General features: G+C 44.3%; 4 protein-coding genes, 1 non-coding gene and 1 pseudogene across 10 annotated transcripts; 5 read left to right on the top strand and 1 right to left on the bottom strand.

Annotated features, from left to right (window-relative positions):
- Window positions 1-10,612: 10,612 nt before the first annotated feature.
- LOC136470923 (uncharacterized) lies at window positions 10,613-12,964 on the top strand. 2 transcript variants are annotated; one of them, XM_066468651.1, is made up of 8 exons: window positions 10,613-10,792; window positions 11,151-11,255; window positions 11,661-11,747; window positions 11,843-11,893; window positions 11,977-12,070; window positions 12,243-12,327; window positions 12,426-12,588; window positions 12,665-12,964. In XM_066468651.1, the coding sequence occupies exons 1-7, from the start codon at window positions 10,634-10,636 to the stop codon at window positions 12,580-12,582; spliced, it is 738 nt and encodes a 245-aa protein (XP_066324748.1). In that variant the 5' UTR covers window positions 10,613-10,633; the 3' UTR covers window positions 12,583-12,588; window positions 12,665-12,964. The 2 variants fall into 2 exon arrangements, with proteins under 2 accessions (XP_066324748.1, XP_066324749.1); XM_066468652.1 differs by having other exon boundaries at window positions 12,426-12,593.
- A 369-nt stretch (window positions 12,965-13,333) lies between these two features.
- TRNAR-CCU (transfer RNA arginine (anticodon CCU)) lies at window positions 13,334-13,407 on the top strand. The gene has a single exon. It is a non-coding gene; the product is annotated as a tRNA-Arg (tRNA).
- Window positions 13,408-24,304: 10,897 nt separating this feature from the next.
- LOC136468441 (uncharacterized) lies at window positions 24,305-25,364 on the bottom strand. Its single transcript, XM_066467019.1, has 3 exons — window positions 24,818-25,364; window positions 24,611-24,740; window positions 24,305-24,497 (listed from the first exon to the last, which is right to left on the bottom strand). The coding sequence occupies exons 1-3, from the start codon at window positions 25,362-25,364 to the stop codon at window positions 24,305-24,307; spliced, it is 870 nt and encodes a 289-aa protein (XP_066323116.1).
- A 5,702-nt stretch (window positions 25,365-31,066) lies between these two features.
- LOC136468440 (uncharacterized) lies at window positions 31,067-33,064 on the top strand (annotated as a pseudogene).
- Window positions 33,065-35,243: 2,179 nt separating this feature from the next.
- Window positions 35,244-39,712, top strand: LOC136475541 (mevalonate kinase-like). 5 transcript variants are annotated; one of them, XR_010763209.1, is made up of 7 exons: window positions 35,244-35,832; window positions 35,930-36,188; window positions 36,276-36,535; window positions 37,001-37,414; window positions 37,933-38,512; window positions 39,087-39,170; window positions 39,264-39,712. XR_010763209.1 is itself a non-coding variant. In XM_066473031.1 (5 exons), the coding sequence occupies exons 1-5, from the start codon at window positions 35,664-35,666 to the stop codon at window positions 38,040-38,042; spliced, it is 1,212 nt and encodes a 403-aa protein (XP_066329128.1). In that variant the 5' UTR covers window positions 35,244-35,663; the 3' UTR covers window positions 38,043-39,712. The 5 variants fall into 5 exon arrangements, 1 of the variants encoding a protein (XP_066329128.1); XR_010763210.1 differs by having other exon boundaries at window positions 39,087-39,175; XR_010763208.1 differs by having other exon boundaries at window positions 37,933-39,170; window positions 39,264-39,362; window positions 39,448-39,712.
- Window positions 38,382-40,341, top strand: LOC136468439 (uncharacterized). Its single transcript, XM_066467018.1, has 5 exons — window positions 38,382-38,512; window positions 39,259-39,362; window positions 39,448-39,611; window positions 39,759-40,104; window positions 40,172-40,341. The coding sequence occupies exons 1-5, from the start codon at window positions 38,382-38,384 to the stop codon at window positions 40,339-40,341; spliced, it is 915 nt and encodes a 304-aa protein (XP_066323115.1).
- Window positions 40,342-57,585: the final 17,244 nt, after the last annotated feature.

Here is a 57,585-nt window from a genome sequence, read left to right as displayed (position 1 = left end):
CTTCCCTTTCTCTCTTCATAAATGAGAGGCGTAGCTTTGGACAAGAGGCGGCGATCTTTGGTTTGGCCCTTGGACAGTTGCGCTTGCCGGCGCGGCTGCTGTCTTCTCTAGCTTTTTGGGGGGCTCCTAGCTCCTTGCGCGGCGCAAATTCGCATTCCTCCCCGGGGTCGTGTGGAGGAACATCTGCCGGCTCGCTGGCGCCCGTTCCCACACGGCCCAGTAAAGATCGCCCTCGCCCTCGCGTCGTGGGGCGTCCGCCGCCTCGCCCGTGGTGGCCGTGGACCGGCGACCTCGAGACCGCGTCCGTTCCAGTTCCATTCCATCCTCTCCACACACACACACACATGTCGCCCACCACCACTTGGAAAAAATCTTTCGTGTATGGAAAGAGAAACTGATGTGACGAGGTTCAAAAGTCCATGCGGCAGCTTAGATTACGAGGTGAATTAGGTAGTTGGATTACGAGCAGGCCAGCGCTACCAGATTAGGCAAAGCTCCAGTAGCGATACTCCGATAAAACGATGGAACAGACACCTAGGCCGAGGCAATATTGCTAAACTAATCTTGCTCTGAGCAAATCTCATATGTACAAGTTTGGCTAAAACTCCATAGCGCAAACTGTGAAAGCATATCCACGTGCAATGTGGAAATTAAGGACGGACGATCGTTCCGATGAGGCGACCAAACCCGACAGCAGGTCCGTGATAAACAATTCTCCTGACAGCCTCGGATCTTGAATTCTTGAGCGCCAGCAATGTATCTGCAAGCCTACATGGAAACAGCATCTAATGCAGGTGTAGACTACAGATACTTGACAATGATGTGGGATGGATAATGTTTTGCTGGAGAAGAAAAACGGCCGCCAGACTCAAGTATAACATATGCTTGCTCAGTTTTTTTCCCTTCTAGTGCGATGCAATAGAGAAACGTTTTCTCTGACAAACGGGCCCCTTAATGGAGGCCCACTAACTACTAGCCCAGCGAGGTGGCCCGGCGGCTCCAGGGCTCTCTAGGTCTAGGGGCCACAGGTCAGCTTCCAACTTGTTTTTATCTATCTAATCTAATAGAAGGGAAAAATCCCCCACACAGTCGGAACAAGATCCTGTAAAAGACTGATGGAAGGAGACTGTAATTGCTATCAGTTCTGTAAAGGGAATCCCTTCTGTAAATTGTTTAGGTGCTAGCAAACAAATTGTGACTATAGAAGCTGTAAATATCGCCATTGTGTTGTAAATTGATTTGAAATGCTATTGTGAATGCAATGCACAAAAGATGTCACTGGTTACTGCAATTTCATATGGCTGCACAAAAGATGTTGCTGGTTACTGCAATTTCATTAAGATGCACACAATGATGCATATTACTGCAATTTGATGTTTCCTTCGAGCTTCATATCAGTCATTCCTTCAATTGATCAATTCAAGCACAATCCAATAAGGGAGGACAAAAAAAACAATCAAATTAGAAGAAGTAGTTTGCCTGTTTGCCAATAGAGAGCAATAGATGGCACGAGTGTAGAGATTTTGGCACCAGTTTGCCGATGGAGAGCACAGGCAGAAACCTGACCCTGGCGCACGACCTTCACCGATCGCAGCCGCACGACCTGCACCACTCGCGTCAAAAACGTGAGCCCGGCGCGACGGCGCCAAAGCAATGAGGATTCGCTCCAGAAAAAATGCAGTACGTGCGTCGTGCTCGTGCCTGATGTTGGGCCGGCCCAGCAAGCCAAGTGGGGCAGCTCATATTTCTGGCTCCACCGTCGGATGGGAGTGAGCGGCTAGATGCACAGCGACTGCAGAGATAAGTCATTGAGACTTTTCCCTGTGTGCCATTATAAAAGATCGTAATCCCCTGAATACTCCTGAAAAAATTTAGCGGTCTTCAGCGTCACTACTCCAACTTTTTTATGTCCTCCATGCCACTTACGTCAGTTTGGACTCTAACGCCGTCAAACTGCAGGTGTGAAAAGACAAAAATGCCCTTGAGTTCAAATATGTTATTAATTTTTTTTGAGCATCTTAACGACTTCAAATGAAAAAACTCAAAACTAGAAAGTTGTAGATCTCGTCGAGATCTATAATTTTCATATAAATTTTTTTCATTTAATTCCGTAAAAAAAATATGATTTTTCTAAAATATATTAATCATATATCTTAGAGCTGCCAGATTGATCATATATCTTAAGTTCCGTATAGGAAACCAACAGAGCTGAAGGTGTCCGGAGCTGCCAGATCAGTCGAGTCGGGGTCGCTGCTGCCAGGATTTTTATCCTGGGACATACCCATGAGCTCTGTTGGTTTCCTATACGGAACTCACTTCGTTGCAGTTTCTGCTGATCTTATAGTGGTGATTGGGCCAGTTGAAGTCACATATCTGCTGATCTTATAGTGGTGATTGGGCCAGTTGAAGTCACATATCCTGGGCCCGTTATACCAGAGCAGTTGGTTTTGCTTGAAATAACGGTAGAGGGGGCTTCAGGGATGCTGTCATGGGACAGTTATGGTAATCATATCTTCAAATATGGTGAAAGAGTTTATGATCTGGCAAATGAAACATTCTATACTCAGTGTAGAGAGCTGGGTACAGAACGTTTCATGACACTGACATAAACTCTTTCACCACATTTGAAGACATGATTACCATAACTGCCCCATGGCACCATCCGTGAAGCCCCCTCTGCCGGTATTTCAAGCAAAACCAACTGCTCTGGTATAACAGGCCCAGGATATGTGACTTCAACTAGCCCAATCACCACTGTAAGATCAGCGGAAACTACAACGAAGTGAGTTCCGTCTAGGAAACGAACAGAGCTCATGGGTATGTCCTCAGTACCAGGAAACCAACGAAGTGAGTTCTGTATCTTATGAAGATGTGGTGAGCAGTACAGTTTACTCTCTGGATCGCCTCCCTGGTGGTGGATATGCCCTTGTCCGCACATATGACATAGGCGACTTTGCAGTATACCTGGGGGCAAACCAGGCCCTGGTCGTTCCTGCTGCAGTGTCAATGAATCAGCTTGCCAACACTATATACATAGCAGACGACGATGGAGTAACCAGCACTGTGAGGATCTGGTCAGTCAACATTGCTTCAGGTGAGACGGACTCCATCCCGTTCCCACCTGGTGTGATTCCTGGTCATTACGGGGCGTGCAACGTGGGCAGCTTCCCCGCCTCTCAACATGCCGTTCTGGCACTGTGACACTACGATGGGACGCTGAAACAGCTTGTCTGAGTCTCTGGTAAGAAAACTCGGTGCCTATCAGTAAAACTTTCTGATTCTCGACATGTCTGATAGCCTAACCTGTTTTGTATATACACCAATACATCGTTGATCCAAAGTCCACACTATTATTATCTATTTAAAACAAGGAGAAGCATAAACAGTTAAAATGAGAGAAAATAAAGTCATATGATTTATTCACGATTAGAAGATGTAGTGTCTATCTTTTTTTACTCCCATTTGATTATAGTTGATACATAGTTCAGTTCTAAAATAACAGTAGCATCCATTAAACTAACTACTGAGGTGACTAATAAGTAATAGCAATTTAATCAATGCCCCCAAAAGTCAATGGCTAGTTTATCATTTGCTGCTAAAAGGGTAGTGCTCTGAAGACAAAAGGTGACAAACTATTCCGCTTTTCAGATGGTAGGATAGGAATCTGAAATCATAAAAAACAACGATCTTAGTGAAACAATGGAGCATTGCCTTTCCTGACCCATCATTTCAGGTTTCAGCAAATCATATCCCTGTGTAGACAAGCACATATATTTATCCTAGTTCTGTAATGATTCATAAATTGAGACAGGGGTACAAACCATACCATTCTAGTTTATTGTATTGCCAACTTTATATTAGGAATTATAATCTTCTCTCCACCAAGCAAGCAATTCCCAATGGCTAGCTTATTTCTTTTCTTCCTCCAAATGGGCAAGCAGCAGGTCAAATTGCGAACACACCTCCTCCTCTCTGTTGTTCTCTCCACCAAGACCTTAGCAGCAACTGATAGCACTTCCTTTTTTTAGGAATATAGCTCTTCCTTTTTCCTTCCTGCAACCGATAGCCATTTGATCTGAAACTACAACATAACCATAGGCAACTTAGCCTGATGCAGAAGAAGGCAAACCAAAAAATCTGGCAAAAGTATGGCCCAAATCTGTAGCGTGATGATGACCTCCTACAAAAATCAACTGAATTAATCAATTCCTTGCAAGATTCACCTACCCTCAGAATCAACCAAAAGACAATAGGAGTAGAAATCAACTAACTAATTACTTGGAAGATTAGAAAATGGAAGTTAGGACAGGAACAATTAAATTCAGAAATCAATTAATCACCATGGTTAAGGGGTTGCAACATTTTTCATAATCTAAATTTCACCAAATTTTTTCTTTGTTAGTATTGAGTTATCCTGTATGAATGAAAGCTGATATAATTATTGCTCAAGAAGAATGATAGTGAACCAGATTTTTTCTTTGTTAGTATTGAGAAACTGCGAAAACTTTTCAGTTAGTCAACCAGATTTTCATTTGCACAAATCCAATATTTTTTCTGTGAGTACTGTATGATTGCGTGAAACTCTAGCATTTCAAAGGGGCCTAAGTATGCAGCCTGAATCCGTTTTTGGTGATACAGTATGTTTTGAGTGCAATTACCAATTTCACAAATGATATTTGACTAGAAGCCGTTACCAATTTGATAGCAAGCTTGATAGATAGTAGTGACCATAATAATTATAGGTATTGACGTCAATTTAATCTGATAGTCTGTTGCTAGCTATGATCTTGTGTGCAGTTAACATTAGTATTTGCAGTTCCTATATTTACATCTGTGATAATGACAATGTTCGTTGATGCAGGTTTGAGTGTCCAGGACATTTGAAGAGGCATATCATGAAATGTCAAAGCCAGTCACTGGAAATTTCCAATTTGCCGCATTCCAAGATGCCGCTTTTATGTTTATTCCTTGCTTGAACTGGACATGTCTGTCTTTACTTCCATAATCTTGAAAGTCTATGCAAATGAATTACGTATCAGTACTAAATTTATCTGTGGTGCTAAGTTTCAGCTTGATAAAACATCATTTCTGAATTCTGTGTGTTTTTCTGATTATTCTGAATATTTTTTGTCGTCCGGGATTTGTATCCCCATGTTTCACAAATGGTAGCTGGTAATTTTTCCCACTAGGGGATTCCGTCTCCTGAGGACTGGGATGGCAAGTGCAGTGGAGAAAAGTAGAAAACCCCTTGGGAGCTTAAACACACGTGGTTTTGGACACCCTTCATCCAAAGGAGCCCTTATTAAGGGGTAATTTCCTTCAATTTCTTTCTTCACCTGCAAGTAGTCTGCTAGCTGCAGCCGCCGGCCTCCCTCCCTCCGATCCTAAACCTTAGCCCTGACGAAGAAGATGGCCAGCAGGCAGCAGGGTGAGCAGGCACCGTAGCTCATCGAGATGCCGCCGATCCTCGGCTCGTCCTCGCTGCGCGCGATCTGCCTCCGTCACCTGTTGGCGCGGTCGTCGTCGTCGCCAGAGCCGGCGCCCAGCAGCAGCATTGTTCCCAACGCCGCGACGCTGGCCACGGCTACGAGGCCGGTGAGTGTATACACTCCTCGGATCCGCCTGCAGGCCTCTTATTTACTGATTCAATTCGTTCTTATATTAATCTCCTCGGTATATATGATGATGGGTCCTCCTCTCGTGGTCGTGGATGATGAATCGCTGCAGTGCGCTAGCTAATACATACTCTGCATCGATCGCACGCCATGGGACTTGCAACTTACCTCTCGACCCAAATCTTAGCAGAAGGTGCAAAAAAAACTGTCTCTACAACACACCTTCATTCCGTCCCTGCACATATATACTACATCTCCCAAGAGTTTGTACTCCTGTTGGTTAGTATACTCCTGTTGGAAGGAGTTCTTTTTTTTAATACCAAAAGTCGTTTTTTTAGGAAATATCTTAAGGTCAACTTTGAAAGAACAGATGATCGACCAATGCCTAGCTACTGAATGTCTTGTCTTACTGGCAATCATTCTCCTGCTTAACCCATGACTGAAAGTACTGTTGACTGATTTGTTGTGAGAGAAAAATATTGTTCGTTCGCTGAAAAAGTACGGCTTATAAGACAAGCGAACAGGTCTGTCTGTTGCTCAATGTTTGACCCTGCTTAATTATATATCGTCGCCTCGCCTTCATGAAAATCTTGTCCGGTCGACCATTATATTATCGAGTATCAATCAACGATATACGTGTATATATCTCAATAATAACTGTACCGGTCTATATACCGTCATTCTACAGGGTTTCCCTCTGTCGATTCAGGAACTTATATCCCAATGGGTGCCAGGGAGGCCTGGGATCCCTAAGAGGATAGTCTTTACTTTATTTGCAGGTCTTTCATGGGCTGTCTGGAAGAACCGTAATAAAATGGCCATTGAAAAATGCTTCCCACTAAATCCTGATCCTGCGATTCATATGGCTATCAATCATCTGCGGATGTGGGCAGATTTGTCCAAGGAGGCCGACAAGCAGGTCAAGCTGGAGGGGGCAATACAGCGTTTGGCGGGATGGATGAACCAGAAGAAAAGTTTTCAAGGATCCTATTCAGATATTATGGTCATATAGGGCGTATTTGCTGTTACTAAGGATGAAAACGGTACGGAAATATCCCGTACCGAACCACATCGTTTTCTACATTTAATCCGATCGAATTCGTATTTTCAGACAAATTCGAATTTAAATTCGAAATTCGGAACGGCAAATTCGAAATCGGAATAAAAACGGTTTAGACATTTTTCAGACCGTTTTCTACCTTTCTACTTTTAATTTTGGAATATCCCGAATTCGAAATTCGGTTTAAACCTAATTTGGCCTACTAGAAGTCCAACCTTAGAAAAATTGCATATTTTCCATACGATTTCGGATAAAGATGATTTTTATATGAAAATTGTAGCTCTCGACGAGATCTACAACTTTCTAGTTTTCAGTTTTTTCATTTGAGGTCTTTAAGATGTTAAAAAAATTAAACAAAGTTTCAGCGGTATATTAAATCGCGTACTTGCCTTAGAAAAATCATGTCTTTCTTACATGTTGTCGAATAGAGATACATTTTAAGAAAGTTGTATGACTTGTTAATTATTATTCACTTGTTAATTGTTATGCACTTCGTCCTCCGTATTGATTTTTCGTATACCGACCGTGTTCGACATAATTTCGCTCGAATTATTTCGTTTTTGAAATTCTCGATATTTCGTAAGTTCATGTTCGTTTTCGTGTTCAGCTTTACCCCTTTCACTTTCATTTTTGTATTCAAATATAAAAGTAGAAAACGGTTGAGAGGTTTTCTGATCGTGTTTTCTATCGTAACATATGTCTGTAATAGCCAGTAGAACGTTCTTCCTTTTGTTTCTGTAAGCTGGCGCTGAGGTGTGGAGTTTGCTCTTTCCTTTTTAAACTGGAGACCCCATTGTGTAAAACCTTGTTATTGGCTTTTTCAAAAGCCTGAGTTAATCACCGTCATTCTATGTTTTTGCAACCTACCATGATTCTATATATGTTTTTTTCCTGTAGAGTAGACGCAACTTGTGCAACTACAGACAGTGCACGGAGCGCTACGACTGGTTAACCTGGAGAGTGCTACCAGTCCTGGGGCTACTCTTCTTCTAGACAGAACAAGCGAATCAAAAAGCTCAAGGAGGGTCTGGCCGAGCTTAGCAATAAGAAGGACAAAAACAAGAAGGAGAAGGAGAAGACGGGTTGTAGTTGTTCTGCTCCAAGGGGCGCGACGGCCTCTAGTACCACTGCTACTGCAGCTACTACGTCCCATCCATTACTATGTTTGCTTGGCTGATAAATCATAGCTGAAAGTATTATTGATTGATTTGTTGTGAAAGAAAAATACCGTTCATTCGTTGAAAAAGTACGGATTATAAGCCAAACGAACAGGGCCCGTAAATTTTGTGGTTTCAGCATAGACCGCAAGATTGCCTTTTTGCCTATTCTAGTCTAGACCATAAAAATATTCCCACATTTTCTATATGTAAACTTATTGCCATCACATTACGAGTCCAGTTCAGTTTATCGTCTTTTCTTTTTCAGTTTTCAACTGAAGCAAGTACAACTTATGGCTCTATTCGGCTTACCCTATATTCGGCTTGTTCGGCTTCTTTTTTCAGTCGGAACAGTGTTTTTCTCTCACAACAATTCAGCCAGAATAGTATTTTTCAGTCAATTTCAGACCAGCGAACTGGACCAGGTTAACGGAGAAATAGAGCGCACCAGAGATGAGTGACTCGAAAGGACTTGGAATTCCAACCGGAACTCAGTCACATGCATGTCACATCCATTCTCTACAAAATGAAAATACAAATATCTTGACAATCACTAATAAGTTGACAAAACATATATCTGGTAGTGGTAGTACAGTTTCAGGGAGAGAGCTAAGCAAGCGTTGGGTGACGTACCGAAATTAAAACACAGTGGAAAATAAAACTGAACACTGGATATATATTTTCAGTCACAAAGTTCTATTGATCTCACACAAGCCATGCATGATCCCACACAAATCTGTACATATATGGACACCAGACCACTTTTTTGTTTAGATCTTATAATTTTTACCTCAACTGGAAGACCCCATTGAACTGACTTGAGGACAGGAAAAAAGGGAATAAAAAATAGAATGGAAAATTAAAAAAAATAGAATGGAGATGCACCGAAGAAAAAAATAAAAAAATTAGAATGGTAATGGAAAGAGCTGCAATAGGAAAAGCCTACAGCCTGTTCGGGAGGCCGTAAACGATCATGGATTATTTACTGCTGGCTGGTTTAGTGTGAGAGAAAAACACTGTTCTCGGCTAGAAATTTACGATCGTTTACGAGCAAGCGAACACTAGATGTTCGGACCTGCAGTCCGCTTACCATGCCAACACGGAGCCCGTGCCACCTGGCACCGTCCGAGAGCTGCCCCTGCCCCTTGACCATTGCTGCGCTGCGTGGTCTGCCCGCCGCCACTCTAACCGCTGTGGAGGCGACCGAAAATCTAATTCACACCGACCAGGGCCCTGTTTAGATGGTAAATTTTTGCAATTTGGACACTGTAGCACGTTTCGTTTGTATTTGACAAACTTTATTCGATCATGGACTAACTAGGCTCAAAAGATTCGTCTCGTGATTTACAACCAAACTGTGCAATTAGTTACTTTTTTTACCTGCATTTAATGCTCCATGTATGCGTCCAAAAATTAATGTGATGGAGAGAGAGTGAAAAAACTTAGAACTTTGAGGCAATCTAAACAAGGCCCAGACGGAGATCCGCTGCATTCGGCTGATCTACTTTTGAAACATTCACCCTGTTCGTTTGTTGGTTTCAGCCAGCCCAAATCAGTCAGCCAACAGTGTTTTCCTCTCACAACAAACCAGCACCGGCCAGCCCAAACCAGCCCATAAACCAACCAGCGAACAGGCCGATTGGCCCTGTTCGCTTCTCTTATAATCCGTACTTTTTTGCTTATTTTTTCAGCCGGAATAATATTTTTCTCTCACAACAAATCAGCCGGAACAGTATTTCGGTTTATTTTTTCAGCGAAGCGAACGGGCCATTAAGATGCAACACTTGAAAAAAAAGACAGATGAAACGCTTGAAGCATGCTTAAACACTTGCAAAAACACCTAAAAAACATTTGAAAACCATTGCAAACATACGCAATATCCAAATAAAACGCTTGCAACATATGTATGAAACGTATGCAACATCCAAAGAAACACATTTACAATAATACGTCTGAAAACACAGATAAAACATTAGGAACAGACCTTTGCAACGTATGTATAAACCATTGCTACATCCTGATCTATTTAACAACATCCTACTAAAACACTTGCAACATATAAGCGTTTTCAGGATATCGCAACATCTCCTTACTGCTTGGAAGAATGGAGCCTCGTCGGCGTGTGAAGTTTGCCGGAGGCAGCAGCTTGACGGGGCGGCGGCTGCGCGATGCGGCAAGGAGATATCGACTGCGCACCGCGCCTGGCAGAGCCGACAGCCGAGCACAGTGACTCGCCGGCGACCGCGTGCCGAGAATAGGAGAGGGCAGCCACGCGACGTATTTTGTAGGGCTAGCAGTCAAGCGCCGCATGCGTGAGTGATTCTTTTAAAAACGGACGAGCGAATAATGGAGAGAGTCATTGACGAGCGGTGCATGCATGAGTGAGCGGAGCAAGGGGCCTGGACGGATTGTACGTTCTAATTGTATCATTATTGATGAAAAGGGAATAAAAAGAGCTGCCATAGAAAGAAGGACATAAAAAATAGAATGGAAGATAAAAAAATAGAATGGAGATGCACTTGAAGTAAAAAAAATAAAAAAAATAGAATGGTAGTGGAAATGAAAAAGTACATAAAAAATAGAATGGAAGATTAAAAAATAGAATGGAAGATGCACTTGAAGTAAAAAAAATAAAAAAATAGAATGGAAATGCGGGGCATCGATCCCCGTACCTCGCGCGTACTAAGTGAGCGATCTACCATCTGAGCTATACCCCAAAGATGTTAGCAATCCAAATATAATTACTTTTGTAATCAGACACTGCAATGATTTGCCTCGTCCTCACTGCGGTTTGCCGGTAGATGGACATTTTACACTCTAGAGGCGTCGCGATGGAAGGCGGCGGCTCTGGTTGCCGGGCCGCTGCCATTGCCCCCGCGCGTATGACCACCGTCTCGCGCCACTACTTCGGCGGCAGCGCGTCCGAGCATCACCACGACCTCCGTGTCGACATCATCGAGGTACGCGCATCCGTGCCATCTCGTACCTCCCCACGCTCGCGTCGGATAGCTAGCCGAGAGCCACTGCTTTGCTCATATGCTGGGGGGCCTGGGGCCGGGTGTTTCATCCGGACAGTCGTTGCGGCGTCTTTAAACCTCGATCGCGTCGCGTCTAGGCGGCGATCCAATGCGGCGGTTGCCATGCTGGTGCATGCTGGAACGCCGAGCAAGTGCTTGATAATTTGCCGCCAAGGCGTTTGCTGCCTCGTGGTGCTACACGAAGCACACGCGCTTGGCTTCGATCCTTTATTAGTTTTACCCACGCTTCTCTTGCTGTGCTCTTGTGTCCTGACATCCTTTTGGTTGGGTTTACATACAGAACATCGAAGAGGACTACGGCATGTTTGTGTGGCCATGCAGTGTCATTCTTGCAGAGTATGTGTGGCAGCAGAGGTCACGGTTCTCTGCTTCCAGATTTGTTGAGGTACTACCACTACTTCTCATCTTTGTGTTCGTTCAACTTCCCATCCACCGATCACCAATGTGGTCCACTTGCTACTGTGACCAATTGTAAATGTCAGTTGTCAGTTCACTGAACAATCTTGGGTCTGCCCCGTTCGCTTCGCTGAAAAAACAAGCCAAAACATTATTCCGGCTGATTCGTTGGGAGAGGAAAACACTGTTCCGGCTGAAAAAACAAGCTGAAAAAGACGGATTATAAGAGAAGCGAACAGGGACCTGTGTCCCAAGGGCTTGGTATTTATTCTCCATGTCTGAGGCCGAAAAATCCTCTCTTTATGGAAACCTGCATTCCTCTGTACATACATTATTGTTTGACGGAACAATATTACAGTTACGCTCTTGTCTAATTTGCACATATCATCTGCAGCTTGGTGCTGGGACCTCACTGCCGGGATTAGTAGCTGCAAAGGTTGGAGCAGATGTAACACTAACAGACATTGCACAGAATTCAGAAGTGAGCTCCAATCCATCTTAGGAATCCTTATCATTTGATCCTTGTCAGAGCTTCAGTATGGTTGATTTCCTCCTTGTTTTTACTGACTATTATAGGTACTAAACAACATCAGAAGCATATGTGCTCTCAATAACGCCAGCTGTACTGTATGGTTTCATTTCACCTACAGAGCTTTACATGTTGCATCCTATCGAATTCAGAGAACTTAGGATTAGTCCATACCATGCAGGTTTCAGGACTTACGTGGGGAGAATGGGATGAACCACTATTTGATTTACATCCTGACATTATTCTTGGAGCTGATGTACTTTACGACTCAGCAAGTGAGCTACCATTCTACTCTACCGTGTTCAGTCTATCTATTACTGTATTACTATTATTTCTCAAATGTGAATGATCATTTTGTGTCCCATCCATTCACTGACTACCTACCCATTTCCATTTGTATTGTCATTGTTTTGGCTGACTGACATACCACTGCGTCCATTTGGCAAGATTTTGATGATCTGTTCGCGACGGTGACCTTTCTTCTCGAAAATTCTTCTGGGGCGGTTTTCATAACCACATACCACAACCGCAGGTACCAACGAATCATTTCACAGCCCTGTTGCACTTGGAAGAAGTGTGGCAAGCACCGTTTCTGATAAATTACCTCACCTGTTGGATTTGTCTACGCAGTGGTCATCATCTGATTGAGTTTTTGATGGTCAAGTGGGGTTTGAAGTGTTTGAAACTGCTGGATGGTTTCTCCTTCCTGCCACCATGCAAGGCTGCTTCGCTTCAGGGGAACATTCAGCTTGTTGAAATTGTGCTTGACAAGGAAAAACATAAATGACTTGAGGTGAGGTAACTTTTTTCCTGGATCAGAAAAAACTGCAAGCGTATGCGAACAATAGCTCATGTTTCGTGGGTTACAGTTTTACAGGAGTTGACAAAAGTCGCAGAGAAATGGAATGGCATATTTGGTCCTCTGCATGACTGCATACATGCAGGAGAGACTCCATGTGAATTCATCCATTTGGACTGTCATCACAACGATGTTCTTTTAATTAGAAAAAACTCATGGGGAGCATTGTACTATGAATAGTCTATCCATACAAGAAAAAACAGGAAAATGTTAACAGATATGTACTCTTTTGTTCCAACTGTAAAGAATATGTTGGTTGCCTAAAAAAGGTGCACACATGTCCTTTTTTATTATTCATATATTCGAAACAACGAGCTAAATGCATATCTTTCCGCAACAAGCTTTTCTCATTTTTTTGTTGAAATCCTCTTTTGTCCTTTTTTTTTGCAAGAATTCCTTTTTATTTTGATGCTGAAACCTTACAAGTTAAGAAATGATCCAGGTTTTTGAAATATTTGTCATTTTCCTACTGTTAGTGCACATCTTCTCTGGCATTTCCTCAAACTTTACAAGTTAACGATCCAGGTTTTTGAAGTTTTTGCCATTTTGCTGTCGTTAGTGCACATCATTTATTTCCTGCTCAGCAATGAAAGTGGTAACTTTTATTTTCTATAGTGTTGAGAAATAGACAGAGAGTGATCACTTGTCAGCACAAACACTATCAAACACAGCCACACAAGCGCCTGTAGCTCAGTGGATAGAGCGTCTGTTTCCTAAGCAGAAGGCCGTAGGTTCGACCCCTACCCTGGCGCGTTTTTTTTTGAATTTTTGTTTTGTTTCTATTGCTTGGGTGATAGATTCTGCATAAATTTCAGCACATGTCTTTGCAATTATTTTGAATTTAAATAACTACTGTCCCAAAGAATATGATGTGAATTTTTGTTTTGTTTCTATTGCTTGGGTGATAGATTCTGCATAAATTTCAGCACATGTCTCTGCAATTATTTTTAATTTAAATAACTACTCTCCCAAAGAATATGATTGTCGCTTATCGAGAAGTCAAACAATCTTAATTTTAAGGCAAAATTTGCTGGCGGGCATGCCAAGTGATGGCTCTTTGCTGACGGACACCCATTTTCGAGCGCTTTGCCAACAGACACTCTAGTTTGTTGAAATTTGACCATTGGACACCGCGCCCCAGTTTCAACCGGTTAGCAATGGGGTAGGTTTTAGGCTTTTCACAAAAGAATTTTTCCTTACTTGGAAAGAGCTTAGCCAACATCTAGGATTTCATGATAATTGCGTTTTAGATGTAGACTCAGTCATGCCCGAGTATGAGCGAGCCCAATTCTGGAAAGAGATTTCCGATGAGGATGTTGTTGGTCACCCCCACACAAATTCTATCCAGTTACCTACCTTACGGTTCATGCATAAGTGGATGGGAATGACTCTTTTTCCCAGACCACACACACGTCCCGTTAGAAAGGAGGATATGAAATTGATGTATGCAATGATAAAACGTAGGAGAGTCTCACCGGTACAGTTAATGACTGTGGCTGAACTGTCCAAAACAGCATACTTACTGAGGCGCTAAACACTAAGCATCCTGAAAAGCGAGATACTTCGAGCAGTTCCGTCGAGCACACCCCAAGAGAGAGCCCGAATAATCCATATTTTTCATCCAGGATCCAATAATAAGAACGAGTTTACAATACTTAGTCCATTTCATACAACAAGAGTTCGTGGAAATAAATTATTACAATACTAGAGTTCAGAGTGCGGAAATTAAACAATGGAATTAAAATAAACATCTAGCGATACGATACAGGGATCCATCTGTGCCCACCAGAAGAATCCTCCACACAATAGCTACTCTTCAAGCTGCACCTACAATAGGGGTAAATAAACCCTGAGTACACAATGTACTCGCAAGACTTACCCGACTAGTGGGAATAATTTTCCGACTCCAAAGAATATGATAAGCTTTATGGTTTGCTGGGTTTTCTTTTTGCGGAAAGCAATACCAGTAGTAAATCCTTATGGATGTTTCTTATTAGCAGTCATGATTAGTTCATTATCTAATCATTCTATGTAAGCACATGTTCTACTTTCAAGTAAGAGTTGAGCAAACAGATCCATTTCATCATCTTTCATTTTTCAGTTCTTAATAAGGTGCTAGACTGCAGACAAGCCATACCGGATTACCCGGTGATTCATGAATCAATGTGTCCAGCTGGATACCCCGAAACACACGCCCCGTTTGTACCCCAGGCATAAGCAGGACCAACCCACCACTCTCCTGTCAAGGGGTCCAGGTCCCTGTCCAAACTTAGACTCCAAGCCCCCACACCTGAGTCCCGGACTCAGTGTGGTGCTTAGACCTCCACCATCCCCGCCTCCAATCAGTTGGTCCAGAAAGAACCAGAAACCCACGACAAGAGAGCAACAAACATTCCCTGCTCCCATAAACAAGTATGTGCTCAGGATAATAAGTCTGTGACTTGTCTATAACCCAATGCAATGGCCGATCCTTAACCGACACGGACAGGGAAAACAGTGTAACCAAGCTATGCCCCATTGGCCGTGCGACACAACCTCTTACACCCACCAATACTCGTACCATATCCTTGTCCGGTCTCTATTTTTCCTTTCACTATTTTATTATGAGAGTAGTAATGATAATCACCTGCTGTGAGTAATGGCAGGTTACTCACGCTACCGAAAAACCTAAGCATAGCAGCTACTCGATCTATACTAGTAGGACTCATAGGTAGATATATTTATGCATGTAGTTTTCACCAAAGTTTTGAAATGTAATATGTATATATATACACACACACAGTGATTATTTAAAAATAAGGGTTATGCACCGGGGCTTGCCTTGGGCAGGCGGGGTGTCAGCAAAGTCAGCAGCTGGTGGCTCCTGGGCTCCCTCCTAGACGAGGAACTCCTCTTCGTATTCCTCAATCACCTCCTCGTACTCTTGTTCTCCCGCAGTCACGAACTCCACTAGCTCGTTCCCCTACATGCATGAAATGATGATGCAATGCTTTGTATTACGGCAACAACAACTCTTAAAATACAACTACATCTATCAAACTGTTAAGCTAACTCTAATAGCTAAGATGCCAAGCTATCTACCATTTCTATTAATCAATTAGGAAACCACTCGAGCATTAACTTAATGACAGAAATGCATCTCCACTTTTATTAACGGTTCCATATATAGCAAAACAAAGGGTACTTAGCTACCTCATTTCTTAACCTACTCTAGGGCTACAAAAATTACAGTAGGCACATAATAATCCAATGAACCTACTGTAAAAGTTCTATGGCTAAAACTATTACCAATTTGCCATAAAAATTCCTACAAATATTAATCTAAATAATGCTAAGCTTTCCTAAATAAATTAATGGACCTAACATTCTCACAGATAAATGTAAACTAACTACATCAACAGATAGATCATATTTTTATGAACCTAACAAATTTTGTTTCACTATTTTTGGACACCTGCTCGAATTGATAGGCTTTTTCCAAAGTTCTACTTACAACATAAAATAATAAGCTATTTCTAATCCTTAAAAAGGAAAATGATTCCCTCCCGCGTGGCCCAACTCGGCCCACGCAGGGCGCGGCCCACGCGCGCAAACGGCCCGCGACGGGGGAGCCCGCGCGTCCGCCGACCAACTTGCAAAAACGCCCTTGCGTTCTCCGATAATACTACTAACACTATGTACAATATTTCAACAGACTACGACTTTGCAACAAAACCCTAGCTCCTTCTCTCCTTCGCAATGGAGAGGTCCTCGCCCTGGCCGCACACGCCGGCGCGGCGGCCGATGGCACTAGCGACCCCCGCCAACCAACCGAGACCTTCCCCGCCCTATCTAAGGGACCGGTGCTCACCTAGACGTCGACGCGAATCGATGGGCGGTGAAAACATGGGCTGGGACACCGTAGCAAGGCCTAGCCACGCCCGTGCGAATCCTGCGACAACGACAATGGCGTTTCGGTGAGCCGCCGCAACCACAAGGCGATAGGGGGGTAAGCGAGCAATGACGACTCACTTGAGACCTATTCGGGGTGCTGGCTCGGCCGGAGCCAACCCAAGAAAAGCTGGCCACGTGCGCACGACGGGGGGTGACCGGCGACCGCAATGGCACAACCGCGTCCACGGCGAGGAGACGACACCAGGGCTGTGGCTAGCGTGCGCACGGCGCAAAGAGGCTCAGGGCAGAGCTAAAGGTGCAGTCAATTTTACCAGGGGCTCAATGTGGTGGCTGACCATGACACGGGGGGGGGGGATGGGTCTTAATGGCACGGTGGCAGGCGCTGCTCCAAATTTGGGAGCCACAATCAAAGCGGGTGGGGCGGCCGGAGAGGGGCGTGGTGGCGAAGCAGTGGCGCAATGAATGGTGGGACGCGACGTCTCGCCCCAGGAGCACAGGCACGGCGTAGCGACGGCGGGGCCAGGGGTGTGGGCAGAGAGGGAATGGACGGCAGTGGGGACGCGACTGCGACTCAACATGGCTTGGCATGACACTGTTGGCCCGATAGGAACACCCCATGGCCAAGCACAAGCCAACGGGCACACCCCCGCGGCCGGTGCGGCCCGCGAGCCTCAACGCCGTTAATGACGAGGCGACGGTGGCTCGGCTGTGCGCGTGCGGAGCCCAGGCGAGCCAGAAATGTAGCGCTGAGCGGGGCCGTGGCACAGCGATTGGAACGCAGCAGCGCAGCGTGTGGAAGCACGTGGTGCGGTGCAGGGCAGCGCGCAACAAGGTGATGCGATGGCAGCGACAGCAGAGGCAGCGATGGGCGCGTAGCAGGCGGCCACGCGCATGGTGCACACGCGCCTATGCACCGGCGCCGCGACGTCGCGGCAGCGGGCGCAGGGACACATGGGCGCGGCAGCTGGCATGGGGGCAGTAGCAGTGACGGCCAGCCGCGCGTGGCAACACGAGTGCGCGCGCCAGGTGCGCCAGGGCCGCGACATTGAGCTCGCCAGGCCTAGTGACCGCGCTCAGAAAGAGGCGGCGGGCGGGAACAATGCATGCACACTTTTTAAAGCGCGAAAAATTCCTAAGCCGTTACTCCTACCTCCAAACCACCTCTTCCACCCCCAAGTTGGCACATAGGTCTACTAAACCGAGCTAAACTTCACTCCCTAACCCAATTCTCCTAAATAAATTGACAAACATGGTTATGTCAAGCTGTTCCCAACGTGAAATTTTCTCTAAGTCTTGAATCAACTCTATTTCAGATTGCATTTCTAAGCTATTAGAAATACCACTTAGCCATATTGTTTTTCAATAGCAAGTATTTCATCACCCTCTACAAAGTTTGCACTCCCAACTTTATTTCAGTGTCACCTACATGTTCTATAGTGTTCTTGTTTAATAAAAAGGGGCTCTTTGCATTTGTACTCTTGTTTTGTATCGAAATTGTGATTTTGCCCCTATTTTTTTGACTTTGTGAATTTACCCCTACTGTGCCATTCACGAAGCACCAGTTTGCTCCTGCTCCGTCATCCACCCCTAACGGTGTTAAACTTTGTACAAAAGACATGAATGCCCATGCGATTTTGCCCCTTGTTTTTATGCCTAATTGTGATTTTGCCCCTGTCTGGCCGAGGCTCGGTTGCGCGCGACGCGGGGTCGACCGTCCGGCCATGGCGCGGCCACCGAAGATGCGATGCTGGGGCCTAGCCGCTGGGGCGTAGGGTCATCATCAGGCCTGGGCCTCCAACTCCCGTTCGCCGATGAAGGTGCCGTGGAAGCCATAGGGGACACGGGACAGTGGACGTCGTAGCTGAGCGCGAACAGCTCGTCGGATGCCGGGTCCAGCTTCGGGTGCGTGATCATGGACGCGCACCCGGCGAGCTGCCCGTCGAAGTCATACCGCCCCACGGTGCGGAGGTCGCCGTCGGCAGTGACGCGCACCTGGTACGGGAGGTCGTCCTCGGACATGGCGAGGAGTTGGCCACGCCTGTGCCACGGGACGGGTCGACGAGGCCGCAGAGTCCGCGCGCGTAGAAGAACGCCAGGCGCGCGATGCCGGAGTGGCCGTGTAGCTCGCCGATGGCCTTGGGGAAGACGGCCCTTCCCAGGGCGCGCTCCTACCGGAGCCGCGCCGTCTCGGTGAACCGGCAGGCGTAGGACTCCGCGGCGCCGTTCCGGATGCATTAACCGCGGCGTGTATGGACTACAGACGCCACGCCACGCCCGTCGTGACCCCGGCAAGGCTCGAGAGTCAAGGCCCTCACGCGCACGATCGCGGCCAGGCCCGCCGCTGTCTCTCTCGCCATCCAGGGAGCGCCGGCATGCCGCCCGCACGCGCCGCTGGGTGCTCCGTCTCCATGACAGTCGGAGCCCGCGCCGACAGCTTTGTGCTGCGGACTGCGAAAGCGGAAGCGGAAGCTTCGTCGTCGGGTGCGTCCGTCCGTGCGTGCGCGCGGTGAGCGAGGCCTACCACGCCCACACGGCCACACCCATGCCCAGGTGCCCACCCATGCGATCCGATCCAGCGGAGCACAGCGTTCGGCGCTTCCTGCCACCTTCCCGTCGCCTGGCCCTGTGCCACCCGCCGATCCAGACTCCTGACGCCCAGGACGCTAGCTGTCCTGTCCGGCGTAGCCCTTCACGGACGGCAGAGCGTGCGCGCCGCGGCCACGTCGTGCAGTGCGGGGGAGGGGGGCGATAGCCTGCCTGCTCCCGCCATTATAAAAGGCCTCGTGGTAGAACGGACTAGGATGTTTTGATCGCAGCAGCAGTCGCAGTCTCACTCTCACACATCACGAGCTATCTCGAGCTCCAATTACTCTGCCAACCAAGCTACGTGTTCCCACCCTTGTCTTTGCTGCTTGAGATGGAAGCGTACGCGTCAATGGCGTCGCCGTCGCCCACGAAAGCCGCCATGGGTGGCGTGGACAAGCTCAGCTACGAGATCTTCTCCCTGCTCGAGAGCAAGTTCCTCTTCGTCGCCGGCACGCCGGCGCGGGCGCTTCTGGACGGCGGGCGCGTGCGGGTGCTGGCGATCGACGGCTGTGGCGGCACGGGCGCCGAGGACGCGCTCCTGGCCGCCGCCGCGCTCGCGAGGCTCGAGGCCGGGCTGCGCGACCACAAGGGCGACGCCGACGCTCGCGTGGCCGACTTCTTCGACCTCTCGGCGGGCGCCGGCGCGGGCGGAGTGCTCGCGGCGATGCTGTTCCTGAGGGGCGCCGACGGCCGGCCGCGGTACACGGCCGACGAGGCGCTCGCGTTCGTGGCCGGGAGCGTCTGCGGCGAGAAGAAAGGCGGCTGGGGAGGCCGGCGCGGGCCTCGGTGGGCGAAGCCGGCGAGAACGAGCGGATAAGAATAAAGAGGAAGGGGCATTCCAGTCATTTCGCATCTGATTTTATGTGTTTTATTTTTTTTTAAATCGTTTAATCAGCCTCTAAATAACGGACATCCAACCAGGGGCAAACGGCTCCTTCGTTTCAAAATAACAGGGGTAAAATCACAAAGTTGAAAAAACAGGGGTAAAATCACAATTGAACCTCTGGACAGGGGCAAAAACACCGTTTTCCCTAATAAAAATTCGTGAATATCCTTACTTGCTAATTTCCTCAGTCGCGAAATGACTTTTCGTTTTAGTTTTTTTTTCGTTTTGTTTAAATTACAATGCTTTACTTGTTCATATTATCACATGCACCAACATTCAAACCTAATGCTCATGAAGATTTTTGGTGTGTCATTAGCGAGGTAACACCGAGGGTGTTACAATGATGTCCCAGTGGGCAGGTGTTTTTAATTTGACAGGTGCGATCGAGTGTACCTCCTTGGTCACTCGATTAGCCAACAGACTTAGGCTCATGGATGACGCTTTGGTAGAATACATCTCTGGGGGGCGGCCGTACATGGAGGAATTATTATGATATACCGTGGTCGCGATACCGAGGTCCCGTTACCTAACCCGGACCTTGGTCTCTACACCACGAACTCTTTGATTGTCTTGCCACCCAGGGCAGCTGTAGCAAGGAGCGCTTCTACAAGAATTGAACACGCCCCACTGACACACTACTACGGTGCTGACACCACTCCACAAGGCCCTGCCTACACCGGATATCAAGACTTCGGCCAAGCAGGATCGTCTCGAGGATTTCGAGCCGTACCAACTGGTTGGGAGCAGCCTATGTCCCAGCATTCGGATGGTTCCTGGCAGCAAGCAACAAGTGGCCAATGGCAGGAAGGTAACTTCGCTAACTACTATGGTAGTGGGCGACGTTCTGTTGATACGCAGGAGGTGTCTTCTGGAGGCCACCACCACTTCAAGCCCGGCCGTGCATCCTTCTCGGGACAAGGGTACCATGAACAGCAGATGGAGAGACGGGAGATCCGCACCAGACTCCGAAGCATCGAAGAGAACCAAGCCGCCATACAACACACCCTTCACCAGCAGCAGCAGTGGCAAGACCAGGCTGGACAAACTCTCACCGAGATCCAGCAGAACCAGATCCAGTAGGGATAGGCTTTTCAGCCATCCATAGCTTCGACCGCCGTATAGATCACCGATAGCAGCAAGCAGCTTGGGGGAGGGTATCCCCGTGTATCGAGGTAAGTTTTTTTCTCTTTGTATTTATATTTGCTTTATTTATCCTTTGTTTAAATCATTCAAAAATATAAAACTAAAAACAAATAAAAAATTCTGTCTTTTGTTCTTTATCAATGTGATCTAGAAAAAATGAAAATAAAAAAGAAAGTGTGTACATAAAGTTGCTTTAAATTCCTAAAGTTAATAAAAAGAACTTTGAAAAGTGCTCATGATGGAAATGATGAAGAGTTGCTCTGATAAAATTTCTTCCAAGTACATAGTCCTCAACCTAGAGTTCTCCCGAGTTTTGGATAAAACTGATCTGATATAAAGATTCACTCCGAACTTGAAACTTGTGGGAGTATGCTTGATCTAGGTCTAGGTAATTGACGGATATGAGATGGTCTAAGCTGCTATTTATCTGGTTCTAAGTGACACTAAATTCCGGATGGTTTACTTTTTGAAAACTCTAAAAATGCAACATGATGAGTTCCTTGTATAACAGAGCTTGAATTCCTACCACAGCCATACATGACGCTAGATTAGGAAAACCACACATTTTTACAGCTTGTATTTGCATTGAGTTTAGTCGAGCTTTGTTGATGCCTTATGAGAGCTTTGTCATACTCTTAAAATCAAGGTCACGTACACACCACCCATAGGCACTATCCCTACACTGGGGGTAGGCGCCAAAACATGCCATCCATCCAGATCCAGTCAAAAGTGTTTTGCTCCTACATTGGGAGAGAACACCAAAAATATTCCATATAGGTTTCCACAAAATAAATGCTCTAAATTCTTGTTGCTATCTCTAAGTTATTTTCATTAGAGAAGCATGGGCTAGGCAAAAGTTATTCAGGAAAAGAAAGTATTGAAAAAATGGATAAGTGTCCGAATGAATAAAATAATGGGTACTCCGATGCCTGCCTAAAAAAAAGAGAGAGAAGAAGAAGTGAAAAGAAAAATATATGAATAAGATAGCCCATATTTTCTTGTACAAGTTTTCACGTCCCAACTAGAGATATGTTTTCAAGGAGCATGTAGAATTAGGTTAGCCACCATATACACCCATCATTCCACACACATGCACATCTTGATTTGATTGTATGACTTAACTCTCTTCGGATCCATTGTTTGACTTTACAACATATGCTTTGCAAGTATGCATGAGCTGTCTCCACACCTATGAACCCCACATAAGCTTTATTAGTTGTAGGGTGTGAGAGAGAAGGCATAACATCATTATTGCCTTGACGAGGATCCACAAATACCACATATATAAGAGACTAGAGAGTGTCGTACATTGGAATCTCTGAGTTTTATTTTGAAAATTTATGAAAACTCTGGAACAGAGGTGAAACAAAGAGCCTAAGACATAGTGCTTGATTTTTCTGTCTTTCAATTACCCAAGACCCAAGTGAAAGTGAAAAGCCCCATGGTTGAAGGTAATATGGGTGAGTTTGAAAGTCAGATCGTTTACTCTAATTCGGAGGAGAATTCTTGTTTGAACACTTTTAAGGAGTTGTTACAATGTTTTCAAGAATCTTTAAACTCCTGATCCATCTATGAATTTAGCTTTGCTAAGGGACTAGCAAAGGTTAAGCTTGGGGGAATTGTTGATGGTAGTTATCGTTTATCAAGAACCGTCAACTTAACATGTAAAAATGGTCACCAAACATAGAATTAGGGTTTTAACTGACAGTTTCCATGAGTTTTGGTGAATCTATGTTTTACAGGGAGTAAACAGGAAAAAGGGGCAAGAAACCTAATACATCAGGCTAAAAAGCATATTCCACACGGGAACCAACTTGAGAAGGTTCTAGAGATCACGAGAAGGCGAAACCCCGAAGGAGGGGCCCACCTGGCAGGGACCCTGGCCGGCCGGCCGACCAGTGGGCCACCCCTGTCAGCTCCCGCTTCAACGTCGGTTCCTCCACCGCCTTAGGGTTTGCATCTATGCTGTTGATCAAGATCGGTTTGATCTGAGGGCTCTGGTTCATCCCATTAGCGTATATAAGTCTGCCCTAACCCGCTCCTAAGGGAGAAGCCATTAAGCCAAGGAGCCAGAAGATTAGAAGGTCCTCTTCTCCACCAGAGAATTAGAATAGCTACTCAAAGTTCTAGTATAGGCTAGCTAGCAAGGTTTTCGTAAAGTTCAGGCTCCGGCTCAGGATTCTGGATTCGTCGTCATTTGGAGGCTGGTATAGCCATTGTATCACTCTTGTTATGACTTTATTCTACTTCAATATTATGTTTCTGCTTATTATGTTCCTAGTTTGCTCTAGTAGTATATTTGATATAGTCATGATTGATAATGAGTTTATGCATAAGATCGCAAAGCGCTTAATTCAGTACTCGAGTGAGTTAAGTGGTCGACATTATGTGAGCATAGTGCTTAGATATTGTTTTTCTACGAATGCACTCTATATGCCGGGTCATGTGGTAGATCGTGGATGTAACACTCCCGTTGAGTCCTTTGTAGTCCACTCCCCATATATAGAACAAGTAGAACCTGGTTGAGAAGGAAGTCTTGCTCTGTTTTTGATTTTCCTTAATAATGTTCCTTATGCATAGATGAAGAGTCATTATGCTATACATGATTGTATATGTGCTAGGGTATATGAAAGACTTAGTAAATAAGAAATGACATAAGAATTCAATCTCTTAACTAATCTCCTGTTTAGTCTTACTGTATTAATGAGTAGTCTATTTCTATCTCTAGGTGTTATCAATGCTTACACTTATCATATATTTATTATTGGCTTACCCCTGTTGGAGTATGTGCTATGTGATTGATTTTATCATAAGTATACATATCTCTAGCCAACCCCGTAGCTCCTCCCTGTGGTAAAAATATAAATAACGATACCTGGATTACTCCCGTTGAAATGCTACAATGGTATTTCAATCTATGCGCTTGCGGATTCCTTCTTTTATATATATATATGTGGTATTTCAATCTATGCGCTTGCGGATTCCTTCTTATATATATATATATATATATATATATATATATATATATATATATATATATATATATACCATTGTAGCATTTAAGGAGTGTTATGATCATAAATACCAAACATGTATTTCTGGCGTTGCTGCTAGGGATGACAACCTAGTATTAAGGTGATGCTAAGAAATACCAACACCAGACAACTTGGACACCAGCTGCCTCCTTGTGCAAAACCTCTCCATGATCAACTGCCTTATCTTGTCCATGAGTTCTACAACAGGTAAGGACTTCTCCTCCCTGATCCAACTGTTGAAGGTCTCAGCTATGTTGTTGGTGACATAGTCACATTTGCTAGTTGTGCTGAACTTTGACCTTGCTCATAGCTATTTGTGATTGTCCAATAGCCATGTAGTTGCCTTTGGGCATGCCTTGTGCATCTCATTCCAGTGCCTATCATGGGTTGTCTATCTGTAGCACCTTAATACATGCCACGAGTTCCTTTCAAACACTTCTCCTCTAAATCTCTTTTGGAAATTTTGACAAGATGCCTCATGCATTCTCTGTGCTCTACACCATTTGTGAAGACTTTGGTAACTACCTTATCTATTCCTTTACCTGTAGTTATTAACCAAGGAAACAATGTTAGGGCTACACTGAATGAAACAGATCATGTAACACTGAATGAAACATACCTACATCGGTTGAAATAACAAGACTAGGTGGGGGACCAATAGCCTTGTGCAGCATCTTCATGAACCATTCCCAATTCTCCTTGGTCTCACTGCCAAATACTCCATAGGCCACTGGGAACATCCAGTTGTGGCCATCAATCCCTACAGCAGCTGCTAACTGCCCCTTCCACTTTGTTGTCAAAACTATGGAATCAATCCCTAAATAAGGTCTGCAACCTTTGAGGAAGCCATCTATACATGGCTTCAGTGCTACAAACATCCTACTGAATCTTCTCTTCTTATTCACAATCTCCCACTCAATCTCTACAACACTGCCAAGACTCCTCTTCTCAATCTCCCTCTTCCAAGAAAACACATGTACAAAGCTGTCCTCCCAGCCACCCATTACCTCATCTAAGGCCATTTGCTTATCGCCCCAAACAACGTAGTAGCTCATCTGGATACAATACTTCTCCTCCAACTTGTCCTTCAAAACTTTAGCTCCAAGAGTTGGATCTTTCCTAAGCCAGTTTATCACTCTGTCCTTGACCCAGTGATTGGTAGCCATATAATTCTTCTAGACTTTGCTTGTGCTGGCACAATTATGCTTGTGTGGTAACTTCTTAATCTGCTCCCATCAATAAATAGTTAGCATACAACAATTGAACACTGAATCCAAAACTAAATGAAGCACTAAAATGAGCACTAAAATGAACACATACCTGCCATGTCTTGCCATCTACACACTGAGATGCATGAATCCTCCACCTACACCTCTTGGCCTTACAATATGCTTTGTACCATCGTGACTCACTATAAGGAACTGCAAGTTCAACTTCATTAAGCACTGCATATTGTCTAATACATCTCTTAAAGCAGAAACCATCTTCAAAAGTAACACCAAGAGCTATCTTAGGGTTATCTATGTCAGTGACATAAACCACACCCTCACAGTCCCTCTCATCATCCACAACTAGTGGGTCATCATCTTCTGGGTCAGTGTCAGGATAGTAATCACAGTCAGCATCATCATCATCATCATTGAGCACATCCTTGTACTTCTCATTCTCATCATCTACTCCTACATACTCAATTTCATCAGCCTCTCCCCAGTCATCATTAGCATTAGCATGATCCTCATCAGCATCATCACCATCAACCTTAGGATTACCATCACCATCAAGATTAGGAGCCACATCAGGATTAGCAACACCTTCTGGATTAGGAGCCACATCAGGATTAGCCACACCTTCTGGATTAGGAGCCACATCAAGATTAGCATCAACCTCATAATTACCATCACCATCGAGATTAGCATCAACATGAGGATTACTAACACATTCTGCATTATCAACAGCTTCACCATTGTGATCATCTACTGGATTAGGCACTACACTATCATCAGGCAAAATCATAGCTAGTGGCAGACAATTAATCTGACTCTGCTGTGTGCTAATAAGAGACTGAGTATCACCAGAGGCATTGGCATTAGAAAACTCAGAATGTACCAAACAAGGACCAGTGTCAACAACATGTACTATCAGTGGTAGCTTCCTACTCTCCCAATACACATCAAATGCATGTAACAGAGCAGAATCAGAATCTATGGGCACTATCTCATCCTTGGTTTTGTCAAAGAAAGTAACCTGCAGTTCTTGATCCTCCCCATGGACTATCTCCTGACCAAGCAACTCATGAAAACCAATCCAATTGAATGTATCCTTGTCTACCACACGCATGTAGTTAGCAGTTACATGATAATCATCGAGCCCATCTGGTCTTTGCTCTACATAGGCAGGGACTCTAATCACCAGCCTACACGCGGACGTCGGATCCATCCTAAATCAAAACAAAGGAAAAGAACGAAACTAAACGATTTTAAACAGCAACCTTTCTAACGCATCCACAGGCATACAAATCCAAAGAGTACGGGTTCAAAAAACTCACCCTTTCTTAATCCATTTGAACTGAGGAACCCTAGGCGGAGAACCAGGGCAATGCGCGTCCTTCCTGCTGGGGGACTTCATCTTCGGGTCACGGGGGTGCTCCAGATCCTCAGCCCCCCATGGAGGATGACGGCCGAGGCTCGAGGTGTCAGCGACGGTGGGCACTGGAGTGGACGGCGGCGTAGCGGGCACGGGAGTCGAGTGGGCGGCGCCGGGATTAGGGAAAGTGGCGTGCAACTAAACCCTAACTGGCTCGGTCCGGGCCGGCCGTTATAAACTGGTCCAACCAGACCAGGGTGAGGACGGACCCAAGTGTGGCTCAGGGGCACCCGATGTCTAAAACGGAATTTTCTCTCTCCAAAACCGGTTGAAACTGGGGCGCGGTGCCCAGTGGCCAAATTTCAATAAACCAGAGTGTCTGATGGCAAAGCGCTCGAAAATGGGTGTCCGCCAGCAAAGAGCCATCACTTGGCATGCCCGCCAGCAAATTTTGCCTAATTTTAATCATCTCTATAAAAACAATACTAGTATTTTTTAAACAATACTAGTATTTTTTATATTAAATAAGTATCAGTATAGGTCATATTAATTATGAAATACATCTTCTTAACTAGGCCCTGAGTTCAGCTCGTACATGTTTAGGCTATGTAGATCTTCAAAGCAAGCTTACCTTGCATCTCACAGTTCGACCAAATCATGTGTATCCAGCTATGCATATTTTCTCTTACACTCAGCTCCGCAATTCAATAGACGGTATGGCCAATTATGCAGGAAACCAATTACAACCATAATATTATACAACTTCTTATTCAGGCAAACCAAACAACAACAAATTGTATCATCTTATCCAGATTAACCTCCAGTGTAACGCGTTACTAATGCGACTAAGGCTCTGTTTAGATTCCTTGGACTAGCAACTAGTCGCTAAAGTTAGCCCTTGAAGATCCAAACAGGAGAATTAATCGGTGGGCTAAAATTTCATCAAAGCATTAACTAGTTGTTAGCTCACTAGTTCGTAGAACCCAGCAATCATAGACTAACAATTAGCTAAGGATCCAAGCAAGACTAGGCTAAACTTTAGCTAGCTAACTACTAGGCAACTAATCACTAGTACTAGCTAATCATTAGTCCTAGTCAATCAAACATGCCTTAGTATCTCTAAACCTGCTAATTAACAACACTCTCCCAATAATTAATCCAATCTGACTAGCTATGAATAGCTTATGCATTGCAACAAAAGACCGATAATATTCCATGTCCACTTGTCTTATAATCCGTATTTTTTCAGCGAACGAATATTGTTTTTTTCTCACAACAAATTAGTCAGCAGTACTTTTAGCCATGGCTTATCAGCTAAGCGAACATAAGCAGATATGTACTATTTGGTTCTAACTATGAACAAAAATGTAGATTGCCTAAAAAAGGTGTTCGTTTTCTGATGTCTGTATGTATTCCATTTTCCCTTAGCTAAAAACTCATATAGTTACCTAAAAGATTACATATATATAGGCCCCGTTCAGCTTGCTGAATCTGAGTTGAAAATTGGTTGAAAAACACTGTTCTGGTTGAAATATTATGAGAGAAAAACACTGTTCCAGCTGAAAAAAGAAGCCGAACAAGCCGAATATGAGATAAGCCAAACGGGCCATAATGACTTCTATATCTAAAGTCGCTGTAACATATAATGATCATATTATAGGAATATATCTATACCTATTAATAAATAAAAGTGACAAAATTTCCGCCGACGTTTTTGGTCTGCCCTATTTATTAGCCCAGGCCACCCCTCCTCCCGTATGTGTCGCGTCGTCGTATGTAGAGTTGGGAGACCAACTGTGATTTCACTTGTAGGTTCGTATGCGTGGTCAGAGAGTTAGAGACCGACACAGGTAAAGGAGTTTTCCAAAGGGAAAATTGGTTCTATAGCACTCAAAGATTCATAGAATCGTGAAATACCATTGAAACTTCTTGGCAACGTAAAATGACACTGAAAGTTCAAACGTTAACCGGATCAAACAGTCCGTTAGAAAATGTTAACAAAAAACGTACTGGATGGGTACAGAAGCACGTGAAATGACCGTTATACCCTTAGAGAGAGAACCTTATCCGGTTCACGATTCACGACTGCTATCTCCTTGAGCACGTCCGACTTCTCCAGGACCAAGCGCAGTCAGTCCATCTGCTCTGCGCCGGCGCCAGCACCGGTCATGCCCCACCGCCGGTCAGGCCCCACCGCCCGCCAGCCCCGCGACTCCGCCCGCCAGCCCCGCGACTCCGCCCGCCCCCATCGCCGTCCGAGTCGTCGCCCCAGACGCCGACCGGGTCATCGCCCCCATCGAGGAGGGGGTCGTCGCCCTTGACGCCGGCCGCCTGAGGCTGGGGCTCGCGCCCACGACGCCAGCAGCCCGAGGCCGGGGCTCGCGCCCGTGACTCCAATCGCCGAGTCCAGGGCTCGCATCCATGACAGCTGCTGGGCAGCGCGCTGTCGGCTGCCGGCTGTGCAGCACGAGCCTACCCCTGCCGGCCAGTGCTCAGAGCAGGTTGTTCCACTCCGCGTTGCTGCTCTTCTTCATCAACGCAGTAGTGCTGTTCTCTTTCTACAGATGCATCGATTTGAGATCCCTAAAGGGTAAGTCTCGAACCCTAGCTCTGCTTGAATGTTCCTCTGTTGCCTCTGGGTCAGTGCTCTATGTTAAATTAGTTTGTTTCTCTAAAAATGTGATCCGTTTGTGGTGTCTGGATGCGGTTGGTCAGTGTTGATCTTGATCCTGTGGAAATTGCTGCAGGCAGTGCTGTTAATTTTCTGCACTGCTACTCTTTCAGGATCGATGAGAAGAATGGTTGTAAAATTTTCATTGATGTTTACTCGTTCTCTACTATCGAGGATGATCGATCTATGTACTGTAAAGGCCGACGTTTGGAGTGGTGGGTGGATCCAGAGGAGTACTCCATCATTGAGATGGAGGACGATGTTTCAAAGCATTACAGCTGGGCAAGTTATCAAGAACCAAATTTCTGGTATTCAGATCAGAATGGTCAAACAATGCGGCTTGCTAGTGATAAGGAGCTTCTGACCTTATTGCGGGCATCAAGACAGGTGAAGTTTATTATGACGGTTGATAGATGCTCAAGTGTAGGTGCTCTGAATGTGACTCAAAATGAAAACGATCCAGTCACAGATAGCAAGTTGTAGCTAGTTCAGGTGACAGATGAGTTGAATGAGCAACATATTCAAGTGACAGATGAGTTGCAGCTAGTTCAGGTCACAGATAGCAAGTTGCAGCTAGTTCAGGTGACAGATGAGTTGAATGAGCAACATATTCAAGTCACAGATGAGGTGAATGAGTCCTCGGCTCAAGCTACACAAGAGGTGCCACAATATAATGGTCAAGAATGGGCTGAAGTACCAGAACTTGGACTTACAGCCGCTGGTCCTGCTAGAGTAGAAGAGGAAGAAAAGGAGCACTACATGGAGCCTGGTGTTGACCCTGACAGAGATGAACCAATTGGGGCTGATGAAGAATGGAGGTATTTCAAGAAGGCAAAGGTAGCTGAAGGAGATAAGATTGAAAAAGTGCTGCAAGAAAACAAGAAAGTGGATAAGAAAGGGGAGAAAAAAAGGGAAGGGACAAGAAGCATTTGATCCTGATGCTGTACCAAGTGATGAAGCCACTATGGCCAATGATGCCTTTGTTGCACACACCACATATGATCGAGATAACCCTGACATAAAGAAAGGATCAACATTTGTTGACAAGAATGCCTTTGTGCTACTTATGAAGCAATTTGCAATCAAAAGGGAGTTTGAGACTTTTGTGGTGCATAGTGACAAGTCAAGGTACAGGGCTAAATGTGTAGATCTAGAGTGCGAATGGAAAGTTCATGCAAAGAAACTCCTTGGATGCCCTACTTTCATGGTGAACTAGCTATTTTCATATAGATTCTTAACTAGCTGTTTTTATATAGATTTCAGATTGCTAAGTTCATATAGATTTCAGTTTTCTAACATGCTATTTTTATAACAATTTCATACAGTTTTCAGTATGATATCTAGCTGTTTTTATTACAATTTCATATAGATTTCAGTTTTCTAACATGCTATTTTTATAACAATTTCATACAGTTTTCCGTATGATATCTAGATGTTTTTATAACAATTTCATATAATTTTTAGATTGCTAACTTGCTGTTTTCATACTATTTTCAGGTTGTTTCAATATCTGAAGGTCATACATGCGCTAGCACAAGCAAAGTGCTAAGTAGAGAGGCAACGAAGGGGTGGATAGCCGACAGAGCAAAAGATATACTAAGGACCAGACCAACAATGGGTCCTAAGAAATTGCAAGAACACCTTGAGGGGCAGTTCCCAGTCAAAATAGCTTATACCAAGGTCTGGGAAGGAAGGCAACGTGCACTAGATGAACTTCATGGCACTTGGCAGGAAAGTTTCAGAATGTTGTGGAGCTTCAAAGCGGAGTTAGAAGCTACATGCCCAGGAAGTGTAGTAGAAATTGATTGTAAGAAGACTAAAGGTGGCAAGATTCGTTTCTCTAGGATGTTTGTGGCCATCAAAGCATGTGTGGATGGATTTCTTGTGGGATGTAGGCCTTACCTTGGAGTTGACTCCACTCACCTCACAGGCAAGTACAATAGATAGCTAGCTGCAGCAACTGCGGTTGATGGACATAATTGGATGTACCCGGTGGCTTATGGCATTTTTTACAAGGAGACTAAAGCCAATTGGATTTGGTTCATGAAGCAATTGAAGAGGGCAATTGGGATTCCATGTGGACTGACAATCCACACTGATGCTTGCAAGGGTCTAGAGACAGCAGTCCATAAAGTATTTGGAGATGCAGCTGAGCACAGAGAGTGTTTTAGACACCTCATGCATAATTTTAGAAAGAAATACCAAGGAGATGTGTTGAAGTACATGTGGCCTTGTGCTTGGGCATGTACTACTAGGAGGCATGAATGGCTTTGGAACAAAATTTCAGAAACCTGTCCAGAAGCAATCCCTTACTTGCAAGACAACCACAAGCATGTTTGGTCACGAGCAAAGTTTTCAGGGGAGTGCAAGGTGGATTATGTCAATAACAACATATCAGAATGCTTCAATAATTGGATCAAGGATTTCAAAGGTCTGCTGGTGGATAATCTCGTGGACATGATTAGAGGTAAGATCATGAAGAAGATAACAATGAGGCAGCTTATAAGTCAGAAGCTTAAAGGGCCAATCCTTCCTAGTGTTCTCAACGAGCTGAAGGAGAAGAGTAGAAACTTGAATTATACAATCAAGGGGAGTGGTGGACTAAAGGCTGAAGTCTCTGGATTGACTAGGGACAACTTTCCTTGGAGGCATGCAGTGGACCTTGAAGGGAAAACATGCTCATGCGGTCAATGGCAAATCTCTGGGAAACCTTGCACCCATGCTATAGCCTTTATAGGTTCACTAAGGAAAGTGAAACTTGATGACTATGTGCATGATTACTACTCAGTTGAGCGTTTCAAGGCTACTTACCAGTTTTTGGTGAACCCGATGGTTGACAAGTCACAGTGGCCTGCAGCTGATCCTGGGTTTGAGATGTGGCCTCCGAAACTAGAAAGGGCCGCTGGTAGGCCAAGAGTGAAAAGGATCAAGAGTAGGGGTGAACCAGGGAAAAGGGGCCCTTATCAATGCAAAAGATGCTTTCAGTTTGGGCATATTGCGAAGGGCTGCAGGGAGCCTCCTACTGAACTTGGTGATGAATTACCACCTTTAGTTCTTACCAAGTCTGACTCTAGGTAAATTTAAGCTCTTGTCTCTTTGGTCTCACTTTTTCAAATTAACCAATGGCTTCATTACCTTGCTGTTGACTAGGAAGAGGAAAGGGAAGGCTGCTACTTTAGACTCCAATAATAATCCTAAAAAATCAAAGAAGGAAGCAGCAACAAACTCAACTGAACTTAGTGATGAATTACCACCATCAGCTCCTACCAAGTCCAAGTCTAGGTACATTTAAGCTCTCTCACTTTAGTTTCAATACCATGTTCATGAGTGTTTTCATCATTTTTTACTACTTATGCCTTCACTATCTTCCTGTTGTGTAGTAAGAGGAAAGCAAAGGATACTACAAAGTCTGCCAATGCTCCTAAAAAATCCAAGAAGGAATTTGCAACAACCTCTACTTCCTTAGCCACACTATCACTTGTAAGTCCAGGGCCAACAACCAGACAAATGGCGGCTTCTATTTCCACACCAGCCAGTCTACGGCCTACAACCAGGAGCAAATCACAAGACATATCTCCAGGAGACATTGATAGAAGGCTCATCATAAATTAGGCTTGGATTTGTCATGCAAAAAGCTATATATGGCATTGTTATCTGCTAGTCCTGAACTTGTCTTGTGTTCTGTGTACTAAAACTTGTCAACTGTTATGTGTACTGCCAGATGGTTATGGTGTACTGAAATTACTGTTTGTTTGTGTTCAAATTCCCTATCAAGACTGTTGCTGAAAGGGATGATGTAATGGCTTGTTATCTTGGATGGTTAATGTGCTGAAATTACCGTTTTTTCCTGCCTGAAATCACTGTTATGTGCTCAAACAATGTGCTAGAATTAGTTAGAGCCATAACCCATGTGGTGATATAAGTGAAATAGTCGTTCTCAGCTTACTGAAATGAGATATAATGGTTCAGGGGTACTTTTGTCTCATTTGACGTCGTTACCGCTAAAAGGTAACAGAGTGTTAGAATTAGTTAGGGTTTAGAACTTTCAATGATATTTTACGTTGGAGACATCTTTCAGTGGTATTTTACGATTCTGTGGATGTTTGAGTGTTATAGAACCAATTTTCCCTTTTCCAAATTGGAGGAGCCGGAGTCCGATCAGACCACAACACCGGCAACGCTTGCGGAGGGCATGAGGTTCGGTTTTCACGGAAGTTCGTACCTTGGCCACGGCGTATGTACAGATCGACGAGGATAGGAGGAGGCTGCTCGGGCGTTGCTGCGACCATGGCGCAGACAGAGAAATAGAGGATAGAAGGAGACGATGCTGCTGACGGCGCGCACAACCGCCATCCCAGCCTCGGCCGCTCACATGGACACCATTGCCGGCCTGCTCGCACGGACGCAAGACGCCGCTGCGTTGCTGGCTAGGCCCCTCGCTCGGACGCCACTGGACCTGGCCGCTGCTGCGTCGCTAGCTGGTGGCCACGACCTCACCGCTGCTGCCGCGTTATTCCGCTCCTGTTGCCTGCCGATGCCGATGTGAGTATGTGACCTCCTCCGTGTTTCCGTTGCTGCCGAGGACAGGAAGGAGATAGCTGCGATGGATGGCCAATGGGAACGACTGTTGTGGCGCGTTGGGCCGTAGTATTGGGCCTGGTGTACGGTTCTAAGAGTTAGGACATGTACTGCCTTTTTTAATAAAGTTTAGTCCATTTGCGAAGATGTCGAGGAGTTCAGCCCTGATTTAACGTGACTACATCATGAGACAGAAAAATAAAATAATAATAATGAAGTAGTAAATATCAGAAAAATAAAAAATAGGTCAAAATATATGTAGCTGGTTCTCGCTCACTTAGGCCCCGTTTGGCAGGGCTTCTCCACCGGCTTCAGGAGCCGTTCGGAGCCATTTTCTACCCAATGGGGTAAAGTAAAATAGCTTCACTTGTGAAGCCCCTAAAAACATGCTCTCACAGTGATTTGGGATGGGATGAAGCAAAAAAAAAAGTGGCTTCTCCCGGCTCCTCCTCTAGGCCCCTAAAAACATGCTCTTACAGGAAAACCATTTTGCCAAACGGTTTACCAAAACCGCTTCAGCTCCACCTGTGAAACTGTTCGTGGAGCTGAAGAAAAAAAAATGGCTTCACTAGTGAAGTGAAGCCCTGCAAACGGGTCCTTAATCACAATCTACCGGGTTGCCAATTTCAAATTAAACACAATATCCAAACTTTGGACCAGTAAGACAATATAAAATTGATCTCTCTATATGAATATTTTTCTAATATTAAAAGGAGAAATTTTGTTCCTTCAACTTTTTATCCTTCACTCAGGATTCATGTGTCCCTTCACTCCCTCCTCGAGCATAAAAGTTCTAGCCGTCTTTACTGAGAGCAGTAGTACATGATAAACTAGAGACTAGAGTCTTGAATTTGCATGGGTATCGTTGGTAGACAACAAATATGTAGGCCTCGCTCGGCTTATCTTATATCCGGTTTGTTTAGCTTCTTTTTTTAACCGAAACGATATTTTTTTTTTGCAATATTTTAACCAAAACAATATTTTTCGATCGCTTTCAGCCAAATTTCAGCCAGGTAATATAGTTCGATTCCAAGATGAATCGTAATATATGACGCAATTGTTAAATAGTTTTGTGACCCCCAAGTCATCTAGCCCCGTTGCAACATTTAAAGAAAAGTGAAAAAGGCACCAAACCTACATGGTTCCGTACTTTTCATCCGCAAAACAAGTGCGGATCTGCCATCTACCACGCGCGTCGCCGAGCGAGCCGCACTTCAGATTTCAGAGGGCGTCCGGTCGCCACCACCCCGACCTCCGGCATCGACATTATCGACGTTCGTACGCTCACCGCGGCAGCAGTCGCTGCGGCGTGTTTAAAGCACAGCTGCCAGCGGCTAACGCTCTCTCTCAGTCTCAGTCTCAGTCTCTGGGCACGCGCCTCGCCTCCCCGTTGGCCGTGTCCGGCCGTCGCTGTTCCTATTTCTTGGCAGCTCCGCCCGTTTGACCTTCGGAGGACCGACAGCGACGACGCCAGTAGATGCACTACTGACGCTACCGGCCACCTCGAGCTCCAGAGCCAAGGACGCCGCGAGGCCGTGAGGGCAGGACGGGGTCGCGCGGCTCACACACCCTCCCAGTCCGTCCTCCTCCAGTTCCGTTTTCTTTGGCCGCGGATCTCGTCGCCTTCGGTGCCATGGATGCAGTCGCCGGCACGGCGGGGTATCGGGGACCAGCGGAAGTGCGCGCCCGCGCGCCCGGCAAGATCATCCTCGCGGGCGAGCATGCCGTCGTCCACGGCTCCGCCGCCGTCGCCGCCGCCATCGATCTCTACACCAGGTCCTCCCTCCTCCTCCGCCCCACAGGTGCTCCCGCCCACCCTGGCTTCTTCTGGTTCTTCGTTTTGTCGCGTCGCCGCCGCTGGTACCCTTCTCACAGCTCCTCTCTCCCGGTGCCACGCAGGAGAGGGTGGCGGCGCTGACTCCGGCGCGGTGGAGCTGTACCTCAGGGACTCGGGCCTCACCTTCTCGTGGCCGTGCTCACGCCTCCACGGGGCGCTAGGCGAGGAGATCAGCGCCAACCCCGGGGTTCCGGCGCCGTGCTCCCCTGACCAACTGGCCACCATTGCCAGGCTCTTGGAGGACCAGGAGATCCCTGAGGCCAAGATCTGGCTCTCTGCCGGCCTGTCCGCTTTCCTTTTCCTCTACACCTCCATTCTGGGGTTGGTTGCTTCTCCCTTCCCGTTTGCAGTCTGTGCTCACATCACGTTTTTTTCACACATGTGGTTGTTCGCTGTGTTCTTGTGCAGATGCAGGCCTGGCAAGGCAGTGGTGACCTCGGACCTGCCCATGGGTGCAGGGCTCGGCTCGTCGGCGGCATTCTGTGTGTCCATGTCAGGGGCTCTATTGATGGCTGCTGGCGCAGTCAGTGTTGGAGCACACAGGGGTGCTGAGGGGTGGGAGGTGTTGGAGAAGGGTGATCTTGAGCTGGTCAACCAATGGGCGTTCCAAGGGGAAAAGATCATTCATGGCAAGCCTTCTGGCATCGACAATTCCGTCAGCACTTTCGGTATGCTATGAAATTGATGAGTTCTTAAACCTTTATTTAAAACTGGTAGTATTGAAATGCCTTTGCATTCAGGGTTGACCTCTAGTGGAATTCGTATTGAGGTTGTTCGCAATAACTTAATGGTTGATTGTTTAATGGCACCGCAACTCTTGTCACAGTCAGGATTGCTTCTAGTTCACTTATTTATTTTTTCAAACAACTCCCCTAGTTTATTTATGGTATGTTAGTTATATATGGTCTTGACTTGCACCTACTTATAGATGATGTATCTATGTATTGAAATAAGTAATTTAACCAAAGAAGTCTTGTACTCTTGTTAGTTTTAGGTCTAAGGCATGGAAACCTTTGCAAATGGGTGAACTTAAGTAATTTATTAATAATCATAAGATCATATGAATGTTAATTGCCTTCTTATCATTTCTCCTAAGTTTGTTTTGGTTCACTAAATCTTATGTTTGAAACTAGGGAAAATGATCAAATTCAAGAAGGGGGAACTGACAAACCTTGAGTCCAGGAACCCAGTCAAAATGCTTATTACTGACACAAGAGTTGGTAGGAACACAAAGGCCCTGGTTGCTGGTGTGTCTGAAAGAGCATCTAGGCATCCAGATGCTATGGCTTCTGTCTTCCATGCAGTGAACTCTATTAGTGAAGAGCTTTCAAGCATTGTTGAGTTAGCGGCCGAGGATGAAATAGCCATCACCTCTAAGGAGGATAAGCTAGCAGAGCTTATGGAGATGAACCAAGGTTTGCTTCAGTGCATGGGAGTCAGCCATTCTTCTATAGAAACTGTGTTGCGAACCACTCTGAAATATAGCTTGGTCTCAAAGCTAACTGGAGCTGGTGGTGGAGGCTGTGTGTTGACTCTAATACCGACGTGTATCCTTTTATATATCCCCGAATTGCATCTTTTCCTTCATGGTTTTACAAAATAAACACCATACAACTTATGTGTGATTTCTGTTAATCTTTAACATTTCAACTCAAAGCTTTTCAGAAATCTGGGTCTTGATATGCATTAATAAAGAATCTGACAGTATAGGAACTTCAGATTCAGAACTACAATGGCCTGTCTTGTACTCCCTCCGTTTGACATCGTAGTTCATTTTGGCTTTGTCCTAAGTCAAATTTCTTTAACTTGGAATGGAGTGTTCATTACTTAATGATATTTAGAATGATTCTGGGTTCCATTCCATCTAATATAGACAAGTTTTTTTTTTTGTGAATAAATCTATCAATTTGGAAGGACAGGAACTGTAGCTATTCAAATTTCTAAATATCCTTTGATTTCATCATATCTGAGTTTCTGTTCTGTATCTACTTAGAGAATAGTCCTGCAAGTTTTTCATCTGTCTGACCCTTCAATGGTGTCAATGTTTCCTTGACATGATTATCAGTATCGGCCAATATTGTTCTGGAGAAAGTCACCACAGAGCTCGAATCTCATGGTTATCGCTGCTTCAAAGTTGAGGTTGGTGGGCGAGGTCTCCAAGTATTCCGAGGATAACACTCAACCTATTTCAAGGAGATGTACCATACTTTTAGAAAATGGCTTACCTGCACTACAGCTGTTTAGATTCACTTCTTGAATTATTCCAAGATCAGTATAGGGTATTCTTCTCCTAACCCTAGCAGAATCTTGTATCCAGTACTTGAGTTGTTCCAGGATTAGGACATTCTTATGCTATCCCTAGCACTCTTGGATCAATTAAGCTCTTAGATGCATGATCATTGCTGGTGTGATTATTGTATCAGATAAACAAACTTTTAATTGCTCCAAAAGTTTTTTTTTGCGGGGCTAATTGCTCCAAAAGTTGTATCAAATAAAAAAAATATCATTGACCTCATGAAGCCGGCAGCGACCCATATGTGCGACTTCTTCACAGGTGGCTTCGGGGCATCAATGCCACAGCGCCACACTTCAACACCAGTGATCTGGCTGTGGGGTGATCACCTATGCCCCCGCCCTGGTCACAGGTGCGAAAACTTCATATGGATATAGCTCCTGTGGTTTACAGTTCTGGGGTACCATCTTGGCCAGTTAACTCTGCACAACATTTGTATGTTAATCATGCTTTGCTATAGTTATGAGTTTTCCCAATTCGATGCCTCAAATTGTACTCTTGTCGCATGAGAATGCCTTTGGTAGGTACCCTAATCTTTTTGGATGCTCAAACTGTACTCTTGTCTGTAATGCTACTAGGCCAGACGTCCCCTTAACCCACTGGATTTGTTGAAATGTCGTGCTCTTGTTAGTTTTTCTTTTGACAAGTTGTGCTGTTAGTTGTGTTTTGTATGTGATGTAAGCAGAGTTAATATTGGCCATTTTTTTCACTAGTTTTTGTTTGTTTTTGTATATTAAATGACTGAATAGGAATAAACTCGTGAACAGTTTTAGTTTGTGGCTGTCAGACATTATTGCCAATTTTTTATCGGTGCTACTGCTGATACAGTTCTGACATTCTTGTGCATTCTGGAATATCTGGGAGATGTTCAGTTTCTGTGTTGCGCTCATGCTGCTACTTCATCCACTCATCCGGGAAACCTGCAGATGATGAATTAGGATCTCCTCAAAAAGTCTGATGAGAAAGCTGTTTCCATTGCTGCTCGTTCACCAATCACTTTTTTGAGAGAGGTCAGGTGATCATGTCTTTCCTTGCAAGTTTTTTTAATGTTTTTCAACATGTTGAAATTCCTTATCGCTAAACCTCTTTTAATTGAAGTTCAGATCTGTCCTTCATTGTTGTGAAAGATCGTGGCTGCCCTGATGATCCAAAAGCTCGGCTCAAAGCATCTGGAGAAGTCACTGTTGCTAACAATGTGCAAGGTGCTGAGTTGCTAGATGAAAATATTTCAGGAATAGGAAGACTTGGACGATGACTCTGATGCTTTTGGTTCTGATGATGAGACAGATTTGCCATCTGCCCCTCTTGGAAAAGAAGAAAATATGGAGAGTTTATCTGATGCAAACAAACATGATGCTAATGAAGATGTCAAAGAGGAAGTTGAAGCATCTGATGAATATGGTACAGGTCAAGATGTCTCCAACGATTTTTTATTTATTTTCACAAACGATGTATGAAAGTTGTGTCATTTCATTATAATAAGAGAGAAATACTTCAAGGATGATAGCGATGAAACTGATGATGAACTAGACGATGACTCTGACACTGATAATATATTGGTGAAGATGAAGAACTGAAATAAAAGCATAAATGACTAGGATGAAGTTTCAGACCAGGATGAAGACAGCAATGAGAAAGATAAGTCAAAAGGAAGCAGCTCTAAGGTGTATATGAGAAATTTAAGTGATTATATTGGAGAGCTAAATGCTGGCGATGCAACCTTGGAGCTGAAGCAGTTAGCAGGTGCTGAGTTGCTAGATGAAAATATTTCAGGAATAGGAAGACTTGGACATGGCTCTGATGCTTTTGGTTCTGATGATGAGACAGATTTGCCATTTGCCCCTCTCGGAACAGAGGAAAATATGGAGAGTTTATCTGATGCAAACAAACATGATGCTAATAATGAAGATGTCAAAGAGGAAGATGAAGCATCTGAGGAAGATGGTACAAGTCAGAACTGATGATGAACTCGACAATGACTCTGACGCTGATACTGATATATCCCGTAAAGATGAAGAACTGAAAGAAAGCATAAATGGTTCATACGATGGAGGTTCAGACCAGGATGAAGACAGCAATGAGAAAGATAAGTCAAAAGGAAGCAGCTCTAAGGTGAATATGAGAAATTTAAGTGATTATATTGGAGAGCTAAATGCTGCTGATGCAACCTTGGAGCTCTGAAGCGGTTAGCAGGTGCCAAGAAGGCTGAAGTTCCGTCTTATGAAGCTTTTTTTTTTTGGCGGATTAAGAGATATATTAATATTCTGAGCAATATCTTTACAATCGTGAGCTATATCAGCTGCTCAATACAGGAAGGAAAATGAAAGCGCCACACAGCGCTGTGCTTTGAGCGCTTAGCACGCCGTGCTAGCTGATGCGCTGACTCTGCTCTCTCTTTATGTGCTTAAAGACCAGCAGCCTGTTCGGCAGCCTGTATCTGGCTATCAGTCAATTAACAGTGTTTTTCTTTCATACTAAATCAGCTAACAGTACTTTCAGCCATGGCTTATAAGCCAATCCAGCCGAAACGAACACGCTGTAGTTTTCCCTCCATCCGCAAAAGGATGCAATTAAGGGATCTGTTTCGAAAGTTTACTCAAGTTTACAACAACAACAACAACAAAGCTTTTAAGTTCTAAACAAGTTGGGGTAGGTTAGAGTTGAAACCCAGCAGAAGTAATCAAGGTTCATGCACGTGAATAGCTGTCTTCTAAGCACTCCTATCTAAGGCTAAGTCTTTGGGTATATTCCATCCTTTTAAATCTCCTTTTATTGCCTCTACCCAAGTCAACTTTGGTCTTCCTCTGCCTCTCTTTACGTTACTATCCTGCCTTAGGATTTCACTACGCACCGGTGTCTCTAGATGTCTCCGTTGGACATATCTAAACCATCTCAACCGGTGTTGGACAAGCTTTTCTTCAATTGGTGCTACCCCTAATCTATCACGTATATCATCGTTCCGAACTCGATCCCTTCTTGTATGAACGCAAATCCAACGCAACATACGCATTTTCGCGACACTTATCTGTTGAACATGTCGTATTTTCATAGGCCAATATTCTGCACCATACAACATAGCAGGTCTAATCGTCGTCCTATAAAACTTGCCTTTTAGCTTCTGTGGTACCCTTTTGTCACATAGGACACCAGATGCTTGCCGCCACTTCATCCACCCTGCTTTGATTCTATGGCTAACATCTTCATTAATATCCCCGTCTCTCTGTAGCATTGATCCTAAATATCGAAAGGTATCCTTCCTAGGCACTACTTGACCTTCCAAACTAATATCTTCATCCTTCCGAATAGTAGTGCCGAAGTCACATCTCATATACTCAGTTTTAGTTCTACTGAGTCTAAAACCTTTGGACTCCAAAGTCTCCCGCTATAACTCCAGTTTCTGATTCACTCCTGTTCGGCTTTCATCAACGAGCACTACATCGTCCGCGAAAAGCATACACCAAGGGATGTCCCCTTGTATGTCCCTTGTGACCTCATCCATCACTAAGGCAAACAAATAAGAGCTCAAAGCTGACCCTTGATGTAGTCCTATCCTAATCGGAAAGTCATCCGTGTCTCCATCACTTGTTCGAACTTTAGTCACAACATTGTTGTACATGTCCTTAATGAGCCCGACGTACTTCGTTGGGACTTTATGTTTGTCCAAAGCCCACCACATAACATTCCTTGGTATTTTATCATAAGCCTTCTCCAAGTCAATAAAAACCATGTGTAGGTCCTTCTTCTCCCTATACCGCTCCATAACTTGTCTTATTAAGAAAATGGCTTCCATGGTTGACCTTCTGGGCATAAAACCAAATTGGTTCATAGAGACCCGCGTTATTGCTCTCAAGCGATGCTCGATAACTCTCTCCCATAGCTTCATAATATGACTCATCAACTTAATTCTCTGATAATTAGTACAACTTTGAATATCCCCTTTATTCTTGTAGATCGGTACCAATATACTTCTCCTCCACTCATCAGGCATCTTGTTCGATCGAAAAATATGGTTGAACAGCTTGGTTAGCCATACTATAGCTATGTCCCCGAGGCATCTCCACACCTCGATTGGGATACCATCCGGTCCCATCGCCTTACCTCCTTTCATCCTTTTCAACGCCTCTCTGACCTCAGATTCTTGGATTCTCCGCACAAAGCGCCTATTGGTGTCATCAAAAGAGTCATCCAACTGAAAGGTTGTGTCCGTATTCTCACCATTGAACAATTTGTCAAAATACTCTTGCCATCGATGTCGGATCTCATCCTCCTTCACCAAGAGATTCTCCTTTTCATCCTTAATGCACTTAACTTGGTTGAAGTCCCTTGTCTTTCTCTTATGAACCCTAGCCATCCTATAAATATCCTTCTCTCCTTCCTTCGTACTCAAATATTGGTAAAGATCCTCGTACGCTCTACCCTTTGCCACACTTACAGCTCGCTTTGCAGTCTTCTTTGCCACCTTGTACTTCTCTATGTTGTCTACACTCCTGTCATGGTACAAGCTTCTATACCACTCTTTCTTCTCCTTAATAGCTCTTTGGACTTCCTCGTTTCACCACCAAGTATCTTTAGCCTCGCCTCCACTTTCTTTAGTTACTCCACACACCTCTGAGGCCACCTTCTGAATGTTGGTTGCCATCTTCTCCCACATGTTGTTTATTGTCCTCTTCTTCCTTCCAAGAGCCTTCTTTGATAACCCTTTCCCTGAATACCTCTGACGTCTCTCCTTTCAGTTTGCACCACTTTGTTCTTTCAATCTTAGCTTGTTTATCCCTACGGGCACGTACCTGAAAACGAAAGTCTGCCACCAAAAGCTTATGTTGAGAAACAACACACTCCCTTGGTATCACCTTGCAACCCAAGCATGCTCGTTTGTCCTTTCTTCTTGTGAGGACAAAGTCAATCTGGCTAGAGTGTTGTCCGCTACTGAAGGTCACTAGATGAGATTATCTCTTTCTAAAGAAAGTGTTGGCTATCATCAGGTCAAAAGCTACCGCGAAGTCTAGAACTTCCTCCCCCTCCTGATTCCTACTAGGCTACTACCATACCCAAAACCTCTATGAACTGCCTCGAAACCTGCGCTTGTAGTACCTACATGCCCATTAAGATCTCCTCCTATAAAAAGCTTCTCACTACTGGGTACAGCTCTAATCAGGCCATCTAAGTCTTCCCAGAACTGTCTCTTAGCACTCTCGTCGATGCCTACTTGGGGGGCATACGCACTAATTACGTTGAAGACCATATCACCAATGACAAGCTTGACTAAGATAATCCTATCTCCTTGCCTTCTCACTCCCACCACACTATTCTTGAGGCTCTTATCAATCAAAACTTCTACTCCATTTTTATTCGCAACTGTCCCTGTGTACCAAAGCTTGAAACCTGTATTGTCCACCTCCTTCGCCTTCTGACCCTTCCATTTAGTTTCTTGAATGCATAATATATTTACACGCCTCCTAGTCACGGTATCAACTAATTCTCTTAACTTACCTATAAGCGACCCTACATTCCAACTGCCTAAACGGATCCTAGTTGGTTCGACTAGCTTCCTTACCCTTCGCACCCGTCGAATCAGATGTGAAGACCCTTGCTCATTTTTTACTACACCCGGACGCCGATGTAGCGTGCCACTAAGGATGCGACGACCCGATCCTTGATCACTTGACACCGTGCCCAGATCGCGACACGGCGCGTCACGGGGGTGACGACCCGGCCCTTGCTCATTTAACACCATACCCGAGTTCCAATATGGCGCGTCGCTAAGAGGGTTACGCCCCAACGATTTTCTTTCGGGTTTCATCTCCATTAGAATGGCTAGATTTAACGTTGGCTCGCCACACCTAACACAACCCTCCTCCTTTATCGGGACTTGAGACCTGCTATGTTGAGACAACATAGGCGGAGTTGAAAGTTTACTCAAGTTTAACCAAGCTTATAGTAAATATTATTAACATTTATGTCTTTAAATAAATTTATTATAAAAATATATTCTATAACTAATCTAATAATAATAATAATTTTATATCATGAATGTTAATATTTTTTTAATAAAATTTTGGTCTAAGTGCAAACTGTTTGACCTCTGAGAATTGCATTCGGTAGCTGCTGTACTTCCATGGTCTCGAACGCGTCCCATCTCCCGGCCGTCAGCATTGACATGTCCAGCCTCGCCACCCCCAACTGCCATGTACCTCGACATTCACAGTAGTACACCATCCTGGCGCGATGTGCTCCACGATAACATTATTTTTTTTAGCTTGGTTTGTTAGCAAAGCGAACAGAGAAGAATGAGGTGTGCCAGCCTGCTAGGCACTGTACCTGCTCTGCTTTTTACATACTAAGTTCGTGCCCGTATGTTGCTACGAGATAGTTAAACTTTTATACTAAAAATACACGGATCGTACGATAAGATAATAATACTGTGAAATTAAATACCGATGTTAAAGTGACAATTAATCCAAAAGGCAAAGTTCGTGAAATTAACACAGTCACGGAAAGCTCGGTGTCGCAGGCTCACAAATGCTATGCACAAGCTGCCGTATATATAAACTTAAATATAATATTCGAGTAAATATAAACATGTTCTTGAAATGTAAATCTAACAAGGAATATATAACTAAAAATCACATGCACCGCCAACTAAATATATGAACCGTCCGATTGCAAATCGGTTCGGGTCTTGCCCATTAAGCCCCACGCACGGGCAGTCGTGAATCGTACAGAACCCGCTTGTTCCTTGGGCATGCTCCGCCGAGCTCCGCCTCCTGCAGCGGCGCGCATCTCCTCCTCCAGTCCTTCTGCTCGTCCCTTCGCCTACCCCGTCTCCCGCACTCCACCCTCACCGCCCATCACCCGTGCCCCTAAAACCTAACCATAGCGGCAGCACGAGGCGGCGGCGTCAGGCACGGCACGAGGAGCAGCGCGGGTGGCAGCGGCAGCAGCGCGCGCATGCCGCGGTGGTGACGGCGCTCACGTAGGATCTCACGAGGTGGCGGTGCCGACGCCGTCCCTATGCTTGGCTAGCTCAGTGCGGCGTCCACGGCGCGGCCGGCCAGCGTGAAGTTGCCCTTGAAAGGTCCTAAATGGCTAGAGGGGGTGAATAGCCTAATAAAAATTTCTACAACAACACTAAGACAAATTGTTAGTCAATAAGATGGCGAAGCGAATTTTACGTTAGCACTATATTTAGGGTTGTAAGCCACCTACCCAAATCTATTTACTATGATCTCTAATGTAACACAACAAGGCTACGTCACTAATATATGCCTAGGTGATCAATCTAGCAAGAGTTATACTACCAAGTACAACACTATCAAAACTTAGCTACCACAAGCTCCATACAAGTAAATATCAAATGATGTACAAGAGAGTGGTAGGAAGGTATACCGTCGTGGCAAGTGATCAATATGTGAATTCCAATGAATACCAAGAGACAATCAAGACATAATGATTTATCCTGAGGTTCACTTACTTGCCGGCAAGCTAGTCCCCGTTGTGACGATACACTCACTTGGAGGTTCATGAGCTAATTGACATCACAAGCCAAACCCTCAATAGGGTGCCGCACAACCAACACAAGATAAGGATCACACAAGCCATGAGCAATCCACTAGAGTACCTTTTGGCTCTCCACCGAGGAAAGGTCAAGAACCCCTCATAATCACCACGATTAGAGCCAGAGATAATCACCAACCTTCACTCGATGATCCTTGCTGCTCCAAGCCGTCTAGGTGGCGGCAACCATCAAGAGTAACAAGAGAAATCCGTAGCGAAAAACAATCACTAAGTGCCTCTAGATGCAATCACTCAAGCAATGCACTTGAATTCACTTCCAATCTCACAAAGATGATGAATCAATGATAGAGATGAGTGGGAGGGCTTTGGCTATGCTCACTAGGTTGCTATGTCAATAAAAATGGCCAAGAGAGTGAGCAAGAGCCGGCCATGGGGCTTAAATAGATAGCCCCCACGAATAGAGCCGTTATACCCCTTCATTGGGCTGACTGCATGATGATCGGACACGCTCTAAGGTGCACCGGACGTGTCCGGTCCTCAGCGTCCGGTCGGCCCCCGAATGCCACGTGGCGTAGGCGTTAGAAACTATCCGTTGGCGTGTAACGACTCAAACACACGTGCTCACTGTTCACTCCATCGGACACACCATGTGCCAGAGTTCGGTCGTTTCCAGTAAGGTTCTAGAAATGATTTTTCTTGACCGGACGCGTCTGGTCCCCCTTGACCGGACGCAGGCCAGCGTTCGGTGCTCACACGCCTCGTGCAACACCTTACATCAGCGTTCGTCAGCACTGACCGGACGCACCCCCAGTGCGTCCGGTGCTACTCCTTCTCAGCGTCCGGTGCAATACCCTTAGTTGCACTGCCTCTGCTTCTACTGACCGGACGTGTAGCCCAGCATCCGATGACTTCGTGACCAGCGTCCGGTCACTGAAAAATAGTGACATTCATCTCCTTCACTTCACCAACTTCTCAACTCTTGGTCAAATATGCCAACCACCAAGTGTCTCACCTTGTGCATGTGTGTTGGCATATTTTCACAAATATTTTCAAGGGTGTTAGCACTCCACTAGATCCTAAATGCATATGCAATGAGTTAGAGCATCTAGTGGCACTTTGATAACCGCATTTTGATACGAGTTTCACTCCTCTTAATAGTATGACTATCTATCCTAAATGTGATCACACTCGCTAAGTGTCTTGATCACTAAAACAAAAGGCTCCTATCAAGTTTCACCTTTACCTTAAGCTTTTTGTTTTTCTCTTTCTTCTTTTCCAAGTCCAAACACTTGATCATCACCATGGTTATACCATCATCATGATCTTCACAACTTGCACCACCACTTGGAATGTGCTACCTATCTCATGATCACTTAGATAAACTAGGTTAGCACTTAGGGTTTCATCAATTCACCAAAACTAAACTAGAGCTTTCAATCTCCCCTTTTTTAGTAATTGATGACAACCCTTACACAAAGATAAGAATTGAAATTCATTTGAATTCATGTTGCTTGCCCAAGTATATTTACCATGTGTAAACAAATATGAACAAGTTTCATGAACTCCAATTGGTAGAAATTGCTCCCCCTACATATATGCTAAGAGTTTGGATTGAAGCTTGCACATATGCTTAGATAGGAAATATAGGAGACAATGTCTACCAAATGATGCTAAGGTATAAAAGATAGACCTTTGAAGCGTGATATCAATTGGAGTGCACCAATATACCATCCTTAGCACCATTAGTAACTAAACATACACAAAGACTAGAATACCCCGTGAGATCAATCATTAGAAGCAAGGGTCTAGTCTTCATAATATAAGCATAAGTCTAGTTACACAACCTATACATGCTAGTTTTTCATCTCATCATTCAAACCTACAACTAGCATACACCACACAAGCATGAATATTGAGATTTTTAAAACTTGTGCTATGCAAGCAATCATATGAAATGCACATTCAAATGCATTAATCAAGTTTATGAGCTTGCTCCCCCTACTTGTGTGCTCAAAATTTTAATTGATCCCCTTACTTGGTCATATCTCTCCCTTTATTGTCTTTTCACTATCATGGTACCTATCTTGGTACACTACTTCTCTCTTGTTGTCTTTTCACTATCTTGGTACCTATCTTGGTACACTACTTCTCCCCCTAAGGATATCTCTCTCCTATTACTTATATCTTTGTTTCTCTCCCCTTCGTCATCAATGACCACAAAGGTTCAAATGTAGATAGGTTAAGATTATCAATGTCAATCAACGGGGTGAAGATACTACATGGTTAGAGGGAAAGATGAAGATCATTGTCCCAAATTTGGTTCAATCTAGAATACTTGCCAAAGTCATTTAACTCGGTTTGATCCAAGGATAAGCTTCTTCACTCCTCATTTCAAGGGTTATCTTGTACCATATTGAGTTAAACACTTTTAGCTCATTTTCTAGATTAAACACTAGGTTTACAAGCCCACAAATATGTCATATGCTACCACTAGGTCAAAACAAGTATAGAAGCAATAGTGGTACCATACAAGCATCAAATTCATTTGATTTTCCTGAATGAGTGTGAATAGCCTATTAAAATGGGATGAATGACTAGATGCACTAACAAGTCTGAAAGCATCTAGGCCCCTAGTTGGGTTTCGGTGATTAATGATGACACGACATTACTATAACTAACATGTATTTTGTAGAGGCAATTTAAGTTAGGTCATGGTAATGGCAATTGATTGGGCAATTATGGTTTTCATGCCCCCGTCGAAGGAATTCATTTTGGTTTTGAAAGGATGGATGACAAGGTTAAGGACGGCTAGTTCTAAGTGTCATTTGGAGTTGAAGAGACACTTAGAGTAGTTTAGGACTTTGTTTTTCCTTTGGCCGTACTATTAAGGGGGGTATGGACTAGTAGCTTGACCTAGGTGAGTCTAGTGGGTTAGGTGTGCTGCACACTTGTCAAACTTAGCACTAGGTAGCTTAGGAATAGCCCTAAGAACAATTGGAGTCAACTTCATTCACATAGGATTTTGAGTTGGAAGTGAATGGATGGTCAAATGACTGATCGGACGCTGGTCTGGTTGTGACCAGACACTGGAGGGTGAGTCCGGTCAGTTCATTTGATCAACTGTAGCCGTTTGGTACTGATCGAATGCTGAGTGGAGGAGCACCGAACACTGGGGTGCCTACGTCCAGTCTACTCCAGAGAGGCTTTTTCTTGATTGGATGCGTCCGGTGGGTGCTGACCGATGCTGGTCAGAGTCCGGTCAGAGGTTAACGGCTCTCTCTGACACAGTGGTGAGTACAACTGACCGGAGCGTTTGGTCACCCTGACCATAGCGTCCGGTCAGCCTGTAGAGTGATGACTCAGCCTCCAAACGTTATGTTTTGAATGAGGGGGTATAAATACTTACTCTACTCGTCCATGTGAGGTCTCTTGCTCATTTGTTCAGCTAAGAAACACCTTTGGAGTGCAAGGAAGTGCAAGAGCCTAGTGAGATGTTTGAGATTTGATAATCCAAGATTAAGGACCTCATTAGTGTATAGGGAGTAGCAAGTGTGCATCCACCCTTCTCATTAGCCTTGTGTGGGTCAAGTGAGAGTTTGTGCTTGTTACTCTTAGTGATCGCCATCACCTAGACAACTCGGTGATGATTGAAAGCTTGGTGATCATCCGACGGAGCTTGTGGATGACCCAAGTTATGTTGTGAGCGGAGTGTCAAAGAATCAGCCCATAGAGAGCACTTGATCCTTGCACGGATCAAGGGGGAGCTACACCCTTGCACGGGTGCTCTAATGAGGACTAGTGGGAAGTGGCGACTCTTCGATATCTCAAGAAAACATCACCGTGTTCCTTTCTCTCTCTTTACTTTGAGCATTTACCTTTGAGTAATTCATTTTATGTCATTACATTCCTAGAATTTTCATGCTAGAGTAGGATTGGAACCTAGGTTGCTAAACTTTTGTGCGGTAGAACAACTAGAACACACACTTAAGCACTAGGGGTGAAGTGGGCTAATTATTGGATTTAATTGTTGCAAGAAATTTTAGAAAAGCCCAATTCACCCCCCTCTTGGGCATCTTAATCCTTTCAATTGATATCGAAGCCTCGTGCTCCTTGAATTAGGCTTAATCGCCTAGAGAAAGATGTCCCACGGGGATGGACCTTCTCCTATCTTTGAGGGAGATGATTTTTCTTATTGGAAAATTTGCATGGAAGTATATCTAGAGGCTTTAGATGTTGGAGTACTTAGAGCCGCCACACAAGGCTTCCCAAAACCCAAGGATCCCGCCAATCTTCAAGGTTATGAAGTGCACTACGAGAAATAGAATGCTAAGGCTAGAAACACCCTCTTTAGAGGCCTTTGTAAGAATGTCTTTAACCGTATGAGGAACCACAAGGACGTCAATTCACTATGGTCGGACATTTGTGCACTCCATGAGGAAACTAAGAGTGAGTGTGAGGAACGCTATCATCTTGTTATGAAGAAGCTAAACTCATTTGAGATGTTTTCTAATGAAAGTGCCAATAAAATATACTCATGCTTGAATGTTCTTGTAGAGAAAGTCAATGGGCTTGGACTCACACAAATGCAACCATCTGATGTTGTGAGAAGAATCTTGAGTGTCCTCCCCATTGACAAATATGAGCATATTGTGACGGTCCTTCATTAAGGTAATCTCTCCACCGCTACACCAACACAAATCTTAGGGAAGATCAATGCACATGATATGTACATGCACATCACTCCACAAGATTGCTCATCTTCCACCAAGAAGAAAGATTTAGCATTCAAGGCTAGCCAAGAGAAGAGGGACAAAGCAAAGGTTGATCATGATAGCTCAAGTGATGAAGAGATTGACGATTCAAGTCTTGCTCTCATGGTGAGAAGAACCGCCAAGATGCTCAAGAAGCTCAACAAGAATGGTGTCAAGTTTGATGGCAAAAAGAAGAAATTTTTCACAAGTAGTAGAAGGAAGCCCATCTCCAAAATAGATTGCTACAATTATAGAGAACTTGGTCATCTAGCTCATTTATGCCCTACACCCAAGAAAGACAAGTACAAGAAGAAGTACAAGGGCAAGAAAGATGATTCAAGTGATGATGATGATGAGAAGAAGAAGAACAAGCCATACAAGAAGAAAGATGGCAAGAAGAAGGAGTTTCACAAGAAGAAGAAGAGTGGCAATGCCTACATTGTTGGTGATTGTCTCATCGACATTGAATCATTAAGTTGCTCATCCGATGATGAAAGTGAAGATAAGAAGGAGAAGGTGGCCGCTCTTGCTATTGACTCATCACTATCTCCACCGACATCGCCTCCATCATCCTCTACACACCTATGCCTTATGGCCAAGGGTGATCGAAAGGTACAAAATGATGATGATGCTAGCAATGATGAGAGTGGTAGTGATAGTGATGATGAATTTGAATCACCCACTTATGATGATCTTATTAAATTGCTAAATCAATACATTAAGATCATTAGAAAAACAAGAGCTAAAAATGAAAAGCTAAAACTTGAGAATGATTCACTCTTAGCAAAGTGTGACATAGCCAAAAAGGCTAGTGATGAGCTTAGAGAAGAGAACAAAATTGTGTCATCCAAACCCAAGGAGCTCAAAACTTCTAAAAGAGAGCTTAAAGAAAAACATGATAAACTTGAGGAGGTGCACAATGAGCTCATTACTAGCTACAACTTGCTAAAAGAAGAGTACACCAATCTCAAGATTAATCATGATAATCTTGTTCTTTCTCATGAGTTATTATCCAATGAGCCACATGATGCTACTAACCATGTTGTTAAGATTGATATAGCTACATCATGTGATGATTTGATTGTTGAGAGCATTGAGCAAGGTTCTAGTAGCAAAGGCAAGAAAGTGGTTGAGTCTGACAATCATGATGACTATGTCAAGATCAAGAATGAGAATGAGAAGCTTAAGAAACATCCGGAGAAGCTATCAACCACCAAATCCATTGTCATTGAGAAGCAAGACGGTGACCACAACTTGGCTCTTGACATTGAGAATCAGAGACTCAAAGAAGAGAACAAGAATCTTAAGTTGGAGAAAGAACATCTCAATACCGGTTTGACCAAGTTCACAAGAGGGAAATATCTTCAAAGTGAGCTACTCATGAATACTGTGATGAAGACTTGAAGACATGCTTATTCACCAAAACAACACTTGGGTGGCTATGGCATAGAATACTTGCACATGTTGGGATGAGCTCACTCAAGAAGCTAATGAAGAATGATTTGGTGAGAGGTTTGAAGGATGTGAAATTTGAGAAGGACAAGCTTTATAGTGCATGTTAAACCGGCAAGCAAGTTGTCAACACTCATCCAACCAAAGCTTACATGTCAACAACAAGAGTGCTAGAGCTTCTCCACATAGACTTATTTGGACCAACAACTTATAAGAGTTTGGGAGGCAATCTCTATTGTCTTGTGATAGTTGATGACTATTCTAGATACACTTGGGTGTTCTTCCTTTATGAAAAGACCGAAGTGGCTTCATGTTTCAAGAAGTTTGCCAAGAGAGCACAAAATGAATTTGAAGTGAAGCTCAAGAGGATAAGAAGTGACAATAGAAGAGAATTTCACAACACCAACATTGAAGCATATTGTGATGAAGCTGGGATCAAGCATGAGGTCTCCGCAACATACACTTAACAAAATGGTGTAGTAGAGAGAAAGAACCAGACACTTATCACTCTTGCAAGAACAATGCTTGATGAGTACAATACACCCAAAACTCTATGGGCGGAAGCTATCAACACCGCATGCTATGCATCCAACCGCCTATTCCTCCAAAAGTTTCTTGGCAAGACCCCTTATGAGTTGCTCAATGGGAAGAAGCTGGACGTCTCATTCTTCCAGATGTTTGGTTACAAATGCTACATCTACAAGAAGCGACAATACCTAGGGAAGTTCCAAAGACGTTGTGATATCGGTTTTCTCGTTGGTTACTCATCAAAGTCCAAAGTATATCAAGTATTTAACGGATTGGCACTTCAGGATTTCAGGGGATAGATAACGAAGAGATAACAGATTCGGGCTTATTGCTTCCCCCAGATTACGAAATGTCGTGGGATGGATACAAAGAATTTATATTAACCAGAAATTGGCCCCCAAGACTTCTTTGGATCGAAGGGAGTCTGGATCTCCACACGAGGCCGAAGGTCGTCATGAATTAAGTCACATTGGCCAGTTAACAAACTAATATTTAGAGAAGGGGAAAAGTCCACCCACGTAACAGACGCCTAACTAGTTTCTCGATGACTGGGAACTACGGGAAAGAAGCCTGTGGCTCTCCCAGTAGGTGTTTGATGAAGCAAATGAGGGGAAGGTGTCCACACATTTTAGCCCTTACAAACACTAGAACGGCTTTGCGAGCATGGAAAGAAGACTTAGGTGGTATCATAAGACTTCTTCTAGCCGCAATGGCTGATTCTCTTGCTCGACAAGGTTCTAGAATGAGCGACATGATCACCCTATGCACAAGAATTCTTCTAACCGCTCAAGATCTTCCTCGCAAAAAGAATAAGCCATGGAGGGTCTGGTGGAGTTGGGAGCACTCAGAAAGATGGATGGAATAGAAACATGGCTGAAGTGGTGAGTTGCTCTCGCTAGGGTCGGATAAACATTTTATAGCCGACTCGGGAAGATGAATCCAAATGCCCATGAAATAGTGGTGCTCTTGCAAAAGTTGTAAGGCATAGGCTCGTGAATGGACACAAGCTGCGACAAATGGTGGACCCCAGATCAAGGTTCTCTACCCATGACTATGGATCAATCAGGGATGCAGATAGGATAATTTTGGAATAAAATTACTTTTATCCCAAAATTGGGGGGCATGTGTTTACGCTAGAATTTGGAAGGGTCTCAGAGGCTCGAAAGCTCCCAGAACCGTGTCAGCAAGGAATCAATTGCGTGTAAATCGAAACCAGCTGATTTGGATGTAGCACTAGAATTGGCTTTCTTCAGATAGCGCCGGTAGATAACGACAGAGGCTATGATCGGCGCTGGGACGAGACATGTCGGACTCTACAGAAAGGGAAAGATTAGAGTCTAGGTTATCTTATATTAGGAATGTTTTTGTTTTATGCCAAAGATTGTAACAAATCGTTGTTGACACCATTTTTTGCACATGTCAAAATGATCAGAGTGGGCTAATCGGCAGGAGGAAAGTTACTGTATATGCTGACAGTCGATGAAAATCAGCTTGTAAAGATGGTTGCCGATGAATGGTGGTGATCGATGGAAAGGTTGATTTAGACTTGGGCGTTGTCGATGAGGTTGGAGATGTTATTGTCGATGCCGATGAAGGAAGGCTTGAAAACTACTGCCGATGAAACAGGAAGTATGCCAATGGAAAGGAGGTCGGTGAGAATTCCATCGTAATTGAGGCAGACAGGGAAATAGATAGGAGTTGATTTCCTTTTCTATATTTGTTAGAGTATGATTCATGTAAGAGTCACGTGTTTCCTTAGATATGGACTTGGTGTCCTAGTCGTATTTGGTTATGTCTCTTTAGATCAGGGTATAAATATAGATTGAGGGGCAATGTAATATAATATCAATCAATATCAAAACCAATTTTTACTCCTATTTGCATCTACTTACTTTTCGGTGACTTCGTCAATTTGCATATTTTTCCTTTTTACGAGTTCTCATTGATTCAGCGAGTTGCATCGCTTCAGTGCGACCTTCGGCGATTCTCGAGTTCCGCGTGAGTACCTCTTGGCCGTGACTTCCGGGCGTATCGCTGTTGTCAGGACCAAAGTGCTCGTATCTTCATCCTTGTCGATTAACAGGTCAAATTGGCTGGCATGCTTTAGATATCGATTCGGGTATTAGCCCTTTGTGTTTGCAGATCCACTTTTGCATCAACACATCTTTTGGCACGCCCGGTGGGACAAATCAATCCGATCAATATGTTTAATCCCGAGATCGATTCAGGGAACATTATCGCGGTATCAGAAGAAGATCTTAAGGAAGAGCAGAGGCAGGCTATGGAGAAGGCTGTAGAAGAATACAGGCAGCTTTGTCTGAAATCGTTTAGCCTGAACAAGAGTGGACAAGTCATCCAGAAGCAAGATTTGTCGTTGCCTCGGCAGGTTACCTTTGACTCCAATCCTGGTAAACTTCAAGAGATGGTTAATTCTGTAGTAAATCATGCTTTGATTAATCATTCCAATGTGCTGTCCAATACTGTTCATAATGCTGTGGTTCGAACTCTCAAAGGACAAGCATCACCGCATTATATTGGGTCTGCCTATCACCAACCAGAGCCGGCATCTGTCAATACTCCATCGGCTCCCTCGGCCGTTGTGGGTACAGAAGTTACTTCTCCTTCAGTATCGGCAGGCTTACCTAATATTCAATCTACACCAATACGATCAGATCCGGTACTACCAAGAGGACGAGTTCAGCTTAATACAGATCTATCAGCATCAGCTATGTCAGGCCCTGTGTCTCAGAATAGCCAGATTCCTGCTAATTGGTGGGGATATGGTATGCCTTCGGAGTCATCTACTTTCAATCCTGGGTTACCTCAAGTGTTTGATGTAGTAGGAAAAGCTCCTATACCATCGGCTGTTTCGCCGATAGTTCAAGTGCCTCAATATGCCACAGCAACTACTGTGCAACCAACTCCAGGAGGTTTCCAGATGCCTTTGGTTCAAACACCCAATTCAAGTCCATCGGCAAGCTTACTGTCGATGCAGCAGAAAGCCCCTGCTATGAGTCAAACTGGGGTTCAGTTCATGCCTCAAGCTGGTTATAATTATCCAACAATGTCAGCAAATTACCAGCCATCGGTAAGTTTTGTACCGATGAGTTCTAATAATGGTTGGTCAGGACAGTTACCTGTTCAACATACAGTTCAGCAAAATCAGCAGGTTGCAGGGATTCAACAAGGTCATATGCAAGCTGGTTTCCAGAATCAAGCATCGGCAGCTCAGCCGATGAATCCTTTCCAATAGGTTAATGGATCACAAGTAATGGCAAATATGCCGATTGCTGGAGATCGTGGGCCACAAAGATATGTAGAGGGATATCAGCAGGCACCTCCTGTAGAAATTCAGCCAGTTCATCAGCAGGAGGCTGATGCTTTTTAGGCCGATAAGATAGCAGAAATTATGAAGGATCAGTTTGGGATAAAGCCCAAGGTCAATACTTATTCTTATCGGACTCCATACCCTCCTACATATGATTTAATTCCTCTCCCAAATCGGTACAAGGTACCAGATTTCACTAAATTCTCTGGGCAAGATGATACATCAACAATGGAACACGTCAATCGCTTCATTATTCAATGTGGAGAAGTAGCTAGCAGAGATGAATTAAGAGTTCGATTATTTTCATCATCTTTGTCTGGATCGGCATTTACATGGTTCATTTCATTACCACCAAATTCTATTATTACTTGGGTTGATCTAGAAAAACAATTTCATAAGTATTTCTTTGCTGGAATCCATGAAAAGAAGCTTACCGATTTAGTAAAATTGAGACAGCATAATGATGAATCGGTAGAAAGCTTTATGCAAAGGCTACGAGATATAAAAAATAAGTGCTACAGCCTGGTGCTGGATGATCAGCAGCTTGCCGATCTGGCTTTCCAAGGGTTACTTGCCACATCTTAAAGACAAATATGCTTCTCAGGAGTTTGAAAGCCTCAGTCATCTTGTGCAAAGGATCTCTGATCAAGATACTAGGGTTTTTGAACCTAAAAAGAATTGGAGTAAAAAAGTATCATTTGTTGAAGAAGTAGGAGATTCTGATTCTGATGAAGAACCAGTTATCAGCTTAGCTGAGTGGGTTAAGAATAAAAAGCCGATATCTTGTCCCTTTGGTCAGAAAGAGCCAGAAAAGTTTACCTTTGATATCACCAAGGCCGACAAGATATTTGATCTTCTGCTTCAAGAGGGCCAAATTAAGCTGTCACCTAATCATATGATCCCATCGGCAGAAGAGTTGAAGAAGATCTTGTACTGCAAATGGCACAATGCAACTTCACACAGTACAAATGAGTGCAAGGTGTTCAGGCAATAGTTACAATCGGCTATTGAATCTAGGAGAATTAAGTTTGGTACTTCCAAGGCCCAGAAGCCGATGAAAATTGATCAACACCCTTTTCCAGCAAATATGTTGGAGGCCAAAGGGAAGACCAAGGTATTGACGTCAAAGGCTGCTGAGAAAAACGCATCAGTGGATCCCCAACATCGGATAACTACCGATGATGCAAAAAGTAAGGGTTTGCTAGGAGAAAGCAGTAGTTCCAAAAACCCTCCTCGACCTGGCATTGTGATTACCCATCGAAGGCAGGAGGGTTGGCGTCAGCGTAAGGACTGATATCGACAACAGCAAGAAAAGAGACGTCGGGAAGAATGGTATCGGCATAAAGATCATTGGAGGTGCCCGTTTTTCATCCATTGCTGGGAAGAAGGTATTAAATTGCCAACTGTTGAAAATTGCCCTGAGTGCAATGGTTATTATGGGGTCAATCGGTCAGAAAGGAGGTTTCAACCTGGCAATCAGGGTTTATTTATCAATGAGCCGATCAGAGGCAGAGCATCAGTGCATGATCGGCTGGGGGGCAGACTTAGTGTACATGAAAGGCTTGGTAAACGCGCTGGATATTTTCCAAGGAATTAAGAGGAGCTTGAGGAGATGGCAAACGCAAGAGTTCCCGATGAAGAAATATTCTACAGGGACCCTAATATACGCCGTGTAGAATCAACTGGGACCTGTTATCAGCCGGTTTGGAAAACCAAGTTTCCTCGATGGTGCCCGGAGGGTCTGACAAAGACACAGAAAAGGAGGATGCAACGTGAGCATCAGGAGGATTTATACCGAGAGGAAAATTCCTCCAATGAGAGGTCCGGTCATCAGTAGTGGCAGGTAAAACA

The sequence above is a fragment of the Miscanthus floridulus genome, chromosome 8 (genome assembly GCF_019320115.1).
Source record: "Miscanthus floridulus cultivar M001 chromosome 8, ASM1932011v1, whole genome shotgun sequence".
NCBI classification, from domain to species: Eukaryota; Viridiplantae; Streptophyta; class Magnoliopsida; order Poales; family Poaceae; genus Miscanthus; species Miscanthus floridulus.
Note: the sequence above shows the minus strand (reverse complement) of the source record. Positions and strands in the feature narration are given on the sequence as shown.

Coding starts and splice junctions, on each gene's coding strand:
- LOC136470923 (XM_066468651.1), top strand. CDS start 10,634: ATGGACATTTTACACTCTAGAGGCGTCGCGATGGAAGGCGGCGGCTCT. Junction 11,256..11,660: donor CTGCTTCCAGATTTGTTGAG/GTACTACCACTA, acceptor TATCATCTGCAG/CTTGGTGCTGGGACCTCACT. Junction 11,748..11,842: donor ACATTGCACAGAATTCAGAA/GTGAGCTCCAAT, acceptor TGACTATTATAG/GTACTAAACAACATCAGAAG.
- LOC136468441 (XM_066467019.1), bottom strand. CDS start 25,364: ATGGCTACCAATCACTGGGTCAAGGACAGAGTGATAAACTGGCTTAGG. Junction 24,741..24,817: donor TGTTATTTCAACCGATGTAG/GTATGTTTCATT, acceptor TAATAACTACAG/GTAAAGGAATAGATAAGGTA. Junction 24,498..24,610: donor TTGAAAGGAACTCGTGGCAT/GTATTAAGGTGC, acceptor GCTATGAGCAAG/GTCAAAGTTCAGCACAACTA.
- LOC136475541 (XM_066473031.1), top strand. CDS start 35,664: ATGGATGCAGTCGCCGGCACGGCGGGGTATCGGGGACCAGCGGAAGTG. Junction 36,189..36,275: donor CTCTACACCTCCATTCTGGG/GTTGGTTGCTTC, acceptor GTTCTTGTGCAG/ATGCAGGCCTGGCAAGGCAG. Junction 36,536..37,000: donor CAATTCCGTCAGCACTTTCG/GTATGCTATGAA, acceptor GTTTGAAACTAG/GGAAAATGATCAAATTCAAG.
- LOC136468439 (XM_066467018.1), top strand. CDS start 38,382: ATGAAGCCGGCAGCGACCCATATGTGCGACTTCTTCACAGGTGGCTTC. Junction 38,513..39,258: donor TGCCCCCGCCCTGGTCACAG/GTGCGAAAACTT, acceptor TTTTAATTGAAG/TTCAGATCTGTCCTTCATTG. Junction 39,612..39,758: donor TATTTATTTTCACAAACGAT/GTATGAAAGTTG, acceptor ATAAATGACTAG/GATGAAGTTTCAGACCAGGA.